The sequence below is a fragment of the Hemitrygon akajei genome, chromosome 27 (assembly GCF_048418815.1).
Source record: "Hemitrygon akajei chromosome 27, sHemAka1.3, whole genome shotgun sequence".
Taxonomy (NCBI): domain Eukaryota; kingdom Metazoa; phylum Chordata; class Chondrichthyes; order Myliobatiformes; family Dasyatidae; genus Hemitrygon; species Hemitrygon akajei.
Genome location: NC_133150.1, coordinates 38,572,879 through 38,644,967, shown reverse-complemented (window position 1 = coordinate 38,644,967; position 72,089 = coordinate 38,572,879). Strand labels below are relative to the sequence as shown.

The 72,089-nt window shown below is 41.8% G+C and overlaps 1 protein-coding gene and 1 non-coding gene across 4 annotated transcripts; one reads left to right on the top strand and one right to left on the bottom strand.

Annotated features, from left to right (window-relative positions):
• Positions 1 to 34,696: 34,696 nt before the first annotated feature.
• On the bottom strand, positions 34,697 to 34,769 carry trnak-uuu (transfer RNA lysine (anticodon UUU)). The gene has a single exon. It is a non-coding gene; the product is annotated as a tRNA-Lys (tRNA).
• A 267-nt stretch (positions 34,770 to 35,036) lies between these two features.
• Positions 35,037 to 70,868, top strand: zc3h11a (zinc finger CCCH-type containing 11A). 3 transcript variants are annotated; one of them, XM_073030692.1, is made up of 19 exons: positions 35,037 to 35,137; positions 39,678 to 39,895; positions 40,614 to 40,798; positions 41,230 to 41,349; positions 42,550 to 42,673; positions 44,668 to 44,883; positions 45,741 to 45,854; positions 46,547 to 46,627; positions 46,749 to 46,871; positions 47,893 to 47,982; positions 48,839 to 48,934; positions 51,380 to 51,445; positions 52,953 to 53,285; positions 54,099 to 54,311; positions 55,903 to 55,994; positions 61,547 to 61,856; positions 65,718 to 65,893; positions 67,142 to 67,209; positions 68,140 to 70,868. In XM_073030692.1, exons 3-19 carry the CDS (start codon positions 40,745 to 40,747, stop codon positions 68,390 to 68,392), a joined length of 2,529 nt encoding a protein of 842 aa, XP_072886793.1. In that variant the 5' UTR covers positions 35,037 to 35,137; positions 39,678 to 39,895; positions 40,614 to 40,744; the 3' UTR covers positions 68,393 to 70,868. The 3 variants fall into 3 exon arrangements, with proteins under 3 accessions (XP_072886793.1, XP_072886794.1, XP_072886795.1); XM_073030693.1 differs by having other exon boundaries at positions 35,065 to 35,137; positions 39,840 to 39,895; XM_073030694.1 differs by lacking the exon at positions 35,037 to 35,137 and having other exon boundaries at positions 36,777 to 39,895; positions 55,906 to 55,994.
• The last annotated feature ends 1,221 nt before the right edge of the window (positions 70,869 to 72,089 follow it).

Here is a 72,089-nt window from a genome sequence, read left to right as displayed (position 1 = left end):
CCGTGTTAGTCATTGATCCCAGAGAGCTACGTTGGCTGGAGTCAGGGCTTTACACTTTGGCCCTTGGTAGGGTCACCCATGCCAAACGGGTCAAATGGTAGAGGCCCAACTAAGAGTGGTCCACCAGTCTTCCAAGCTTGGGGGATCAGCTGAGAGAAAACAACCCTGTCTGGTAAAACAAAACTGGTATGGAAGCAGCAAAGAGGAATCTTTGTACATCTGAGTGTAACGGTATTCTTGGGCCCTCACCCGGGACTTGTGTGATTGACAATAGTAAAAACCAAAAGGAAGTCCTGAACACTGCCAGAGATGGAGGTCCTTCATTGTCGCCTTAAAAGCCAGTGGAACAATGGGCAGTAAGTAAGTCAGTTGGTCCTTCATGTAAACGACACATTTCACTGTATGTTTCCACAAAGTGCACTGCAGATGCTGTGGTCAAATCAAGACATACAAAAAAGCTGGGTGAACTCAGCAGGTCAGGCAGCATCCGTTGAAAGAAGCAGTCTTCTTTCAATGGATGCTACCCGACCTGCTGAGTTCATCCAGCTTTTTTGTACGTCACTGTATGTTTCAATGTTTCAATGCACATGTGACAAAGTTAATCAAAAAAAAATGGAAGATGGGATCTGAGAGTGGATGGCTTGGAAAGAACATGTGTGAGAGGCCTGAGCAGATCAGGAGAGTCAGTAATGAACAGTAAGACAGACAGAGAGAAATTAGATGCTCAGGTATTGACTTCCTTTCTGGGTGGTTAAGTGAAGTCAGAATGTTAACAGGGGGATTTAGCCAAAGGGCAGAGGGAGTTTGAAGGAAGACAGAGTGGGGGTAAGTTATGGAGTCTGAAGCTTCTGTGATGGCAAGCTCAGGAGAGTGCCAGTGATATTTTGGCAATGCCTCTCCTTGTTCTGTGAACTCAAAGATAAGATCCAGTCACAAATAGGAGGCTATCACCTTTTGAAATCTTATAGGTGACTAGGGTGTGCTATCTCTGCTCTGATCACAGCCTCTTCATACATTTGAGAAACATCTGAACAACAACTGTTTCCTAGAAAAGAGGAGATAAGTACTTGTGGTCACTGCATATATTTGTGTCACGAATATGTTCTGTTCGTTGCTCTTATGTTCTGCAAGTAAATTATGAGAAATTGTCTCTGTGATTGGTTTCAGTTTCAGTTCAGGTTCTTGTTTTGGTTGTTTAAGAAATTTGTGATTTAATTAAAATTAAGTATTTGGTTTATCACCTAATACACTCGAAGGCTTCTACAGATGTATCGTGGAGAGAACTCTAACAGGCTGCATCACCATCTAGTATGGGGATGGGGTGGCTACTGCACAGAATCCAAATAGGCTCCAGAAAGTTGTAAAAGTACTCTGCTCCATCATGGGTACTAGCCTCTGAATCTTCAAGGAGCAGTGCCTCTGAAAAGCAGCATCCATTATGAAGGACCTCCATCACCCAGGACATGCCCTCCTCTCGTTACCATCAGGAAGGAGGTACAAAAACGTGAATGTTCACACTCAGCAATTCAGGAACAGCTTCTGCCACATGACTTCAAAATGGACATTGAACCAATGAACACTACCTCACTTTTTTATGATTTCTGTTTTTGCACTACTATTTTTAATTTAACTATCTAACATACATATATATGCTTACTGTAATCCATCTACTTTTTCTATATTTGTCATGTATTGCCTTGTACTGCTGCCACTAAGTTAACAAATTTCACAACATATGCCGGTGATATTAAACTTGATTCTCATTCTGGTTCTGATTTTCCCTCAAAATTTTGCCACCAGCCTTATCACTAAGGAATCAAAGAAAGGAACAAACACATAAATAGATAGATAGATAGATAGATAGAAGCAACCTAAAGATACAGTGGTTGACTGATTTTTTTTCTTACAAGAATACATGATCTGTTAATAGATACAACAATATCCTTCACTGTAATGTCAAATCTTCAGATAAATGCACTATTGTAACTTGCTGTAGTGCCTATAGCAGGGATTCCCAACCTGGAGTTCACAGATTCCTTGCTTAATGATGTTGATTCACCACGTAAAAATGTGTTGGGAACTCTTGATCTGCAGGATGATTGCCCCAAAAGCACGTCAATCATCATCAACAATCCCCACCATTCAGGCAATGCCCCATTCTTGCTGATATCATCAGTCAGGAGAAACAAAAGTCTGAAATCCATGTTCTGGAATAGCTATTTTCCAACAACCATAAAGCTTTCAAATCAACCTCACAACCCTGAACCGACCTTAGCAATTGAAGACTGCAGACCATCTCTTGCACCATCGTGGGCTTGCCTCCGATTTTTGTTTTTGCTCTTGTTTTTCACATACTTTCTTTTCTTCAATATCTTGTACATTTTATACATAATTTATATTCTGTGTCTGAACTTACATGCTGCAAGCAAGTTTTTCATTGTACATATGCACCAGTGTGCTGTTCATTTGGACTTAGAAACATAGAAAACCTACAGCACAACAGAGGCCCTTCAGCCCACAAAGTTGTGCCAAACATGTCCCTATCTTAGAAATTACTAGGCTTACCTGTAGCCCTCTATTTCACTAAGCTCCATGTACCTATCTAAAAGTTTCTTAAAAGACCCTATCATATCCGCCTCCACCACCATTGCCGGCAGCCCGTTCTATGCACTCACCACTCTCTGAGTGAAAAACTTACCCCTGACATCTCCTCAGTACTGCCTCCCTAGCACCTTAAACTTATGTCTTGTGGCAACCATTTCAGCCCTAGGAAAAAGCCTCTGACTATCCACACGACTTGAGCAAGGCCTTCAACAAGGTCTCATATAGCAGGCTGGTCCCATGGAATTCAGGGAGATTCAAAGTACACTTATTAACAAAGTAATTATACAGAATACATCTCTGAGATTCGGCCTCCCACGGGCAGCAATGAAACAAAGAAACACCACGGAACCCCTTCAAGAAAACAACCTGAGAAAAAAGAACAAATTGCACCCGTGGCAAAAAGCAAGCAAACAACACATAGAATATCAAACATCAAACCAAGAGTGAAGTAATGTTCAGTTAGTTCAGTTCAGTGCCGTGCCATTAGCCCTCTGCAGGCCTCAGAACCATTCTTCACCAAAGCGCCCAACCCCATTCAAATCACACCAAACAGCAAAAAAAAGCAACCACAATCCAGAAACACATGCAACATGAACCTCAGAGTCCCCCAAAGTGAGTCCGGAGTCTCTTAGATCAATCTTTACAACGTGTATCCCAAGACTCCTGCACTTTCCTCTGACAACAGCTAGTAAGAGGAAGGGGAAGACTGGTCAAGTGCCGGCAGACACTGCTGAACATCTGCTTGTCCCCCACTCTCATCCTCGTCAACTTCAACTGTGCTTGGCACCTAAATCAGAGAGAAGCAACAGAGCTTGTGCCCCGTCTCCAGGCGTACGGGTGTCCAGGTCACACACTCCACTCCAGTCCTCACCAAATGCCCTCAAATGCAGAAAAGCACCAGATCAACAACACACACAAAATGCTGGTGGGACACAGCAGGCCAGGCAGCATCTATAAGGAGAAGCGCTGTCGACGTTTCGGGCTGAACGTCAGGACCAAGGGTCTCGGCCCGAAAGGTCGACAGCGCTTCTCCCTATAGATGCTGCCTGGCCTGCTGTGTCCCACCAGCGTTTTGTGTGTGTTGTTGTTTGAATTTCCAGCATCTGCAGATTTCCCCGTGTTTGCTCTTTAAAAGCACCAGAGCGCTCATTTGGCCCAAGAGCACACCATCAAAGTGTAAATTACAGGTTCCAATCACACGTAGTAAAATCATAATTGAACGAAGTTGGTTGTGTTGTTCGCTGGCTCCATCTTGAAGAGCAGAGGGAGAGCAAGCTAGGTGGCTTCATTGGCTCTTCACTCAACCCTGGAACATCTGGACAGCAAAGATGCATACATTGACTAGGATTAGCATTCAATACCATCATCTCCTCAAAACCAATCTATCAACTTCAAGATCTTTGTCTCAATACCTCATTGTGCAAGTGGATCCTCGATTTCTTCCCTTGTCCTGGTCAGTTGGATAAGCAATAACATCTCCTCCACAATCTCCACCAGCACAGGTGCTCCAGCACTGTTGTTGGCCAAATCAAAGACGGTGATGAATCAGCACATAGGAGGGAGACTGAAAACCTGGCTGAGTGGTGCCACAACAACAACCTCTCACTCAATGTCAGTAAGACCAAGGAGTTGATTATTGGCTTCAGGAGGAGGAAACCAGAGGTCCATGAACCAGTCCTCATCAGGAGATCAAAGGTGGAAGGGGTCAGCAACTTTAAACTCCTCTGTGTTATCATTTCACAGGACTTGTCTAGGGCCCAGCGCATACGTGCAATTATGAAGAAAGCATGGCAGCACTTCTACTTCCTTAGAAGTTTGCAAAGATTTGTCATGACATCCAATACTTTGACAAACTTCTACAGATGTGTGTTGGGGAGTATATTGATTGGTTTCATCCCAGCTAAATATGGAAACATTGAATAGAAACTCCCACAAGAGGAAGTGGATACTGTAATATATGGATATATTTATTTTAGAGCAATGACATCCCCCCCCCACATGTATTGATCTGTTATCTGCACATGTGCTGTTGTCTACACATGCACATTGTTCTCTCTCTCTCACTGCAATGTGAATATGTCAGTTAAAGCCATCTCCTGCACGCGTGCTTTTATTTAATCGATATATAGTTGTGCACAGACACAACAAATTGGTGACGAGTACGAATCTGAAAGTCAGAAGTTATCACGAACTGCCCCGACAGTTACGGCGTAATTACAGGGTGAAACAGCGAGAGTTAAGCAGCACAGAGAAGGCTAGCATTGGAATGTGTGAGTAACAAGGAAAGATGCACTGAATCTAAGCCTATCGACGGCTTCAGTCGGGAAAGTTGATGAATTTGATAACGCTAATGAAGGCTGAGAGTCATATATCAAAAGGTTGAACTTGTTTGTAACATGAACACCATGGAGAAGCAAAAGAAAGACCCTACATTTCATAGCTTAATAGGCCCAAGAATGTATAGTCTCTTACACGACCTAGTATCCCCTGAAAAACCAGCAAGCAAGACTTTCAATTAAATTGTTACAATTTTACAAAATCACTTGAGCCCTAAACTGCTGGCAATTGCTAAGAGATTTAGGTTTTACAAAAGGAACCAGTCAAAAGATGAAAGCCTTTCTAAATATATTACGGAACTGTGCAAACTTTCCCACTACTATGACTTTAGAGATGGACTTTCCGAAGCTTTAAGGGGGCAGGCTTGTACATGACGTGCGTAGTCAATGAACTCAGGAGAGGCTACTGTCTGAAAGAGATCTCAACTTAGAACGGGTAATACCGTTTGAGACAGCAGCAAAGAATGTTGCAGAACACAGGAAAGGAAGTTAGATTGTGAAATGCACAAAATGTTCCTAAATGGTGCAAGAAGCCAAAGGTGTTATCAATGTGGCAAATCCTCCTGTGATGCAAATGATTGCAGATTCAAAGAAAAAGTCTGTGTAAAGTGTCACAGACAAGGTCATGTGGAAAGAATGTGAAAGACAGACAAAAATCACAACCAAATGAAAGGTCTCAAACACAAAACGAAGCAAATGCATAAAGTCACCAAAAGTAAAACAGAATCAGACAACATAGAGTCTGACAAAGGTGAACTGTCGTGCCTAGAACTGCATAGCATAACTAAAGCAGATCACAAAAGCAATCTCGATCACAATAGATGTGTCCAGTGTAAAACTGAAAATGGAGCGGGATACAGGATCAGCTTTGTTCATAATTCCGGAGGCAGACTACCACAGACTGTTTTCTAAGATACCATTAGAAAAGACTTAAAATGATGCTAAAGATACACAGGTGAAAAAGTGTTCCTAAAGGCAAACTGAAGGTGAATGTGACGTATGAAGGCCAAACACAGCAGTTAGGACTTTATGTCTTGAAAAGTGGAGGGCCAGCACATTTCGTATGTGGATGGTTGAGAAAAGCCCAACTAGACTGGCACTCAATCAAGGCCAGCACTGTGGCACCAACAGGTAATGGCATCTGAAATGGCAGCGCTAACCGGAGACTGGCACACACAATGTACACTGCAGTTGCCGTGGTCAAATCAAGGCGTACAAACAAACTGGATGAGATCAGCAGGTCGGGCATCATCCGTTGACGAAGGGTCTCGGCCCGAAACGTTGACTGCTCCTTTCAACGGATGCTGCCCGACCTGCTGAGTTCATCCAGCTTGTTTGTACGTCAGAGACTGGCTCAGCTGCTTAATGCCAGTGAGAAGGTGTTTGAAAAGGGGATTGGTAAACACAAAAGCATGAAGGCCAGAACTGAATTGAATGAAGCAACGACACCAAGATTCCACAAAGCATGTCCAGTGCCTTACACTCTATGCCCTAAGTGGATGCTGAACTGCAGAGCTTGGAGACATCTGGAATTCTCTCCAGCGCTGAGTGGAGTGATTGGGCCACAACCATGGTCCCGGTGATGGAGAAAGGGAAGGCTGGAGCCATTCGCATATGTGGGGATTTCAAGGTGAGCATCAACCCGGTGCCGTGTACTGTGTAGTATCCCCTGCCACAAATAGAAGACATTTTTGCATCTTTGGCAGGCGGGGAGAGGTTTTCAAAGATTGATTGGCCACAAGCCTATCTGCAAATGAAGATTGAGGGGTCAAGGAGGAAGTTCCTCAGGATCAGTACTCACAAGGGACTGTTCCTGTGTAGTTCTCATCTTTGGCCTTGCATCAGCTCCAGCAATTTTGCAAAGAGCAATGGACCAAGAGCTCCAGGATATCCCAGGAACACAATGTTACCTCGGTGACATCAGCGTGACTGGCAAAAATAACGAAAAGCGCCTCCAGAACCTTGCTAAAGTGCCTACCAGGCTGAGTGGGTATTGTCTGTATGCAAAGAGAGAGACATGTGAGTTTTTCAAGAATGAAATCTAGTATTGTACATATCATTGACAAGTATGGCTTACATAAGACACAAGAGAAAACTAAAGGAGTGTGGCAGCCACCCAAACCAGAAAATGTGTCACAACTCAGGTCATGCTTGGGCCTTGTTAACTACTACCACCGGTTTCTCCCAAACATCGAACATGCTGTTACAGACAGGACCACAGTGAGAATGGTCAGAAAGATGTGAAAAAGCATTCAAGGAAACAAGGAGATTAATAACATCTGATGAACTGCTCACCCATTGGGACCCATCCCTGCCCATCAGACTGGCATGTGTTCTGTCCCCTTATGGCAATGGAGCCTTTTTGTCACACACTGTGAATGACACCCAAATGTGTTTGCATCAAGATCACTGATGAGTGCAGAACACAGCTATGCACCGATTGAATGAAAGTCTAGTTCCACCACTACCTCTATGGACAAAAGTTTACACTAGTGACAGTTCACCAGCCCCTTGTGTCCATTTTCAATCCCAGGAAGGGAATTCCAGTGATGACTGCTACCTGGTTAAAACGTTGGGCATTATTCCTAGGAACCCACTCTGATGACATAGATTTCAAGGGTACCAAGCAACACAGCAACTCTGATGACTTGTCACATCTTCCGCTATTGGCAACTGAAGAAGAAAAGTCTTCATTTTGTGATCCTGCAGAAGTATTCCACACCGCATTGGTGGACATGTTGCTAGTAACAAATTCCGAAATACAAAGGGAAACAAGGAATGACCCAGCATTGTCAAAAGTCTATGAAATCACCATGCAAGGATGGCAAGTTCATGGTAACCCTATGTTTTCAGATTTCTCAGTAAAATGAGACCAACTGTCGGTATGTCAAAGAATGCTGGTGTGAGGATCTTGTGTTGTGGTTCCCTTTAAACTGCGCACCAGAGTGTTAGAGGATCTGCGTGAAGGACATCTGGGTACAGTCAAGATGAAGAGTCTCACCTGAAGCTACGTGTGGTGACCGGGAATAGATAAACAGATTGAAGACTTGGCGAAAAGCTGTTCGGGATGCCAGAATGTTCGAAATGCACCCCTACAGCCACTGTTACTCCTGTGGGAGTGGCTGTCTTCACCATGGCAGAGTACGTATTGACTTTCCTGGACCATTCATAAACTCCACGTTCCTGATTGCTGTGGATGCTCACTCGAAGTGGCCGGGGCCGATACCAATGAAGGCAACCGCATCAGCAAAGACTGTCACCTGTCTGAGGAATATCTTCGCCGGAAACGGCTTACCCAAACAAATCGTAAGTGACAACAGACCACGCTACACGTCAGAAGAATTCTGACTGTTCATGAAGAAGAATGGCATCAGTCGTTTCAAGTCAGCTCCTCACCACCTAGCAACGAATGGTTTATCCAGACCTTCAATAAGTCCATTAAAGTGATGGACAAGGAGGACCTTTCTCCACAGCACCAGGTGGACAACCTCCTTGTGGTGTATTGGAACTCTGTTCATGCGACAACAAATCAAACACCTGCAGTGCTGTTCATGGAGCAGAATCTGAGATCTCGCATAGACCTCCTGAAATCAGATCAATGGAGGGAAGTGCAGAATAAACAGTTCAGCCAGTTGGCAAATGAAGCAGCAAGGAGCTTCGAGATTGGAGAGGAAGTCCTAGTACATGAAGACAAGTGGACACCCCGAGGGATAGCTACAGGACTGGACCACTGATGTACACAGTGGGTGTTGGGGATCAGACACGGAGATGTCACGTGAACCAGATACCGGATGTTCCACCAAAGAACACACCTGAGTTGATTGCATCCGACAAAGTGGACACATTACAGTCATCGGACCAACCGCTCATTGATGATCATGTCAACATGACACAGGAAAACGAGAACATTGTCTTAGACGACACGCCTACCAAACCTAATGCCATTCCACAGGTCCAGAGGCGTGATCCTAAAAGAAAGAGAGCACCACCCAAAAGGCTGAACCTTTAGAACTGTGAAGTTAGTTATGAACTGTTGCGGTGAAAGCGTATCTATTTGGAATGTGGGTTTATGAAAGGGAAATGGAATGCTTTGTACTTATATAGTTTTATGTTACATTAATCTAAAAGGGGAAGAAATGTAACGTATGGATCTATTTTTTTTTTAGAGCAATGACACTCCTCCACCCCCAGCACTATATATTGATCTGTTGGCTGCGCATGCGATATGTAGTTGTGCAGCACAGGTATGGTTATGGCCCAGCGCATCATGGGTAAAGCCCTCCCCTTCACTGAGCACATCTACACAGAGCACGGTGGCAGGAAAGCAGCATGATCAGAGATCCTACCAGGCAGCTCATGCTCTCTTCTCACAGCTGCCATCAGGAAGAAGGTACAGGAGCCTCAGGACTTGCACTCTCAGGTTCAGGAACAATTATTACCCCTCAACCATCAGGCTCTCGAAGCAGAGGGGATAACTTCACTCACCCCATCACTGAACTGTTCCCACAACCAACGTACTCACTTTCAAGAACTCTTCATTTCAGTTCTCAATGCTCATTTGTTATTTTATTTTTTTTTCTTTTGCATTTACACTGTTTGTTTGGGTGAGATATTTCATTGATTCTATTATTTTTCTTGGATTTACTGAGTATGCCAGCAAGAAATTAAATCTCAGGGTTGTATATGGTGACACATCTATGTACTTTGATAATAAATTAATTTTGAACTTTGAACTCACATAATAAGTTTTAACCTTACAGAAGTGTTTAAAATTTTAAGTAATGTATGTACATAAAGTTGGACAGTGAAAGTCTTTGCCCCAGGATAAGGAAGTCCAAAACTAGGTGCCATAGATTTAGGGTGAGGGATGAAGAGGCACCAGGGGCTACTTTTTTCAAGCAGAGGGTGATGAGTGTATAGAATGAAGGGAGGTTTTATTGAGTTATACAAAATTATGAGGGTGTACATAGGATAAATGCAAACAGGCTTTTTCCCACTGAGGTTAGGTGAGACCAGAATTAAAGGTCAGAGTTTCAGGGTGAAAGGTGATTTAAAGAGAACCTAAGGGGAAACCTCTTCATTCAGAGGGTGGTGTGAGCGTGGAACAAGGTGCCAGTGGAAATGGTGAATATGGATTTGATTGCAATATTTAAGAGAAATTTGTGCATGTATATGGATGGGAGGGGAATGGAGGGCTATGGTCCAGGTTGTGGTTCAACTGGACTAGCAGAATAATACTTTGGTACAGACTAGATGGCCTGAAGGGCCTGTTTGTGTGCTGTCATGTTCTATGATTCTATGATTCTAATGGACAGTTGATGCTTGGGGCTCAAACCCTTCACCTGGACTGAAAGAGTAGAGGTGAGATAGTCGGTATAAAAAGGTGAAGAGGAACAGTGGGCTAAAAACTGACGAGCAATACACAGAAACAGCCGAGGAGGCATCATAAACAGACAGAGGAAGGAAATGGGAGAGATAATTTCAGAGGTAATCTTCACAAAGCTAAATCAGGGCCAAAGATGTAGATCTTCAGTTCTTGGAATGTACACGAGAAAAGTGCGGTGGAGAGCTAACAAGGCAAAGGACTATCTTAGATTGAGTACATTGTCATGTGAAAGGCTGATTAATAAACTTGTTGTGAAGGAACCTTGCTGAAAGAGTGACTGTGATATAGAATTTTGCATTAATATAGCAGTAAATAATTCAATCAACAATCAAAAGAAATAGAGAAGTTACAAGGAACAGATCCCAACACATTGAAGGGGTGGGTCAATGTGGTTTTGGAAATGGTTGGCATTTAAAGTAATAATGCAATATTTTTTAAATGGGGTGGCGGGGTGGAAATATCACTCTATCAAAGGAGGAGTAAGGTTTCTCCTTCCCTCCACTAGCCTGCAGGTCTCCCTTGGGCAAGGTGTAGCACCTACTTAGTCCCTCTGATCAGGGTCATGTGAAGCCACGGGAGCAGGCGGTGGATGGTCGTATGAGCAGCCAGTGCACATCACAAGTTCTTGTTATGCGACCACTGACGCCAAGCAGACAATCTCTGATGAGTATTGATAATGGCTTGGGTCACCCATTTTGTAAAGACTCTGCCCAGAAAAAGGCAATGGCAAGCCACTTCTGTAGAAAAATATGCCAAGAACAAACATGGTCATGAAAGGACTGTGATCGCCCACGTCATACCGCATGGCACATAATGAATGAACAAATACAATGTATTCAATAAAAATTCATTCCTTTAAGACACAACTGGAAATGTTTCTTAGCATCCACCCTGTCAATTCCTTCAGAATTTTACTCATTTTGTTGGGATTTATGAATATCTCCCTAATTATCACACTCTGCTGGTCTACTGTCTTGAACAACAGATGTAAAATGACAGAGAAGCTCAACAGGTCAGGCAGCATCTATGGAGAGAAATAAACAGTTGATGTTTTGACCCAAGACCCTTCATTAGGAATTTTGCGGGTGTCGCTCTGGATTTCCAGCATCTGCAGAAACTTTCGTGGTTAGGATTTGCTCTGCTATCTTTGCTCTACCTGTCCGCTTAAGTCAATTTTGGCTTCATTCCATTGTAATTGTGTTTATTTAAGTTTCGGGCAACCAGCTTCAGATCTGGGTGTTTCTGCCTCAGGGTGAATTTGTAAAGCTACTGTTCTCTGATCGCAGTTTCCACGGACATGGTGCTCATCCAGAAACTTCATGCTGAAAAGGATACTTTCTGCACGGTAGCATACTAGTTAGCGTAACACTATCACAGTGCCATGTTCAATTGTGCCACTGTCTGTAAGGAGTTTGCATGTTCTCCCCATGACCCCGTGGCTTTCTTCTGGGTGCCCTTGTCTCCTCCCAGAGTCCAAGAAAACATGGATTAGGTTTAATAAGTGTATTTTATTTATTGATTGAGATGCCGTGTGCAATAGGCCTTTCCGGCCCTTTGAGCCATGCCACGCTGCAACCCTCCTGCTTAACCCTAGCATCATCACAGGGCAATTTACAGTGACCAATTAACCTACCAACCGGTGCGTCTTTAGACTGTGGGAGTAAACTGCAGCACCTAGAGAAAACTCACGTGGTCATGCGGAGGACATAGGGATTCCTTGCAGAGGATGCTGGAATTGAACTGCAAACTTCGACGCCACGAGCTGTAACAGTGTGGCGCTAACTGCTGCACTACCATGGTAATAGCACAGTTGTGGATGTCCACACTGGCACTGGAAGCACGGCAGGCTTTCCATAGCTTGTCCTCGGAATATGCTAGTCAGTTACACAAGCAGCGTATTTCATTGTGTGTCCTGAGACACATATGACTAATAATACTAATTTATATTCAGGGGCAAGCTGACCCAGGACAAGTAATGGGTTCTGTTTTCACAGAGGTCCTCAAATCAGAAAATACACTAAAATCACTCCACGTAGTAACTATTATCCCACAGTATTGCAATGAGTACCAAATGTAAGATCAATAAGAAAGAATAATTACTAAAAGTGGAGAGAAGGAGCCATCTATAGGAAAAAATATATGAATTTACAGTAGGCTTTTGAATTTAATAATATTATGAGAGCTTGTTTGTGTGTAGGGATGTCCACTAGTTAAGTGTTTGTAACCCAGGGACAGCCTCAAGTGAGTTCCAAACCTCCACTATTCATTGAGTTAAATAATACTTCCTGTACCTAATAAAGAGGGAACTGCGTGTATGTTTGTGGCTTCTGCTCCTGTAACCCATCCAGTTCAACGTTCAACATGTGCATTCAGAGACGCTGTTCTGCACACCAGTGTTGTATTTGAGTGACTGTCACCCTCCTGTCAGCATCAACCAATCTTGCCATTCTCCTCTGATATCTCTCATTAGCAAGGGTATTTCCACTCACACACCTGCTGCTCACTGGGTGTTTTTTTTTTGTTTTTCACACCATTCTCTGTAAACTCAAGAGATTGTTGTGCATGAAAATCCCAGGATATACTCATAATCTCAGAAATACTCAAGCCGCCCCATCTAACACCAACAATAATTCCACGATCAGAGTCAAATAGATCACATTTCTTCCCCATTCCGATGTTTAGTCTGACCATGTCGGCATATTTTTATGTATGGTATTCCAATAGATTAGATGATTATATATTTGTATTAACGAACAAGTGTGCAGATGTACTTAATATAAGTGGTCAGTGAGCAATACTTTTTCCGAAGCCTTCCTAAGCTTCTTGCTATTAACTTAAACCTACAACCCCTAATTAAGGATCTCCCTGGTAGGGAAAGTAAGTCTCTGCTGTTTCCCCCTGTGCAGGTCTTTCATAATGGCATAGATCCACAGTGTAGTAGTTAGCGTTACACTTCACAGTTCCCATGTTCTTGTGATCGTGATCGGTCTTCAAGTCTCTGCTCCGGGTAAGGAGGTTGTACTTTCTCCCAATGACCCTATGGATTTCCTCCAGATGCTTCCTGCTTCCTTAGGAGTTTCTGAATATTCGTAATGGCATTCAAACGTTTGACAAACTTCTATAAGTCTGTGGTTGACAGTATATTGACTGGCTGCATCACAGCCTGGTATGGAAACACCAACGTCCTTGAATGGAATACTGAAACGTATGCGATGCAGTCCAATACATCACAGGTAAAGCCCTCCCTCCGTTTAGCATATCTCCACAGGGCGCTGTCACCAGAAAGCAGCATCATCAGGGACACCCACCAGCCAGGCCATGAACTCTTCTTGCTGTTGCCATTAAGAAAAAGGAACAGGACTCACACCACTAGGTTCAGGAACAGTCACTACCCCTCAACCATCAGGCTCTTGAACCAAAGGGGATAACTTCACCTGCTCCATCACTGAAATGTTCCTTCAACCTATGGACTCACTTTCAAGGACTCATCATTTCATGGTCTTGATATTTATTGCCCAGCTATTTTTTATTATTCTTATTTCTTTCTTTTTGTATTTACACATTTTGTTGTCTTTTGCACACTGGTGGAAGGCCCAAATTGGTGTGGTCTTTCCTTGATTCAGCTATGGTTACTATTCTATGGATTTATTGAGCATGCCTACAAGACAATGAATTTTAAGGTTATATATAGTGACTTACATGTATTTTGATAATAAATTTATTTTGAACATTGAATTTTGGATGGTCCAGTTTTCTCCCACATTCCAAAGACATGGTAAGTTGCGGGTATTTTATATTGAAGCCGGAAACATGCTAACACCAACAGATTTCCGCCAGCACATTCCGAGACTGTGTTGGTCATTGGTGTAAACAGTACGTTTCACTGTGTGTTTCAGTATACATGTAGAAAATAAAGCTCATCTTTAATCTTTAATTTTATATAGCTCATGTAAATGAAGAGGAAATAGACAAAGGAAATAACTTTTGGAAACTTGAGGGAAATAGTAAAATGACAGAAGCAGACCCAGCTGTCTGTGTAAACCCAGGGAAATAATCTTCAACATAATTGTAAAGTTTAGTGCCCAAATAGTTTTTTTGTGGTTCTTTCAAAATTGCCTGAGCTATTATTGACTTTGGAATACAGACAGGCCCTCTTTGCATTGGCTCTCTCTCTCTATTTTTCTCAAATGCAAGGGTTTTTCCTGGGGCTTTCCACAACAAGACCCTGAAGAGCTGAGTGTTTATTGATCAACTAATGTAGGGTTTTCCATTTTGTTAGCATTATGTTATTTATTCTGGAACTCCTTCTATAGCAAAGAGAAAAAAGCATTCATGAATCAGCTATCATGAATTCAAAATGGAATTCAGTCATAAGTTAAATGTAATCACTATAATGTCATAAGGGAAACACAATGGCCGTTTTTGTCCACAGTAAACATCAGTGTTCCAGAGATCCTAGCTGTTGAACAGATACAGTGTCTCTCCATTTTACTAATAGGAACCTGACCTTTGGAGAAGGCATGAAAATGGATTTGAGATGGAAAATAAATCAGCCATGATTGAAAGTTGGAGCTGACTCAATTGGCTGAATGGCTGAATTCTGCTCCCAGGTCTTATGATCTTGTTGATGCTACGTAAAATTCTCCCATTAGTTATTGAAGCAGCTTTTAAGCTAGAAATAATCATAAAATACACAAGCGATCTGCAGGTGCTGGAAATACAGTGTAACACATACAAAATACCGAAGGAACTTAGCAGCATCTATTGAAAGGAATAAAGAGTCAATATTTTAGGTTGAAACCCTTCATCTGGGCTCATGGTCATAATTATAATCACATTGTACAGTGTTAATTAATGTCTGGATATGATATATTCCATTAGTTTAACTATTCATCTATTTATTTATTTATTGAGATATAGTGTGGAATCGGCCCTTCTGGCCTTACGAGTCATACCACCTAGCAATTCCTCAATTTCACCTTAGCCTAATCATGGGGCAGTTTACAATGACCAATTAACCTACCAACCGGGTCATCTTTGGACTGTGAGAGGAAACCAGAGCACCCAGAGGAATGCCGCTTTGTCAGGGGGAGAACGTACAAATTCCTTATAGGCAGCAGTGGCGGTAATAGAGCCCAGTTTGCCTGCACTGTAAAGTGCTGTGCTAACCACTTCACTACCATGCCCATTTCCGGGTAGTGTTTGGATGATTATTCAAAGTGCCATTATTATCAGCGAATGCATAAATTATACAACCTTGAGACTTGTTTGTTTAACAGGCCGTTGCAAAGTAAGGAACCCAAAAGAACCCAGTTTTTAAAAAAGTAAGACCAACCCGGTGCCAACAGCAAAGAGAGAGAAAAAAACAAATCATGTAAACAATAGAAGCGAACAACAGCAACAGCATTGAGAACCAAATTGAGTCCTTACATCCAGATCCCGAAGCAGCTCGGAGTAGGCCTGAAGCCTGAATATTCAGTTCATCATATAGGCAGGATAAGTTGCCACATGGTTCACAGTCACGAAGCACAACAGCCAGAAGTAGTCTCACAGCCATAGCATCACAGAGTGAGGAGCCTCCAGACTATCTGGGCTGCTGTTTAAATTGTCCGAACCTCGCACTTGGAACCTTGGAACTGGGAAGCACAACAAGCCTAGATTCCGCCGCCGGAGAAGCCATTCTCAACCTCTCCAAATTGGCTCGGTGCTCAATGTGATCCGACCTTCGCCCGACTCTTGACACCCAGCCTTTCCGGTCTATCTAGACTGGCATTTAGATTGTACAAACATCACATTGTACGTCGCATTAGGATCCAGACCTCGCTGTGTCAAATCTCTCCGGGCCTCGAACATGCTGCCCAGTGATTTGCTTCAGACCTGGATTTCGCTACCAAAGAAGCCATTCATGACCGCACCAAATCGGCTTAGCACTTAAAGCGATCCACCCTCGCACCCCAATAAGTTGGACGGGCGTCATCCTGTCTTTTCCCCTCTGAACCGTCCACTCCAACCAGCACAACTCCAACTCCGAGTGCCAATTTTGATTATTCAATGAAATAGAAGAATTATAACAAAAGTACAACATAGCTACCTATAAAAAGGGGGACATTCTGATTCACAGAAGATTTGTCTTATAGTTAACTCTTGACAGAATCCTTACATAACCCAGGGACTGTGTATTGGCAGAGGTAACAACAGAGGCTTACACGGTCTTCTTCAAACGATTGCAAAGGGCTCTCTTAAGCGAAAGAGCAGAACACCTGCGGATTACATTCCACTGGGGGAAAGGGTTTCTCTCCCTCAACATCGCATTGCATTGGGAGACGGGTCAACCTAAAATCGGCCGAGCAAGCACTTTACGTCCGGCACGGAGGCTTCGTTGCACAGGATTGGGAAAAGCCACGGAGGGTTGTCGATTCCTCCAGCTCCATCATGGGCACGACCCTCCCCACCATCAATAACATCTCCGATAGGCAGTACGCAAAGAAGGAGCTCACCACCGAGAACATGGCCACTTCTCATTACCACCACCAGGGGTAACCCTAAGATGTTAAGTGTGTGTCTTCAGGCTCCTACACGGTATAGGAGCCTGAAGACGCACACTTAACATTTTAGGGACAGCTTCTTTCACTCTGCCATCAGATTTCTGAATGGACATTGAAACCATAAAGACTATCTCACTATTTTGCTCACTTTTTGCACTACTTATTTATATATATATTATTGTAAGATAGCAATTTTTGTATGCATTGCACTGTACTACTGCAAAGCAACAAATTCATGACATATGTCAGCAATAATGAAGCTGATTCTGAGTAACAGGCACCTGAACATGCTGACAAGCGTGATAATGGAAGTCAGTACAATAGTTCGAAGTTCAAAACTTCAAAGTAAATTTATTATCAAAGTAAATATACGTCATCAAATACAAACCTGAGATCCATTTTCTTGTAGGCATACTCAATAAACCTGTAGAATAATAACCACAACAGAATCAATGAAAGACTGCCCAACTAGCAGCACTTCAGTGGAGTAAGTGAAATGACAGTGTATGAGAGAACTGGCCAAAGTGAATTGGAAGGAGCTGCTGGCAGGGATGTCAGCAGTGCAGCAATGGTGTGCGTTTCTGGGAAAAATGAGGAAGGTGCAGGACGTGTGTATTCCAAAAATGAAGAAATACTCAAATGGTGAAATAGTACAACTGTGGCTGACAAGGGAAGTCAAAGCTATTATAAAAGCAAAAGAAAGGGCATACAACAAAGCAAAAATTTGTGGGAAGATAGAGGATTGGGGAAGTGTTTAAAAACCTACAGAGAGCAACTAAAACAATCATTAGAAGGGAAAAGATGAAATATGAAAGCAAGCTAGCAAATAATATCAAAGTGGATAGTAAAAGTTTTTTCCAAGTATATTAAAAATAAAAGAGAAATGATAGTCGATAGAGGACCACTAGAAAATGAGGCAGGAGAAATAATAACAGGGGGCAAGGAGATGGCTGATGAACTGAGTAATTTGCGTCAGTCTTCACTGCAGAAGACGCGAGCAGTAGGCCTGATGTTGTAGTGTGCGAAGGAAGAGAAGTGGGTGCAGTTACTGTTACAAGAGAGAAGATGCTCAAAAAGATGAAAGACCTAAAGTTACATAGGTCACCCAGACCAGAGGAACTGCACCCTAGGCTTCTAAAAGAAGTAGTGTTAGAGATTGTGGTGGCATTAGAAATGATCTTTCAAAAATCATTGGACTCGGGCATGGTGCCAGTGGACTGGAAAATTGCAAATGTTACTACATTCTTTAAAAAAGCTGGAAGGAAAAAAAGAAAAGAAATTATAGACCAGTTAACCTGACCTCAGTGGCTGGGAAGATGTTAGAGTCAATTGCTAAGGATGAGGTGATGGATTGTTTTGTGACACAGGACAAGATAGTACAAAGTCAGCATGGTTTCCTTCAGGGAATATCCTGCCTGATGAACCTGTTGGAATTCTTTGAGGAGTTTACAAGTAGGATAGATAAAGGAGATGCAGTGGATGTTGTATATTTGGCCTTTTAGAAGGTCTTTGGCAAGGTGCCACATATGAGACTGCTTACCAAGTTAAGAGCCCATGGTATTACAAGAAAGTTACTAACATGGTTAGAGCATTGGCTGATTGGTAGGAGGCAGCAAATGGGAATAAAAGGATCTTTGTCTGGTTGGCTGCCAGTGACTAGCGGTGTTCCACAGGAGTCAGTGTTGGGACCACTTTTTTTAAGCTATATATAAATGTTTTAGATGAGGGAATAGATGGCTTTGTTTCCAAGTTTGCAGATGCTACCAAGATTGGTGGAGGGGCAGGTAGTGTTGAGGAAATGGGTAGGATGCACAGGACTTAGACAGATTAGGAGAATGAGCAAGAGAATGGCAAATGAAATACAATGTTGGAAAATGCATGTTCATGAACTTTGGCAGTAGAAATAAATGTGCAGACTATTTTCTGAAAGGGGAGAAAATCCAGGAATCTGAGATGCAGAGAGACTTGGGAGTCCTTGTGTAGAACACCCTGAAGGCTAACTTGCAGGTTGAGTCGGTGGTGAGGAAGGTAAATGCTATGTTAGTATTCATTTCATGAGATCAAGAATACAAGAGCAAGGATATGATGCTGCGGCTTTATAAGGTACTGGTGAGGCCTCACCTTGAGTGTTGTGAACAGTTTTGGGCCCCTCATCTTAGAAAAGATGTGCTGGCATTGGAGAGGGTCCAGAGGAGGTTCACAAATATGATTCCAGGAATGAAAGGGTTATCATACGAGGAACATTTGATGGCTCTGGATCTGTACTCGCTGGAATTCAGAAAGATGAGGAGGGATCTCGTTGAAACCTTTCGAATGTTGAAAGGCCTAGACAGAGTAGATGTGGAAAGGATGTTTCCCATGGTGGGAGTGTCTAGGACAAGAGGGCACAGCCTCAGAATAGAGGGGCACCCTTTCTCAACAGAGAAACTTCTTTAGCCAGAGGGTGGTGAATTTGTGGAATTTGTTATCACATGCAGCTGTGGAGGCCAGATCAATGGGTGTATTTAAGGCAGAGGTTGGTAAGTTCTTGATTACACACGGCATCAAAGGTCGCAGGGAGAAGGCTGGGAACTGGGGTTGAGGAGGAGACTGAATAAAAGGACCAGCCATGATGGAATGGTGGAGCAGACTCGATGGGCCAAATGGCCTAATTCTGCTCCTATGTCTTACAGCATATATGTCAAAGTCAAGGCCCGCGGGCCAAATCCGGCCCACGGTGGAATTATCTTTGGCCCGCAAGATAATATCTAATTACTATTAAAGCTGGCCCCAGTAATCGAAGCACCTATGGCGTATGATATGGCTAATGCTGAGTTTATTCAGGTACCAGGTTTTCAGGGTTTTTAGTGTTTATTCGGCAGTCTTGCTCGGCAGTCTTGTTCATAAGAAACGGAATTTGTAAAGTGAAACACTTTGTAGTTATAGCAGAGACTGAGACACATGAGAGCAGGCTGAAAAAACGGAGGCAATGAAAGCTGCGTTCGCACGCGTCCGACTGATCCGGCCCGCATGAAGCTGCATTTTGCTCAATCTGGCCCGTGACCTAAAATGAGTTTGACACCCCTGTCTTACAGTCTTATGGTCTTCATCCAGAGTGCAGAAAACAACAAGCTGTGCAATAAATGAAGAGGTCAATACTCCCCAATGCCATTAGGCTTTACAATTCTACCGCCAGGACTTAATAACTTTTTTTAAAAGCTATTATTAATGCTTTTTGAGATAGTGATTTAGATGCATATCATATTTTTTTACTGAGTTAAGTATTGTATGTGATTAATTTTGCTACAACAAGTGTATGGGACATTGGAAAAAAAGTTGAATTTCCCCATGGGGATGAATAAAGTATCTATCTATCTATCTATCTATCTATCTATCTATAAATATCAGGAACCTGGGATGAAGAGTCCTTGAGAGTGAGTCCATTGGTTGTGGGAATATTTCAGTGATGGGGCAAGTGAAGTTATCCCCCTTGGTTCAAGAACCTGATGGTTGAGGGGCAATAACTGCTCCAGAACCTAGTGGTGAGAGTCATGAGGCTCTTGTACCTTCTTCCTGATGGCGGCAGTGAGAAGAGAGCATGCCCTGGGTGGTGAAGGTCCCTGATGATGGGCGCTGCTTTCCTGCGACAGTGAAGAGATTTTCAGATAGACGCATGAATACACAGGGAATAGTTGGATACGGATCGTGTGCAGGCAGAGGAGATTAGTTCACTTTTGCTTCATGGTTGGCACCGACTTTGTGGGTAAAGGGGCGTGCTCCTGCTCTGTTCTCCTCTACAGTATGTTTTGTACTCCATTTTGGGCTCAGATCTCTGGAGGTAAGAAACCGGCAATCTCAAAGGCAAGAGTTTTCTGAGATTGGAGATTTGCTTGCTCCCTGCGAGCCTCTGACATTATCTTAACTTTTTAAAATATGCTTTATTAAACTGGTGCTCAAATTACACTAATATCTTCATTCCGTCATGTTATAGAAACACTCTATTTCTCGGACTTCGCCCTCTTCTACTTTAGCTCTTCTCTTAACGCTCTTCAATGCCAGCGAGTCATGCTAAGAGGCGTCTACATAGAACAGAGTACAGTACAGCTCATGAACAGGCCCTTCAGCCCACAATGCTGTGCTAAACTGATCAAATTCGTAATCAAATATCCACCTAAGCTCACAATTCTGCCTTCACAATGTCTCTATCCTTCCATTTCCTGCACCTTCATGTGTCTGTCTAAGTGCCTCCATCACAACTCCAGACAACACACGCCATTCTCTGTGTAAAAATCGCGTTCTGCCCATCTCCTGTGATTTTGCCCCCTTTCACCTTAAATGCATGCCCTCTAGATTCAAAACCACTTCTTCCATTCTCCTCCTGGTCCATTTGTTTCATAGAAGGTCGATCAGTAGAGGCCAGGAACAGGCCCTTCAGCCCACAATGTCGTTCCAGGCTAATCAAATTAAACTAATCCCTTCCGCCTACCCACGACCCCTATCTCTCCTATCCCTGCACGTTCATGTGCCTCCCTACGAACCACTTAAACACCTCTCCCGAATCTGTTCAAGATCAGAATCAGGTTCATTATTTACCGGCATCTGTCATGAAATTTAACTTAGCAGCAGCAGTACGAAGTATTGCATGATAATATAGAAAGTAAAAGAAAGTAAATTATTTACAGTAAATAGATATATATAGTCCACCTTTTTATCAAACCTCCACGCACAATCACAACTTTAACAGTACTTAGCAGGCGAATTAACAATTCATCTGGAGTACAAGTATCTACCCCACTGGTTCAATGCTCAGGGTAATCACACAGCATCTAATGAAATCAATCCCGGAATGATACCCTCAGTTCGGCCAGAGGCTTACTCTAGGGGGAAGTAGCCTTCCGCCCAGCCAAACTTCAGAAATCTTGTTTGGGTAGATGCTGTGTGATATGTTTCCCTGTTACGAATTAGTACCACAAAATAACAAACAGTATACAATATGCAATTAAACGATTGAGCTTTATAATTCTTAATTTGACTATAGGTTAGTCTTCTTCTTCTTCTTCTTCATATGCCTTGCGTGTTCCACGCTTGGGCGATCATGGCTTTCCACATCAAACGATCCCTTGCAGCGTCAGTGATATCTTGCACATTTAGATCTATTATTTCTTTCACAGTGTCCATATATATTCTTCTTTGCCTTCCTCTTCTGCGTTTCCCAGGCATACGGCCTTCTATTTCTCCCTTCACAGTTTAGTAAAGAAACAAAAAAAAGAAAAAGGGCCTATTCAAATGAAACAGTCCAATGCGCACGGAGCTCACGGTTCCAACCATCCGCTCACCATCGACCTCCTCCGAGCGTCGCGGACCCTCAGACCCTCGCTCCAAGTCCACTCCGTCCGGCGGTCTACCAACTCTCTCCACTCGCGTCTCCTCTCTTCATCACTCGCCGACAAAAGACAGCGGAATCCTTCTCTCAGACCCACAAGGAAGAACAACATGCCTTTCAATGGATGGTGCACATTCCAAAGCCCTCGTAACCCAAACATTGCTGCTACAAAGAAACCATTACCTCAGCAGTGAAGCATTACAGAGCGTTACATATGTATATTAAATAGATTAAAAATAGTGCAAAAATAGAAGCAATACATATTTCTTTAAAGAAGTGAGGTAGTGTTCATGGGTTCAATGTCCATTCAGAAATCGGATGGTAGAGGGGATGAAGCTGTTCCTGAATCACTGAATGTGTGTCTTCAGGCTTCTGTACCTCCTTCCCAACGGTAACAATGAGAGGAAGGCATGCTGTGAGTGATGGGCGTCTTTAATAATGGACATCGCCTTTCTGAGGCACCACTCCTTGGCGATGTCTTGGATACTATGGAGGCTGGTACCCATGATGGAGCTGACTAATTTTACAACTTTACAGCTTTGTTCATTATTTCTGCTTACTCATTTCCATTGATCCTCCTAACTAGCTGAGTTCCTCCAGCAATTTTTGTGTGTGTTTCTCATCTTTCTACAAACCCCATTTCCAGAAAAGTTGGGATATTTTCCAAAATGCAATAAAAACAAAAATCTGTGATATATTAATTCACGTGAACCTTTATTTAACTGACAAAAGTACAAAGAAAAGATTTTCAATAGTTTTACGGACCAACTTAATTGTATTTTGTAAATATGCACAAATTTAGAATTTGATGGCTGCAACACACTCAACAAAAGTTGGGACAGAGTTAAAATAAGATTGGAAAGTGCACAGAATATTCAAGTAACACTGGTTTGGAAGACTCCACATTAAACAGGCTAATTGGTAGCAGGTGAGGTATCATGACTGGGTATAAAAGTAGCGTCCATCAAAGGCTCAGTCTTTGCAAGCAAGGATGGATTGTGGCTCACCCCTTTGTGCCAAAATTCGTGAGAGAATTGTTAGTCAGTTCAAAAGGAACATTTCCCAATGCAAGATTGCAGAGAATTTAGGTCTTTCAACATCTACAGTACATAATATTGTGAAAAGATTCAGAGAATTCAGGGAGATCTCAGTGCGTAAAGGGCAAGGTCAGAAACCACTGTTGAATGCGTGTGATCTTCGAGCCCTCAGGTGGCACTGCCTAAGAAACCATCATGCTACTGTGACAATTATAGCCACATGGGCTAGGGAGTACTTCGGAAAACCGTTGTCACTTAACACAGTCCATCGCTGCATCCAGAAATGCAACTTGAAACTGTATTACGCAAGGAGGAAGCCATACATCAACTCAATGCAGAAATGCTGGTGAGTTCTCTGGGCTCGAGCTCATCTCAGATGGACCGAAAGACTGTGGAACCGTGTGCTGTGGTCAGATGAGTCCACATTTCAGCTAGTTTTCTGAAAAAACGGGCGTCGAGTTCTCCGTGCCAAAGATGAAAACGACCATCCTGATTGTTATCAGTGAAAGGTGCAAAAGCCAGCATCTGTGATGGTATGGGGGTGCATCAGTGCCCACGGCATGGGTGAGTTGCATGTATGTGAAGGTACCATTGACTCTGAGGCGTATATTAGGATTTTAGAGAGACACATGATGCCATCAAGGCGACGTCTCTTCCCGGGACGTCCATGCTTATTTCAGCAGGACAATGCCAGACCACATTCTCCACGGGCTACAACAGCGTGGCATTGTAGACACAGGGTGCGTGTGCTTGAATGGCCTGCTGCCAGTCCAGATCTATCTCCTATTGAAAATGTATGGCACATCATGAAGAGGAGAATCAGACAACAGAGACCACGGACTGTTGAGCAGCTGAAGTCTTATATCAAGCAAGAATAGACAAAATTTCCAATTGCAAATCTACTACAATTAGTATCCTCAGTTCCAAAACAATTAAAAAGTGTTATTAAAAGGAAAGGTGATGAAACACAATGGTAAACATGCCTCTGTCCCAACTTTTGTTGAGTGTGTTGCAGCCATCAAATTCTAAATTTGTTTATTTTACAAAATACAATTAAGTTGGTCCATAAAACTATCGAAAATCTTTTCTTTGTACTTTTGTCAGTTAAATAAAGGTTCACATGAATTAACATATCACAGATTTCTGTTTTTATTGCATTTTGGAAAATATCCCAACTTTTCTGGAAATGGGGTTTGTATAAGATTTAACTTAAGATCCATTCTTCTGCAACACCCTCCCAACACTAGCTTTTTTTTTCTCCTATTATTGACAATAGGTTCAGGAGTAGGCCATTCGGCCCTTCTAACCAGCACCGCCATTCACTGTGATCATGGCTGATCATACACAATCAGTACCCCATTCCTGCCCTCTCCCCATATACCTTGACCCCGCTATCTATAGGAGCTCTATCTAACTCTCTCTTGAATGCATCCAGAGACTTGGCCTCCACTGCCTTCTGGGGCAGAGCATTCCACATATCCACCACTCTCTGGGTGAAAAGGTTTTTCCGCATCTCAGTCCTAAATGGCCTACCCCTTATTCTTAAACTGTGGCCTCTAGTTCTGAACTCACCTATCAGCGGGAACATGCTTCCTGCCTCCAGCGTGTCCAATCCCTTAATAATCTTATTTGTCTCAATCAGATCCCCTCTCATCCTTCTAAATTCCAGTGTATACAAGCCCAGTCGCTCCAATCTGTCAACATATGACAGTCCCGCCATTCCGGGAATTAACCTTGTGAACCTGCGCTGCACTCCCTCAATAGCAAGAATGTCCTTCCTCAAATTTGAAGACCAAAACTGCACACAGTACTGCAGGTGGGGTCTCACCAGGGCCCTGTACAGCTGCAGAAGGACCTCTTTACTCCTATACTCAATTCCTCTTGTTATAAAGGCCAGCATGCCATTAGCTTTATTATTAATTTTTTTAGCATCAAAAGTTCTTAAGTCTGCACACAACAATAGGGAGCTCTTACATTTCTATCAGAGAGATCTGATTTTCCAATTCCAGAGTTCTGAGCTCAAAATAGTATGTAGATTTAGAACAGTACAACACAGGAGCACGCCCTTGGCCCACATTGTACGATGCCAAACCTCTCTTCTGACTGCACGTACCCCCGCCCCATTTCCTGAACGTGTCTATCTAACTGGTATCAGGGTGGGAAGCTGCAGGCTGCAGCCTCTAGCTGACTGGTGCCTGGCTCCAAAGTCCGCTGATAACATCAGGTCCTAATGCAAGTAGGAGAAACAGGCCCCTTGACCTGAGATTCATTCCAAGCCCTGGGACACAAGCATCAAATCCACCCTCACTAGCCAGGGCATGCTCTCTTCTCATTACTACCATCAGGGAGGAGGAAAACAGGAGCCTTAAGACACACACTTAACAATTCAAAATCAACTTCTTCCCATTTGCCATCAGATTTCCTAACAGTTCATGAACCCATGAACATGTTTCTTTCACGCTATTTGTTAATTTTGTAATTTATAGTCATTTTATGTCTTTCCAATGTATTGCTCCCACAAAAGAACAAATTTCACATAATAAGACATGGAAAGTAAACCTAATTCTCATTCTAATCCTGAGATTGCATCAGTAAGCAATAACTAATTGAAATGGTTTGGCTATAGAAAATTACATTGTTATTTTGCCAACAATGTAGTTCACATCATCATTATATTTATGCTGTTCTGTACACTGCCAAAGTGATTAAGGATATGAGCAGACTGTGGAGAATCTTTTCCCACACTCTTCAATATTCACTTTAGTATCTGGGCCACGCTAATGATGCCATGTCGTCCCCTTCTGGTAAAGATGTGAATCATCCCAAACGTGTTCAGTGAGACTGGAATCAGAACTTCCAACAAGAACTGTAATTATGTGGAGAAAGGCCAATTATCATAGAATCAGAAGAGATCTGATAAGTGTGGATTGGGTTAGGTCATTTTCTAGCAAAGGAATGCTTGGTAAGTGGGAGGTCATCAAAAGTGAAATATTGAGAGTACAGAATTTGTCTGTTCCTGTTAGAATAAAAGACAAGACTAACAGATTAAGGGAACTTTGGATTTCAAGGGATGTTGAACTCCTGGTTAAGAAGAAGAAGAAGGAGTCACATAGCAAGTATAGGCAGATAGGTTCAAATGAGACACTTAAAGAGTATAAGAAATGCAAGAGAATACTTAAGAGAGAAAAGAGGAGGTCTAACAGAGGACTGAGGTTGCTCTGGCAGACAAGGTGAAAGACAATGTCAAGGGATTCTATAGGTATATTAAAAGCAAAAGGTTAGCAAGGAATTACTTTGGTCCTCCTGAAGGTCAGAATGGTCATTTATTCATGGAGCCAAAAGAGATGAGGGAGTTCTTGGATTTTTTGCATTTGTTCTTGGGAAATAAACACAGACTCTATAGAACTGAGGCAAAGGAATGGTGAGGATATGGACTGTATCTGGATTATGGAAGATGAAGTGCTGGCTGTCTTGCAGCAAATTAGGGTAGATAAATCCCCTGGGTCTGACAAGGTGTTCCCTCAGAAACTGTGAGTTGCTAGTGCAGAAATTGCAGGGGTCCCGGCAATTATATTTAAAACACCCTTAGCCCCGAGTGGACTGGAGCATAGCAAATGTTGTTCCGTTAAGCAAGAGAGGCTCTAAGAATAATTCAGAAAATTAGCCAGTGAGCCTGACATCATCCATGAGTAATTCACTGGAGGATATTTTAAGAGACAGGATATATAAATATTTGGATAGGCAGGACCTTACATGTCTTTGTGCATGGCATTTTGTGTCTAACTAACCTTTCAGAGTTTTTTAAGGAAGTTACTGTTGTGTATTTAATATTTCAGTAATCTTTGATTAATATTGTAAATAAATTGTTTGATTACTTGTTCTTGTTTGTTTAAATAATTTATTAAGGGTTATATGTAAAAGTACATGAATGGCCTACGTTATCACCTCACCGTGTCATACGTGCATGCCTCTCTTAAAGAAAAATGAAACTAAGGCACTCATCTTTCGATTAGTTTTATGTTTTAGAGTTACAAAATATAATATTGGTGTTGATGAAGTTTTAAACAAACCTGAAATAACTACCCACCTGTAGAACCACAGTGAGGCACTCAAGTTTTTAAAAGTGCAGTGCGAAATGGTTAAGTGAAAAAACAGCACAGCACATGCTTCTTCAGGAAGGGACAAGTTTAAAAAAAGGCAGAGAACAGATAAAGTCATGGAGTCATAAACAGTCAGGACCAGCTGATAATAAACATGAGCAAAAAAAAAGAGAGAAATGGCTGGCTACATCGGAAAGATATACACATTCAATTCTACAAGGGATATCTGGATATTGTATACTGAACAAATTGAACAGTATTTTGAAGTAAATAAAATAGCCAATGAGAAGCAAGTGCCTATTTTGCTGACTGCATTGGATTTAAAGGCATACAGTTTGCTTAGAATTTTAACTGCTTCAACCAAACTAGCTGAAATTGGCTTTGCTGTTACCATGAAAGTAATACAGAAACATTTAGAACCAAAACCATTGTAGATTGCAGAATGCTTTAAGTTTCTTAAGTGGAATCGAAAGGGAGGGGAGTCCATTTCAGCTTACATAGCTAAATTGAAGAAGATGTCCGAGCGTTGTCAGTTGTCTCGGCCCAAAATGTTGACAGTGCTTCTCCTTATAGATGTTGCCTGGCCTGCTGTGTTCCACCAGCATTTTTGTGTGTTGTTTAAATTTCCAGCATCTGCAGATTTCCTCATGTTTGCACTGAGAAATTGTTCAGTTTGTGGAATCTTACAAAAAAGCATTCACAAAAAATGTCTCCCAACTGAAGCACAACTTACAATTAAAAGAGCAGTTGAAATAGCTGTATCAATGGAAATAGTGGACAGCAATGAATTGAGTTGCAGTCAGGAATGAAAGTAAGCGTGAATAAATAGCAACATCTAAACAGAAACTGCCCTGGACAAACAAATTATGTTACTGTTGAGGCAGGGGCTTACATATACCAGACCAATGCAGATTTAAAGGCAAATCTTGCAGAAAATGCAACAAACTAGGACACATACAAAGGAAATGTCAGGCAGGCAAAAATAAAGGGACTGCACAAGGAAGAAAAAATGGTTTTAAAAAGTCAAGTTGCAGTTTCAAAAAGAGCACTAATCTGCATGTTGTTAATGAAAAATCTGAAAATGATGAGAGTGACACAGGGCTGGGTAGCCTCGAGATTTATAGCGTGAAAGCTAACAATAGTAAGCAATATGGCTTACACTAGAAGTGAACGGCAAATTAATTAAAGTGGAATTGGACTCCACAAAAATGGAAATGGAATCCACAAAATGAGTTTTAACGGCATTTCAAAGATAATAAACTGAAGCCTGCTTCACCCCAGTAACTGCATAACAGAGGTCCTTCTGGTCCTCGTGTGCTGCTCCTGGGGACCTACACCACGTCAGGTGTCAAGTGCTGCTGGAAGGCCATCAGCTCGGCAAAGGCACCATCTCTTGGTCTTCCAGCACAGTGGGATATCCGTAAGGGGATGCTGCAGACCAGCACATTCCAATCTGCAGGAGCTCGTGCTGAGGGTCGCACCAAAGTTCAGTGCACCCAAAGCTGAGTCTCTGTGCGGAAAGGCTACCGTCTTAGTTCCTTCCAGCACCTCACAGAGGTGGGTGGAGAAGCCCCTCAAACAATGATTATCACCCTGGGGAACTCCGTGAGTGGCTGTGGTGCCATGTTTGTTTGAGATGTTTTTCTGTGAAAGTTTACGCTACTGAACGTAATGACCTCATGATGTTTTGACCTGTTCCTTTTTTTCTAAACGGCCCAATCCTGATGAAAGGTCTTGCTGAAACATTAACTGCTGATTCCACTCCAGAGATGCTGCCTTTATGTCCTTTGAAGATATGTTTGTACTATGAATCAAGGTCATTTTTAAAATTAAAATCCACATTAATCCCATTTGCCAATACTTGGTATGTAGCAATTCAAGCAATTCTTCTTTCAGTCTTAAATGACCTACATACAGTATACATCCTGAGACTGTAACACTTATTTCTAGACATCTCTGCTAGGGGAAAATATTCTACCTCATCTGCCCTCTTGAGCCCTTAAAGGAATGAATATGCTTCAATGTGGTCATGTCTTATTTTTCTAAACTCTATAGCAGCCTAGCCGATTCACTCTCTGCTGATGCAAGGAACAAGGTGTAGTACACCCTGCAACCACTGTGTGGCGGCAGTGGGGGCAATGGTCTAACACAAGAAATTTTGCAGATGCTGGAAATCTTCAAATCAAATCAAGTTAATTGTCATTCAAATTATACATGCATGCAGCTGAATGAGACCGCATTCCTCAGGGGATAAGGTGTAAAAACACACCCATGCATTCAAAATAATGAGAAAGGGGGTAAAAAGAACATAGTTACATAAGAAAACAAATTTTATACCAAAGTTCCTGAGTTCCAAGTCCTGCAAATTGATGGTTCCCAGCAGTCCAGTTGTAATTTCACAGATCTGTCACTGGGAGGCAGCACCAACAGGAGAGGCCACCCGCTGAGCCCAGATGCCACTCTATAACACAAGATGGAGACTGAGGCCCAGTTCTAGTTACAACCGCGGTGACACTGCCTCCTCACCGCCTAACCTCCATTAAACAAGAGAAGCAGGCTTGGAGCAATCAGTGTCCAACAAGGTCTTGCGATCACAAAAGAAACATCCAAGACAGTCACTCACGGTTTCACTGCATGCCGCCTATGCGCCAACTTGAAGACACCAACTCCGGCGCCTCCGAGTTACAGGCAGCAGCACGGTCTCCACCCACGTCAGAGCTTCCGAACCCAATCCGGCTTCTCCCGCAGCCTTACTGGCTGATTCAATTCGAATCCAGAGCAACACACACAAAATGCTGGAGGAACTCGGCAGGGCAGTCAGGCAGCACCTATGGAGGGGAATAAGGCTTAATGAGTTCCTCCAGCTTTTTGTGTGTGTTGGTCTCCTGATGAACAAGTTTGGTCAGAGCTTTGGTCTACTCACCCCACAACACCTAGCTTCTCATACAGCACAGGAACAGGCCCTTCAGCCCATCTAGTCCATGCCTAACTATTAATCTGCCTAGTCGCATCGACCTGCACCCAGATCATGCTCCGCCATACCCCTCCCATCCATCTACCTATCCAAATTTCATTTAAACGTCGAAATCAAACCTGTCACAACCACGGATTTGGCATCGCAGCAGATACGGCAATTGCGCTTGAGAATATGCACGTCAGCTAATTATTATTTCATTGTGATAGTACTTAACTCCATACTTGTCATTGTACTGCTTGTTGAAACTTGGACACGGACACAGCAACGCTTCGCTGCCTGCTTGTATTCTGCCTTGCCAGAGAAATTGGACTGCTGAGTCAACTGACTCTGAAGTCTAGCGGTATTCGTTTTATTTTCAGTCACAGTGTGTCGTGGTTACTTGAAATGACCAGGAGATGCAGACAATTCTTCGAGAAATTTAAACCTTTATTTGCAAACTAAGGCTGAGGCAATCAATGAACTTGTCACCGAAAGCCCACCGAGCTCCAGTGTACAGCATTCTTTATAGTAATTTCTTATCTCAGTTACATTTCAGTTTTATCAGCATACCCAATCAATTTTTAATTGCATATTATCTATTCATTAACTAATCAATCGCTCTTGCCTAGCTCTCGGTGCGCCACCAGTATTTCTCTCCAGTTTGCATTGGGGCCCCATTCCTGGCCAAGGTTATCTTTCCAGACAACCTCCCTCACATTACATTTCCTGCTCGTACCATCCTGTCCGCCACTGTTATCTCGTACTAAACAAAGGCTGAGTGTAATACATGGGGTACATTTCAGCTAATTAGTGCTGCTAGCTAAACAGGTGTTCTGTAAGTGCCACAGTATGCAGCTAAGAGAGTATAAAGTATCTAGTTAAAACAATACATAGCAAAATATGTCTAGTAAAATAATACATAGTAATATTCAGTACCTAGAAGTGATTACATAGTATAGTAAATAGCTAGTACATAGTGATTATATTTCAGGTATATATAATGATGATGTCAGGTATATTTCTCAATAAGTGTAGGCTATGTTTTCCATTTGAGAGTTTTAGTTAACGGCCCTGCTTGGCCTAGCGTTTATTGTTTTCCTTTCCCTTTAACACTGTTTGCATTAAAGTCTGTGAACTATCGACCTGCTTCAGTGTCTCCCACTCTGCACTTGGGCCATATCCGCACTGGGTGACAGCAAGTCTCGACCACAAAAAGATGGACCCAGCAGAGAGCGAGAGCAGCTGACCTTGGCCATGAGATTCATTGGTCAGAGTGATTCGTCGAAGCAACACTGTTCCGTTGGATTTACTATGTATAAACTCTTGTTTCTGTCTCCATCGTGCAGAAGGATCTCGCCAAGCACAAACACAGTTGGCGTATCTACTGCGATGCCAGGTCCGTGGTTGTGACAAAACCAGCATCCACTACTTCTGCCGGCAGCTCCTTCCACACTCTCACCATCCTCTGAGTGAAGAAGTTTCCCTTAAACACTTTACCTTTCACCCTTAACCCATGACCTCTAGTTCGGGTCTCCCCCAACCTCAGTAGAAAAAGCCTGCTTGCATTTACCCTATCTATTCTGCTCATTGTTGTGTAGACCTCTGTCAAATCTCCCCTCAATCTTCTAGGGAATAAACTCTTAACGTATTCAACCTTTCACTATAACTCAGGTCACCAAGCCCTGGCAACATCCTTGTAGATTTTATCTGCACTCTTTCTATCTTATTTACATCTTTCCTGTAGGTACATGGCCAAAACTGCACACAATACTCCAAATTAGGCCTCACCAACACCTTATACAATTTCAACATAACATCCCATCTTCTGTACTCAATGCATTGATTTATGAAGACCATTGTGCCAAAAGCTTTCTTTATGACCCTATCTATCTGTGACACTACTTTCAAGAGATTATGGATCTGTATTCCCAGATCCCTCTGTTCTACCACACTCCTCAGTGCCCTTAGGTCCTACCCCGGTTTGTCATCCCAAAGTGCAATATCTCACACTTGTCTGCATTAAGCTCCAGCTGCCATTTCTCAACCCCTTTTTTCCAGCTGGTCCAGATATCGCTGCAAGCTTTGACAGCCTTCCTCACTGTCCCTGATGCTCCCAATCTTGTCATCCGCATATGTGCTGATCCAGTTAATCACACTGACATCCAGACCACTGATCTAGATGACAAATAACAACGGACCCAGCACCGCACCCTGCGGCACACCACTAGTCAAAGGCCTCCAGTTAGAGTCAACTATCTACTACCACTCTCTGGCTTCTCCTCTGAAGCCAATGTCTAATCCAATTTACTACCTCATCCCGAATGCTAAGCAACTGAACTTTCTTGACCAATGTCCCATGTGGGTCATTGTCAAAGGCTACGTAGACAACACCCACTGCCTTGCCTTTATCAACTTCCCCGGTAACTTCCTTGAAAAACTCTGTAAGATTGGATAGGCAGGACCTACCACACACAAAGCGAAGTTGACTATCTCTAAACCATATATGTCAAACTCAAGGCCCGCGGGCCAAATCCGGCCCGCGGTGGAATTATCTTTGGCCCGCGAGATAATATCTAATTACTATTAAAGCTGGCCCCAGTAATCGAAGCACCTATGGCGTATGATATGGCTAATGCTGAGTTTATTCAGGTACCAGGTTTTCAGGGTTTTTAGTGTTTATTCGGCAGTCTTGCTCGGCAGTCTTCTTCATAAGAAACGGAATTTGTAAAGTGAAACACTTTGTAGTTATAGCAGAGACTGAGACACATGAGAGCAGGCTGAAAAAACGGAGGCAACGAAAGCTGCATTCGCACGCGCCCGACTGATCCGGCCCGCATGAAGCTGCATTTTGCTCAATCTGGCCCGTGACCTAAAATGAGTTTGACACCCCTGCTCTAAACATTCCCTGTCTATCCAAATACTCATAGAATGCCAACTCACTATTGATGTCAGGCTCACTGGCCTACAGTATCCCAATTTATTTTTAGAGCTTTTCTTAAGCAATGGAGCAACACGAGCCATCCTGTAATCCTCCAGCACTTCGCCCACGGCTAATGATAGTCTCTGCTAGGGCCACTGCAGTTTCTCCACTAGCCTTCTACAGGGTCCAAGGGAATGCCTTGTCAGGCCCTGGGGATTTATCCACCCTGACTTGCCTCAAGTGAGCAAACACCTCCTCCACTGTAATATGGATACAATCCGTGACCTCACTGTTGCTTTGCCTCACTTTGACAGAGTCTGTGCCCCTCTCCCGAGTAAATACATATGCAAAAAAATCCATTCCAACTTCATGTGTGGATGACCACTCTGATCTTGCAATTTTGTCTCTTGCAATCCTTGCGCTCTTAATATATCTAATCCCCTTGGGATTCTCCTTCACCTTGTCTGCGAGAACAATTTCATGCCTTCTTCTAGCCTTCTGACCGTGCCTCCTAAGTGTTCCCTTGCGACGCTTATACTCCTCATGTCCTGGAGTTGGAGGACTGTCCGTGTGTGTGGATGAAAGGGGCTTGGTGTTCTGCCGAGCATTGTGAGTGAGCATGCTACGTTGGCACTGGAATACGAGGCGACACTTGTGGGCTGCCCGCCCCGATACACCCATCCCTAGCTGTGTTGATTGTAAACAGAAACAAAAAATATACGTATTTCAATGTACATGTGATAAATAAATCTGAATCTGAAATGACAGGCAGCTGGGTCACTCCTGAACAGAGATGCCTCACAAAAATTAATCATCTGATCAATATTTGTTGTAGAGATGGCATGGAGATGCAGAGCTGGGGAGTTGCATCAATATGTTGGGCCCAGGATAGATCCTCAGAGATGTTGACAGCCAGGAGCTTGTAACTCTCCCAATCAGCAATATGAAAATAATAGCATAATTTTTTAAAAAATATATTGTTTGAGGGAAAACAATGGCTCCGGATACCCTTGGTATCTACTGAGCTCATTTTAGGGAAAAATGGTCCTTCCATTTGATAAGTCAGATCCAAGCACCTATCCAACTGTCCTTTAAAAGTTGTTATAGTACTTGGCTCAAACACAGCGCACTACACACTGATACCACCATTTATGTAAAAAATTGCCCCTCAATTTCATGTTAAATCGTTCCCCTCGCACCTTTAACCTACGTGTAGCGTTCTGGCCTTCGTTCCCCAATCCTGGGGAAAAGTCTAAATAGACTCAGTCTATGTCCCTTGAGATTTGATATTATCGGCGTAAAATATAGAAAATGGAGTGAAAATTGAAGGTGCAGCTCTGCAAATATAAAGAAATAATACAATTCAGGACTTCGACGTGACATTGAAAGAGCAAAGATATTTTATGAGTTCTGTACCAGCGAGAGTGCGTTCTATGTGGCAAAAAGCGAACGCCCGAACAGGGACTTGAACCCTGGACCCTCAGATTAAAAGTCTGATGCTCTACCGACTGAGCTATCCGGGCCCTGGCAAAACTCTTCGCACATGATCTATTAAAGGCTGTGGCTGCTGCTAAACAGTGTGGTTCCATTTTATATTTTAAAAATCCAAAATGTGCATCCACACTGTTTACACAAAGAACTTATTCACAATATGCTCGCTCCAGGTGCAAAAAGAAAAAACAGTATCTGCAATAGTCCGTCGCAGGGACAGAAGCAGAACACTATGCTGTGACCAATTGGTGGCCGCCATCTTTCTGACAGGAAGTCAGCAACCACATCCGGTAAGGGCCATTTTTGTTGCTGGCAGGCGGCGGCACGGTCGACGGCAGCAGGGAAGCAAAATAGTCGGGGTTTTATAAGCGGCGGAGTGCCGGGTTCTGTCCGTTCTTTGGTACTGGTTTTCTTACAGTCAGTAGATCGCTGGTTGGGACTGGTGCGGGGTTATAGGCTGCGCGGGGTTGGGCGGTTGGGTAGGCTGTTTGGTTTCGCTGGCCTGTGTTCCGGCTGGGCCGCAGAGCCTGGGCACTCGCGTAAAGAGGGTGCGGGCGCCGAACAGGTCGCCTGGGAGTTCTATATCTACGCAGTAGTCATGACCCACGCGGCCTTAATATTTAAAAGTACTGTGCAAAAGTCTGTATATTTTTTATATAAACTTGCTTTTAGGTTATTTTCTTTCTTCGTTAGTGTGTCCATAAATAAGAACAAATTTTAAATTTCACAATATTAATTTTCCAAAAAAATTTAATGTTAAAGATCTTTTTGTGATCCGTTAAAGTAACATTAAGTAATAGACCCCTTTACAAATCAAAACTTGATTACTTTGTAGATATATCGTCCTATGCATGATTAAACAAGCAGGTTTTTATGATCAATGCATAATGATTTTAATCAACTTAATTGAAACCGAAACGATTTAGAGGAAATTAAGCTGAGCAAAGGAAAACCAAACTAAAAGGTGAGGGTGTGACCGATGTGACAATTTAACACCATGGCAAGAGTGAGCATAGAAACAAGACATAAGGTGATTGTCCTGCATCAGCAAGGTCTCTCCCAAATAAAAATTTCGCAGCAGACAGGAGTTTCAAGATGTGCTGTCCAAGCTCTTCTGAAAAAGCACAAAGAAACGGGCAAGGTTGAGGACCAGAAACGCAGCGGCCGGCCACGGAAACTGAGTACAACAGAATCCGTGTACATCAAACTAACTTCCCTTCTAAATCTGACCAAGTCCAGCACTGCTATCAGCTCGGAGCTCACAGAAACCACCGGAACTCAAGTACACCCCTCTACGGTCCGGAGAAGTCTTGTCAGAAGTGGTCTTCTTCGAAGAGTTGCTGCCAAAAAGCCATTCCTCCAAAGTGAAAATAAAGCCAAGAGGCTCGCCTACGCACAAAAACACAAGGACTGGGGTGCTGAGCAATGGCAGCAAGTGCTCTGGACTGACGAGTCAAGATTTGACATTTTTGGCTCGAGCAGGAGGCAGTTTGGCCGTAGAGGAGCTGGAAATCGTTATGTGGATGGGAGTCCACAGCCAGCAGTGAAGCAAGGCGGGGGTTCCCTGCAGGTTTGGGGCTGCATTTCTGCAAATGGAGTTGGTGATCTGGTCAGAATTAATGGAATCCTCAACGCCGAGAAGTACAAGCACATCCTCGTCCATCACGCAATACCATCAGGTTGGCGTCTGATTGGACCCAACTTCATTCTGCAGCAGTACAATGACCCCAAACACACGGCCAACATCATAAATTACCTTCAGCGAAAAGAAGAACAGGGGGTCCTGCAACAGATGATATGGCCTCCACAGAGCCCTGATCTCAACATTATTGAGGCTGTCTGGGATTTCCTGGAGAGACAGAAGCAAGCGAGACAGCCAAAATCTGCAGAAGAACTGTGGCAAGTTCTCCAAGATGCTTGGAACAATCTACCAGCCGATTTTCTTACAAAACTGCATGACAGTGTACCTAAGAGAATTGATGCAGTTTTAAAAGCAAATGGCGGTTACACCAAAATTGATTTGATTTAGATTTTTTTTTAATGTTCACTGCCCTTTATTTTTTTTGATATTTAGACACTTCATTACTTTTGAAAGCATCTTTACTTCACAGAATTTTTTTTAAACATGCAGTGCCTAAGACTTTTGCACAGTACTGTATTTTTTAAATATTTGTAAAATTCTTTCCCCCCCCCCCTTCCACCCTCGGTAATATGTTTTCCCCTGAGGCTTTTTTTTGGGGGGGTTTGGTCCCGCATCCGGGACCACTCGGCAGCCACCCACCCTTCTCCTTCACCCCTGCGCATTCCATGTCAACTCCCAGAAGGAGGGGACAGAGATAACGGCATCTGGAGCAACATTTCATTAATCTTTCTGTTGGCCTTTTAACTGCTGAGATCCTGTTTACAGGAGTTTAATTCTTGATCTCCGAGGTGATGAAGGTTCTGCCCCTCCTTTGTTTAGTGGAACCCCCTCAAGAGCTGGAGTTAGTTGCTGTGGCAACCTGATTGTTTGGAAGGCTGGTGACTCAACCTGAGATTTGTCTCAACTGCTGCGATGGAAGATTATTTTTTGATCTTCCCTTGTCAGGGGAAAAGACGTAATCAGAGCAAATTCAAGGGGGCCAGTTTGGGGTGGTCGCCATTCTTGTTCTGACGTGCGTATTAAAACAACATAACCTCTGTGGAAGGCAGTTCTCCCGCGCACCCCCCCCCACCCCCCGTGGCATACAAATTAATTGAGCAATTTTTTTGGTAAAATCTGAAATGGGTGTGTAATAATCTAGCTGATAAGACTAACAAATGATGTTTCAAATTGACCAGCAAGTTCAGGGGTTCCCATCCCTTCGGTTAATGGTAAGGCTCCATGCCATAATAAAAGTTGGGAACCCCTGAACTAGGGGGGAAATAAACATGCTGAATTGGGATCAGTTCGCTAAATGGAGTTATTAGCAAAGCTGTATCCTCCAAATACTTGCTTTGCATAATTATGAATTTTTAAGGCTTTTTATTGTGCACCTATTTAAAGGAGGTTCTGTCAAAGAGGAGCTCTTGACCAGAATATTCTGCTAATGAGCCCCTCTGAATTCCTTCGTTTCCCCTTTTAAAAAGAACCTCTCGGAAGTGTGCATCAGACTGCTTACTGTAGTTAACTCTGGTAGTAGAGCAGGAAGTTGTAACCAAATTTATACCTGAATTCGACAGGATCTTCTCATTGTGTTTTACTTATGGTGATCCGTCCCTCAGGGTGTGTTTGGGATTTGCATGGATGTTTTCAAAAACTGGGCCATGTTAACCTAGAATTCTCCATTATCCCAATCTTCATGTCCTCCTGTATATGGGTTTCCAAAAACTGACTGCATGAACATTTTTAACTGAAGATTAATGCAGCTATTTACTCAAAGCTAAGCTGACTTCTGAGGCACAAGTAAACCACAATGGGAAGTCATTGCTCTTAAGCTCAGCAGTGAGAAGCTTTTAGCATGGCTCTGTTAATTATTTCCAAAATGCCAAGTGTTGTAAATAGCCCGTGCTTTGGTACTCAGCCAAAGTTTAGGGAGGAGCTATTCTTGTGGGAACCCTAATCCATGCATGGCCTATTTTTGGAAGGCCCATTTATTATCCAGCCGCTGCATCATTTCTCACTCTACCTTGCATTCAGATGGGCGCCCTACCTGCCAGTTGTGGTGGGCTCCCAGTGCCGCTCAATTTATTGAGTGAAGAACTTTCCAGACACTCCCAAGAGATGGTTGACCATATAAATACTCTTCATTCAGTTGGTCTGAGCCAGGATTGGAAGATCCAACATCAACTTTCCGGCTGTACATTACTGTGACAAGTTCACACCACTTAATTGCACTTGCTTCAATACCCTGTGTCGATTAGGATGATTTAATTGTATTCCTGCCATTGAATAATATTGCTGTTAGCAGTTTCTGCAGGCACAACAATCTTTTTCTATTTCAGAGCACCCCAGTTTGATTTTAATCCCAATCCACAGCGGTGGGCTCGGTGCTCCTTCTGAATGCAATGTTGCAACTTCTAATTTACATGTGTCATTGTTTGCTGTGTTTGGGGGAAGGGTGGAGCCACTTAATGTAGGTAACTGGGTAATAGAGCTGGAAGCACTGAAACTTGCTAAATAGAAAGCTGTGGTATCTCCTTTTGCTTAGTATGATATGTCCATTGGTATTTATCATGAACTCTTGTATGAGGCAGAATATTGATTTTTATTAATTGATGTGGGGCTTGTCACTAAATACCCTGCCCAACTCAAACTTGAGTCCCTCTTCTCACAGAAATAGGAGCTATAGTACTTGCTCTGGATAAATTGGCCATGTTACCCTCTTAAATTATTTTCCTTGATGATGTGAGACTTGTAGTCATTTTGGAGATTTGACTCAAGTAAATGCCCTGCTGGGTGGATGTTTCTGGAGATAGAATTCTGCCTGTGATTTCTCATTGGCTTTTACGGGATGGAGCACTACTGGTATTGAGTCCCCGATACTCTGAGAAGGTGCCCAGGCGTGGCTGGCTTCGAGCTTCAATGGGATTCTGGAAATGACCAAAGCAAATGGGGATACTCCAGTGAAGTTTCAAGTAGTTTTGAGATTGAGGGTTGGGGTTTGCTACCGTATTGAAAGCATGCAAGCGGTGCTGCTTATGGATTTGGGGAGGTTGCTTTTGTGTTTTTCTTCAATAGGTGCAGATGACCTGGAGGACCAGAGTCGAACCCGTGTGTTTTTGGTAGTAAATATATTAGCCATAATTACATCACACAAAAAAAAATCGGTAATCCTAAGCCGACCAAGGCTGCAGAATCCCTTGGAAGATATGTTAAAGAATGGGTTATTTTCCAGTCGGCTGTAACCATGTAGCTGGGCACCTGCTGCACTTTTGAACTTTTTCGGAGGAGTTGATTTTTAATCCCTGGCTTCCTGCAGTTCAACAGAGCAGAAGATGGACTCATTCTAGCACCTACACGTAGAGTATTTCTAAGGCAGTTTGTGTATGCCGATTGCAAATATTTCTACCCAGTGTATGTGAAGATGGAGATGACCCATTGCCATTTATAACTGACGGATTCAGTGTTGGTTGGCCTACAGGAGCACGTTGACTGGAAAACCGATGATAAGCACTTGTACAGCTGAACATTCGAAAGGTACATCTACTAATCCTTTATGATATCTTCCTTCACTAGTACTGTATTGGTTTAAACAATCCTTCGGTGCACGTGGAATGTCAAATGCCCCTCCAGCATTTACCTCACTATTGTTATTCAGGTAACTTTGCCCTAATTTTTAATATCCTTGTGTTCATCTGATGTGGCAGACAACTAATTCTCAATGGGTATTTTGAAATGCTTCCCATGTTTGTTCAGCTTAACATTTGAAATTATGCTTGTGTTAATAATACCTGTTATACCATGACTACAGCTTCCTTCTATAGTAGGATGCGTTTAATTTTCATCTGGTTGACTGCCTTTATTATTTTACAGTTTATTGTAGTTCAAGTCACATTGAGGTTTAAATTTTTTATTGTAAATTTATCTTGAATTATGTACTATCTAGAGCCCAGATTATTATATTCTAAGTCTGGTGTCTGCAGCTGATGTCTTCAGGCTTTTTTTTTACTACTCTAGTGATTAAGATTCGATCGTAAATGATTCTGTAAAGCATTAAACTTCTATACAGCTACAGAAAATATCTTAAAGAGAAGGATGAAAAGAAACCAATACAGGTTTTCACTGGTTTGCCAGTCTTCCCAACTACTCTGTGGCCCTTGATTTTGAGCTTGGTGCAATTGGATCAACACTCAGTAGTTGTACTGTCCAGTATACAGATCCGTTATTCACTTTACTGCTTTTGCTTTAAATAAAGGTTGAAGGTCATCCTAGAAGATAACATTACGCCAGCACTCCTAGGCAGACTCTTGCACTGCATAGCAGCGGATGAGATTGTGGAGAAAGCAGTAGCAGGAGTCTTTGTTTTGGGAAGATTAAACTGCAGCCATGACGCAACAAAGAGATGATTGCTACTTTTACTTTTATTCTACTTGTGCCAAGGTTTGTATACGCCATCTTAAAGAAAAGCAAAGAGCAAGTAAACACATTTTTAGTTCTGAAAATGGTCAGTCTTTGTAAATTCTTCAACCAATAATCTATTGACCATTTACTTGAGTTGGATTGGTGTGGTAGACATGAATCAATTTAAGCAATTCTGTTCCGTTGACCTCACACAGTTCTTGCTGGTGCATTGATCACTGAGGTCTGGGCACCAGTGGCAAAGTGTGTTCTGTTTTCTTAATTTTGTGGGAAAATATGGTTGCATTTCAAATTTCTGTATGATGTAACATCTGTCACTACTAGGCTACCATTGTGAAAACTGTGTACGGACCATAACCTATGGTTGATTAATTTGGATATATTAGTGACACTTTATTAATCTCAGCAGTTAGTTCGGACACTTTTACTTAAATGTACTTTTGCTCCTAAAGGGTGACAGCTGTCTGTTCCGTCACTGTGAGGCAGCTCTTGGCAGTGAGACCATCTGTACTTTATGGCAGGAAAGGCGATGCTTCCGTCAGGTGTGCAAGTTTCGTCACATGGAGATTGATGTAAGTTGATGATGTCAAAGTTTTCCTTTGAATGGGATCCGACAGTGGTTTTGGCAGAGAACGAGCCTAGTCAGTCTGAGTCTGTGGCAGCTCATTATAGAGCAATTCATTTAGGACAATTCCTTCTCTGCCCCACTCTTCCTCCATAGCTTTACAAATTTTATTGCCATTCTGTTTTGATAAGGAGGTGCACAAACCCTGCATCAAGGCTGTCCAGATAATGTAAGATTTGTCTTTGCAGAATTCACAAATATTACCTGCGCACACTCAACATTTTAGGAACAAATTCTTCCTCTCTGCAATCATATTTCTGAACTGTCCATGAACACTACCTCACAATTTTTACTCTTATTTTAATATGTATTTCTTGTGATTTTTAGTGTTCTATTGCACTGTACTGCTGCCGCAAAAACACAAATTTCATAACATATGACAGTGATATTAAACCTAATTCTGATTCCAGAACTTTGAGATATGGGATAAAGTTTATTCTTACAGAATTTTGTGTGTGTGTGGGGGGGGGGGGGGGGCGGGTAGAAATCCAAAATGTGAAAGAAATTGCTAATATTGTCATTATTTACTTGTTACAGTACTGTGGACCAATATGATTTGAATACAGTGGCCACTGCATTGGCATGGTTGATAGTCACAACCAGATCCCTCCTTTGCCATGTCCTGGTCATGTGAACTGGCATCTTGAGTTGCAAAGCTGACACGACACGATCTTCACCTGTCGGGCATGTTCTCTGATGTGTGACATTGTGGGGAGCTGTAGTAGCCTTGGCCAGCTCTATGGTCTTTACTCCACTTCCACTAAGTGGAGTACAGCCCCTCCATGTGTGGGGGTTGCCACCTTTGATACATCCCTAATGCTGCCTGTAATATTTATCAAGATACAGTGTGGAGTAGGCCTTTCTGGACCTTTGAGCCACTGCACCCAGCAATCCTCAATTTAACCCTGGCCAAATGACAGTGACCAATAAACCTACCAACCAGTAGGTCTTTGGACTGTGGGAGGAAACTGGAACACCCGGAGGAAACCCATGTGGTTACCGGGAGAATGTGCAAGCTCCTTCCAGGCAGTGGCGGGAATTGAACCTGGGTCGCTGGTACTGTAAAGTGTTGTGCTAACCTCTGCGCTACCTTGCTGCCGGATGTGGTTAAATTGTTTAAAGTGGCTTCTTTTTCTCCCTCATGCAGAAGAGGAGGAGCGAGATACCTTGCTACTGGGAGAAGCAGCCTACTGGATGTACAAAGCTGAACTGTGCTTTCCATCACAGCAAGCCTCGCTTCGTTGATGGTGTTTTCATTCCTGCCACGAAAGGTCTGTGTACTCATTGCACTTTTCTGTCCCCCATACTATTCATTTATAAGTGCTTCTTCCTGTGGGATCTTCAGTTAAACCAGTAAGATCCTCCTCACTTTCAGTTGTATGGATGAGCTCAGATGCTGAATCTGACACCCTAGTCACAATGAAACAAATTATACCATGAACTTCCCTACAAAACAGATGAAAGCGGCAGCAGCATAGCTGAATACAAATTGACTAAGCTGTTGGTTACACATGTAAATATGATTTTTTGCCACTCATCTCCCCAGTTGAAATATGAAGTGATATTTTGCAAGGCAAATAGAATTGGTCAAAGTGACTTGTTTCTCACTAGCACTCTCAAGTACTTTCACAGAATGGCAGCATCATTTTAAAGCCGGCTCAGTGCCATCTCCTTGAGGTCAGTTGATGATGCACGGGAAACGCTAGCTTTACTGACACTATGTGTTTGAAACAAAAATCCTGCATGGATATATTTTAATTTATCAACTAGATCACCTGAGACAAACATATTTATCTTGAGACATTGAAAACTACTTATAGCACCAAATCACCCATAGTAAATTTGAAATATTACTGCAGTTGGCCGTCCTTATCCGCGGGTTCTGCATGCGTGGATTCAACCAACAGTGGATCGGGAAAACCGGGAAATTCTCTCTCCAGCACTCATTTGAGCATGTACAGACTTTTTTTTTCTTGTGATTATTCCCTAAACAATACAGTATCACAACTATTTACATAGCATTTACATTGTATTAGGTATTATAAGTAATCTAGAGATGATTTTAAAGTACAGGCAGTCCCCGGGTTATGAAGGAGTTCCATTCCCGAGTCCGTCTTTAAATTGGATTTGAAGTTGGAACAGGTACATCCGGTATTAATTAGCCACAGTCAAACATTTGTCTTAGTATATAGTATATATTTTACCCTTCTATGCATCTAAAACACTAAGAAACGTATGTATTTCAATAATTAAACCACTGCGTTGCTTAGTAATAATTATAGCTTTTATCAGGGCAGGGCCTTTCACATGCTCTATTAAAATTGATCCAATCGCTGACCGACTGTAGCCTAACACTTTTCCAATGACCGATGGTGTTTCACCTCTTTCCAATCGCTTTATTACTTCCACTTTATTTTCAATCATGATCGTGATTATTTTTGTGAACAGAAACACTGCGGATTCAGAGCTGCGCCGGGTCCTGAAGTGCACTGCACTGAGACAGGTTAAATAAGGGACTTGAGCATCTGCGTTTTTTGGTATCCACGGGGGGGGGGGGTGATCCAGGAACCAATCCCTGGGGGATAAGGAGGGCCGACTGTACTTCACATTCAAGAAATTACATTGTAATCAGGAATACTTGTACTTGGAAAACAAATCACGTTTGTTCTATCTGGAAATCTGGTTAATACTTAAATTGTCAGATGTAAGGTTGTCATACAGCATGGAATTAGGCTCTTCAGCCTAGTGAGTTCACGCCAGCCATCAAGTGCTTATTATCCTACATTAATAACTTTTCTTTGTAATGCTCCTGACATTTCCTTCAACTACTCCCTAAGTTCTGCTACTTAGCTGCTTGCCAGGAATAATTTAGTGGTCATTTCACCTACCAACCCACGCATCTTACGGAGGGAGCCAGTGTAGCCAAAGGCTGCCCATGGAGAATACAAATTCTACACAGCACAGCATTGAACTTGGGTTGCAGGAACTCTGACGTGGCTTTTCGATAAATTGTACTATCACTGCATTGTGTGTGTTTCAATTATTCATTCCTGGACTTCCCTGGTAAGGTCAACATTTAATGCCCATCCTGGATAATCCATTGAGAATTTGGTTTACGGCCATTCTCTACTGTTGCAAAGCCTAATTATGCTTCTGTCTGCTTTGGATGCAGCCCACTACAATATTCAGTTTCTTTTTGTATCTCTTGTAGCAGTTTAATACTTGTTCACAGCTACAATGTTAACGGACATTGCTCTTTCTCCAGGTGTCCTAAGCAAGCAGGAAGTACCGGAGATGGCAGAAGAGCCTATGACACCTCAATTGCCCATCAGCCAATTACAGCAGCCCAAGATTCCTATTCCGTCTAATCCATCACCACAAGTTCGGGGTGTAATGAAACTGGAGGCATCAGAGAATGTGCCCAGCCCCACTCACCCTCCTGTGGTGATCAACGCAGCAGATGACGATGAAGATGATGATGGTGAGTCGGTTAAGGTTTTTCTTCAGTAATCTGCGCTTTATTTCCTTCCCCCTTTGTTTTCTTGCCTTTTTTTTAAGTGTTCCTGCTTGTTTGTAGGTTGTGCTGTACATGTTTTCTTTCTTGAATCTACCAACTGTACAGCAGCTGTGCATTTTTGGAGGGATCAATTAGTAATTAGCTGATTTTAAAAGAGCTCCTGGAACCTATTAACCAGCCCTCACTTTGAAGTTTCAAATTTGTTTGATGGTTAAATATTGGAGCAACATAGGATACTTTAATTAGCGGAAATCCCGATGGACCTGATTGCTCCCACGCATTGGTTATTCAAATAGAAGGTACATTTTAATTAATTTTTCTCCATAATAGGAGAATAAGTGACCTCTCTGAGACCAAATCTCTCAACACATTGTTAAAAAGTGTGTGAATGCCTATTTGAAGGACACTAACCTCAAGGCCACTGACCAAGAAGTAAATAAAAATTAAACCCCAATTTTGGCCAGAATAGGCAGAATGACCTTGTGTGATACAGTAGACATACAGGTATCTCTCAAAACTCTGTGCTTTTGTCTGAGCTTGAGATTAAAGGTGCCTGACAAGGCTCTGTGGCTGTTAAGCTGATACTGTAGCAAAACTTACACTTTATTTGTGACCCACATGGTCTTTTTGACAAGGTTTGTTTCCTCTACTTAAAATGGTGTCATAGTATCATTTTTTAAGTCATTGCATTTTTAAAAATTGACTTAGATGATCTACTTTTTTTTAAATCTAACAGGCAGACCATCCATTTATTTCCTAAAACAATCATCACAATAGATGAATTTTCATTGTCATAGCACTCATTTTTACTCTAATTGCAGATCAGTTTTCTGAGGAAGGAGAAGAAAATAAAAATACTCAGGCTCCAACCATGGAGGAGCAGAACGGCATCCGCATCATTTCGACGAAAAGGCAGGCTTTACCCGTTCAGAAAGGTAATGTGGGATAAGCCCAGAAATAACTAAACACGTGTTATTCTCCTGAAGTTCTACTTCAGATAATCTCTCTACTAGGCTGCCATTGCATTTATAAAAGATGTCAGGCCTAAGTTACCAGGTATGCAGACAGAAAGAGGCAAATGAAAGTAACTTTCCAAACATGAGAAAATCTGCAGCTGCTAGAAATCATGAAGGATCTTGGGGCGGATGTGTTGACTGTTGACTCCTTCCCATAGATACCGCCTGACATGCTGATTTCCTCCAGTATTTTCTGTGTGTTGCCTCCCAACCAACTTCTCTTGATTTCGCACAAATTTACAGACACTTTTGCCCAAAATTTGTTGTAAATTTTGATGACATACTACAAGCTTCATACTCTTCTGACAGTACTTTTGGAAAGCCTTTCAAGAAAGGCTTTCCTACATTGTAATCCTAGGATTTAATCCTACAATGGATTTGATTTCTCTTGTGTTATTTAAGTATTTTGTGCAGTGTTAGAGATATAGGTTGTTGCAAAGAAAACTTCATTTTTGTTGGAAGTTAGAACAAAGTTGCTCAGGACCATATTGGTGTTTCTCTTTCCTGTGGGTCACCGTCGCTGTGTTCTGAGCAGTATCTTGTGAATGAGTTGCTTTTGTTTCTGAGATACGGAATACTGTGGCACTAACAAAGATCCTGCTTCTCACCAGATGACAGCTTGGATTTTGGAATAAAAACACTGGAACAGATCAAACGCAAGAAATCCATGAAGGAGAAATTGAAGAAAATGGGTAAGCACTCTGGAACCTGCAAGTACAGCACTTCAGGGGCACCAGGGATACTGGGAGAGTGGGAGAAGCAAATCTCCTGTTCGTAATTCTCCAACCTTATCCCTTTTTATTTTAATCATAGAGGAGCCCATGGTACACCAAGTGGCACAAGTTCAAAAGGTGGAACAGAATCGTGAAAACCTAGTCATTGAAAAGGAAAATGTGAGGACAGTCTTCCGGACAGTGACCGTATCACCAAAGAAATGTACGTATTTAGTTTGTGACTTTTAAAAGACTTCATGGCAGGTGTTGTCATGTGAACTAAGTCACCGGAGAGACGCGGATAAGAGATGAAAAGTTGACTTTCTATTTGACACACACACTCACAAATAAGTAGGCAGCCTTTTTGAGTCAAGAAAGAGAGACCCTTTTGGAGCAAGAGGTCTGTTCAACCCAACACTACACGACATTTTATGTGCTAAAGATCAAAGGATAATTCCATACTTATAATTCATCCACAATGCTTCCTTTGAACTGCGCACAAGCTCCACACCTTCCAATTTGCACCAACACCACTGACACCCAAATAAAAAATTTAAATCAGCATAGTCTGGTCTTCCAATTAATTTGGTTCATGGTTCTCAGGAACCCAATGTTCAGAGCAGCATTTTAGATTTAATCCAAAGTTTGAATCTGAAGACTGGTGGCCGAAGTTATTTGCTGTATGTGCTAACCACCAAGAAAACTCAACAGCAGGATTGGAGGAAGTTTCATTATTTTATTAGATGAATTTATTACATGAATTGTAATCATAACAACCAACAGGCACACTGAGAACTCTTCATATACAGAATTTGTACTCTGAATCACATTCTTTTTCTTCATGGTTATTTTTCTTTCTTTGATTTTAAAAGTTTGATATCATTAGATTGCTGTAACTTTTTGCGAGATAATGTTAGTATACTAGAATAAGGAAATAGTGTATGATTAATCATTGTGCTAGTTTGACTGAATTTGATCCTAGACTCTACGACGCAATGCTCAGAAGTGCTTTGGGAACAGATTCAATCGTTTTCAAAAGTATTAGGTAATTTCCTCAAATGGGAAGACTTGGAATTGGATAGCTGACCTCAGTGCTGTATCATTAGGACATCCAGCATAATATGACTCTAAAAAGTTTGACATAGCTGATGTTGTCCACTTAAAAGTGTCTATAATTTGCTAATTATTTGATTTAAAGCTTAACTTTTAATTTTTTTCTTTCTTGCCTCTAACCACGTATAAAGGTGAGCCACCTATTAAACGCAGTCTTGCAGAAAGACTTGGTCAAAAGAAGATAACCCCAAATGACACATCTCAAGAGGTTCCACTGAAAGGTATCTTCAATTCTGCCATCATTTCAATAAAGATTTCCTTTGTATAGTGCTTTCACAATCTTGGGTCTTCCAGAACTCTTCACAGCTAATAGTTTAAATGCATGGTTGTAGTTTGTTTGAGTTTTTTGTGCCATGTCATATGATGTGGGCAATCATGGTCTTTCCATGGCCATGATTGTTCTTGGCAAAGTTTTCTACGGAAGAGGTTTACCATTGCTTTCTTCTGCATGGTGTCTTTACAAGATGGGTGACCCCATCTAGTGAAGTACTCTTATCAGGACTCTTAAGAGCTTGTCTACCTGGCATCACTGGTCACATAACTAGTACTTGTGATGTACACCGGCTGTCCATATGACCATCCACCACCTGCTCCCTTGGCTTCACATTACCCTGACCGGGGGAGCTAAACAGGTGCTTCACTTTGTCCAAGGGTGACCTGCAGGCTACCAAAGAGAAGGAGCGCCTTACACCTCCTTTGGTAGAGATGCATCTCCACCCACCGTCCAATGGTTGTAGTAAACTAGAAAATCTTGGATAGTCAGGTTAGTTGCCTTTTGTTGGTTTCGTAGCTCTGTGGTCAGAGACAGTTATTTGATGACTGCCCAATAATGTTTGGATCTTGCTTTAGGTTAATTTTTAACCAGGAATAAGTTCCTGCACCTAAGAGGCTTCTTTGTGGTTCCCTCAACATCTCCACGTCCAATTAACATGTTAAAGCACTCTAGATGATTTCCCTTGCTGCTACTCAGAGTGAAGCAAATGAGACTTCTGTTTTTCTCTAGCCAGCATCATTTTGTATATTGGCTGTACAGTATACCTTGTGAAAATAACTATTTTTGTTGTTTTTATTTTGAAGTTGAGTTTGAACCATCTTTAAAACGCAACCTCTCTGAGAGACTTGGTAAAAGAAAGATACCGGCAGAAGATGACCCTGAAGAGTTGCTACAGAAAGGTGCACAAACTACTTTGTTGGGCTTTAATCAACTGTTGCATGTCTTTGGTTTTATTAGCCATGGTGAATTGATTACATGATAATCTGTTACCCAGAAGTCATGGTGATGCATCTGAAGACCCAATCAGGCCTAAATCAACCAGCACTTGTCCATTTGTTTTGGGAGCCGATATGTAAAGAGCTGGCAGAGAACTTTTGCCTCCGTCCTTTCCAGTCCTGAAGAAAGGTCTTGGCCTGAAACATTGTCTGTATTCCTTTCCATAGATACTGCTCGATCTGAGATTTTGTATGTGTTACTAGAGAAAGTAACATGTCTGTTTTGAAATCTTGGACACTTTAGTCATCATTTTTGCTGTTAATGAGCTTTGATTGTAGTTCTGAAATTTTGGAAAATCATTACAAATGGGGGATAAGCGATTAACCAGCTAAAGCAGGCAAAACAGAACTCCAAAATAAAATTAGTGACCATGGAAATGGTCAACATGTCAGGCAAAACCATGAGCTGGCCCTTTTTATTTTGTACAAATGGAAGTTTAATTGAATAAATTTCTAAGCTAAGAAAAGCAAGCCAGAGAAATTGCTCCCAATATCTTGGGATGAAGTCTTGTTGTCTTAGACTGGCAATAAATTGGAAAATGTTGATTTTGTTAAAGAATAATTTACATTTTTTCTCACTTTTTATTAATTGAAGTGTGTACCCCTCTGGCTGTGTAATGAGTTCTTCATAAAATTATAGCTATTAGTAGGGATTTTTATTCTGAATGAAGTGATAAACTTCAAATCAGTCTCTGATGTCTTGAGGCTCTGGAAGAGACCACAAAGTGGCCAGACTCACGCATAGTAAAAGTAATTTTATTGAATGCAGACATTAAAGTAAGATGATCTATAAACTCCAGAAGTAGGTACCACTGCCCCAGAAATATTCTTTTTTGCTTAAAGTAATATTACACATGCTAATTGAAATTTTATGCTTTAAAGTTTACCCACGTTATTTGTTGTTTCGAATAAATGTAGGGTACTGTGCAGAAGTCTCAGGGCAGATGCAAGGTTGTTTGACAAGTGGCAGAGGAGGAGTGCCAGTGTGGGGGGGTGGTGCAGGTACAGACACACCCAGCCCTGAGACACCAGGCAGGGTCCTTTGATTCCAAATAATTGGTTTGGTGATCATTACAGAATGTCTCTCCAGTGCTTCCCGCTCCCTCCCCCCTCCTTTCCCAACTGTAATTCCCCTTTCCCTGCCCCTTCCCACTGAGTCCACAATAGAGACCCAGATCAGAATCAGATTTATCATCACTCACAATATGTCATGAAGTTTGTTTTTGCAGCAGCAGTTTAGTGCAGTACATAAAAATTGTTACAGTACTGTGCAAAAGTCTTAGGCACCCTAGCTGTATATATGAATATATACAAATGTTAGCTATATATGCAAAGAATTTTGTACAGTACTATATTTTGTATGTATTAATAAAAATGGGCAAGTGTCAAAGTGGAAAATTTCACTTGTGACTTACATAACACCCCACCTCACTAACTACTGCACAAGTCCCATTGGGCACCACCTGCCCTATCTGCAATACGGTGTGAAGTTCCCACACTGGCCTCATTAGTCACTTAAAATCTCAGTAAAAACAAGCCTCCTTGATCCCAAGAGACTGCCTAGCCCCTAAGAAGAAGCTGATGTTTCCAGAGTAGGAATCAGGTTTTATTATCACTAACATACTGTGTGTTGTGAAATTTGTTGTTTTGTGGCAGCAATGCAGTGCAAGACAAAAATTACTATAACTTACAGCAAAGAATAAAATAAGTAGATAGTGCAGAAGAGGAATAGCCAACTAAATGGTGAAATTAATTTAATGATTGCCCTTGTGTGTATTTAAAATAACACCGTGGTATCATTGTTAAGTATTTTATAGTGGTACTTATTGATTGAAATAGGCTTTATCTCAGTTTTGCTCATTTCCGTGTGCTTAAAAATGATAATGGATTGCTTTTGCATTGGAATTAATTGATATACTGCTTGTTTATGCATTTATTGTTATAAATTATGTCAGGGAAAGTATTTCCAGAAAACCCATTTAAGAAATATTTTTAAGCAGGACAAACACTCCTAAATCATTGTACTGTTGATGATTCTAGTTTGCTTCTATTCCATCGTAAGCAGCCCAGCTTGCTGTAGCACTGAAAACATTTTAGTTCTGTGCCAACGTTAGCATTCTTCTGCAACCATTTTTTTTGGTCCCTTTCTTTTCCTGCAAAATCCATCTTGTTTCCACTGTAACTGGGTGTCCAGTGGTGCAGTCAGAGCTCAGATATTGAGTAGTGAACATCAACGTGATACTCAGTGTTGCTCCTTAACCACTATAGAGTACATCTTACTGTGTATGTCTTCAAGCAAAATCACCTCTGTGAATTGATCACTCATGAAGGTCTGTACTTCCGTTTCAGTGCAACGTCCCAGGTCTATAAGGGAAAGGCTTGGTCTGCCTGTGGAAGTTTCTTCAACAGATCACGGTAGGTAGTCAACTGGTTTAAAACTTTGTCTGTGTCAACCGGTTTAAAACTTTGTCTGTGTCAACCATATTTATAGCAGTTACTTGAAAACAAACCAAAACCACTCAGAGACTGAGCGTGGGGGTTGATACTGTGTTTCCAAAATCATGAAGTTCCAAAGTCATAAAAGTGTACATTCGATCCTTTGTTACTAAACCAACAAGGGCAAACAATCTTATAGTGATCAAAACTAACTAACTAAAACTAGCGATATAGCGAAATTAAATAAATAGGCAGTTTAATTTAACATTCCAATTAGTGTTCTAATAGCAATATTAAGTGATCTTAGTGGTTGAGAAATTAACGATCAAGTAATCAACCAAATAATGGTCAATGAAAAAAAAACACCCCCAACCACTCCCTGGCGGCTCTAACTGTCAACTAAGCTGAACTAAAGATAGTGAGAATATGTAACTATATTCATTTGCTTCTACCACGCCTCAAACCAAAGGACAAGCTGCCCATTAATAAACACATAACACAAAATACAATACAGGCGACAAAATGTAGATACATGGCTCCTACTCATATTTGATGGTTTGCCCCACCAAATTCCCTATGGCGAGATACCTGTCCAGGCAGTTTTAGTTGCTGTTTGAGCATTTGTCGGGTGTCAGTAGCATTGCCTGTTGCCCTTGAACTGAATGATATTCCAGGCAATTACAGAAGGTAGGAAACCATATGGACTATGCTAGATAATGGTAGGAACTTTTCTTCTATGAGGAGTATCAATGAATCTTTATCAATTTTTATCACCGCCTAGTATTCCATGGTCATTATCATTAATACTATTTTCTTTATATTGTAGAGTGCTTATTTACTTGAACTACTGGTCTAAGTATTGTCAAACCTCTAATACTAATCAAGTAAGCGTAAGCATTTTGGGGCCACATCATCCAGGCAATGCCCTGATCCGTGTTTACTTAAGCACTCATTTTCTTAAATCTGTTTGGATTTACGTAAATAGCCCTATATGTGCGTGATTTGATTTGTTCCCCCCCAGCAGCTTCATTTTGGGAATCTAGGTTCAGTATTCAGGGACTCTGATTGTAGTCTGACCCGTCCACTTCAGTGGAACATGCCTCCTCTACTACCCATTCCAGGAGGGACAATCAGGGCTCCTGAAGTCTTGATGAAGGGTCTCAGCCCAAAATGTCAACTGTTTATTCCTTTCAATAGCTACTACCTGTTATTCCATGTTCCTCCAGCTTTTTGTATGTGTTACTCTGGATTTCCAGGATCTACAGAATCTCTTGTGTTTAAGCTGTACTGCTGGGTTTGGATGATTTCTTACTCTTTGGATCACCTTCGAAGTGGACGCTTTGTTGTTCAGTTGCCGCAATTGGTACTAAATGTAGTGTAAAAGTTTCACGGATGTTGCACTTGACCTGATTGACGTTAGAGCCACATTTCAGATAAGCAACCTGTGAAGTACCATAAGTGACTAAATACTTAACACTTTTTACAGAAAAGCCTATAAATAGAACAGAAGGCCCTGGAGAAATAAGGGTGAAGACCTTGGAAGAGATTCGCAGGGAAAAGGCTGCCAAGAGGGACCTTAATGAAAGCAACGGAGATGCCAGAGTTGACGTTGCTAGTGGTAGTACAACTCCACAGGCATACGCTTTGCTGGAGGAGGCATCTAAAATCATTAGGACTGTTCGGGTAAAGACTACATCAGACTCCCTATTGAAGAAGCAGGGAGAATGCCAGGAAGAAACTGGAGTGGATAATCCAGCCACAAAACAGCCTGAAGCTGACCCAAGAAAGGACAAGAGGCCAATAGTTGCAAAAGGCAAAGGTGTGTTCTATGTTTTTTTCTGTTGCCTTATCAATAATTGATAGCAGTTTTATGTAGCATTCTCTTTAATACTTGTGTTGTATTGACAGCCAGTTCCATTTTCTATGGCAATGTGCATAAATATATTTCCACTTCCACTGAGGCATGCTGATAATGGGGCATGCTTTTAGCTGTTTTTACTCTGTTCTGTCTGGATTTGCCTCATTACATCCGTGTGCTGCAGAGCATTCAGCCATTTGTGCTCTTGCATTTCTGAAATTCTCCCCTCACGTTTTCACTTCTGACTTCAGAAGTCTCTCCACTAACTTAACATCCGTTCATAGTGTTCAACCCCTCTCCTTGATAAAACACAAGGTTCTGCAGATGTTGGAAATCTGGAGTAATACATACAAAATGTCATAGGAACTCAGCAGGTCAGGCAGCATCTATGGAGATGAATAAAGAGTTGACCTTCTGGGCTGAGATGCTGCCTCGCCAGCATTTTGTGTGTATTTCTCCTCGATTATATTGCTTCTCAATATTACTTACACTAGCTAAACCATATGGGATATCTTGCATTGTAATTCCCTTTTGTATATATCTGTAGAACTTCCTTTGCCTTTGTGTACAGTTAATTCATCAAATTTATTTGTTATCTATAGACATTTTTTAATGTTTCTGGAAAAAAAATTAAAATGCAGTTTTGCTTCACCTGAAATATAATCTTGCTTTTCACCTTTAACTAAACAAACTTTGAAAGTTAACAAATCACATGCCAGTGATAATAAACCTGATTCTGATCCTCAGGACTTTCTAATCTGTATTGTGTTACAGTGAAATCTCAAGGGGTGTCCCCTGATGAAGAGGTAGCAAAGGCAAAGTCACTAGAACAAGTAAGGATTAAAACTTTGGAAGAGATTCGACGTGAGAAGGCACTGAGGAGGCAAGAGATCCAGGAAGGTACTGCGACCCAACAATCAGCTGAGAACCCAAAGACCGAGGCTCCACCTACCAGGAAGAGACTGCTGAGAATCACTAAATCTTTGGGTGAGTTTGCTAAACTTCAATTTAATCTTCACTGTTTGCCTGTCTGCATACAGTCCTCCCAGCATTTTAACAGACCACCTCCCTAACTGCATCTTAAATTATGCTATATTTCAAATCAGAAATGATGGGGTCTTTTAAGATTCCTGGATAGGTACATAGAGCTTAGAAAAACAGAGGGCTACAGGTAAGCCTAGGTAATTTCTAAGGTAAGAACATGTTCGGCACAGCTTTGTGGGCCGAAGAGCCTGTATTGTGCTGTAGTTTTTCTATGTTTCTAAATAGGAATGTGAATCTCATCATCTGCAAATGTATTAAAAAAAAATTGCAGTTTTTTGCAAATATTAAGTTTACTAGAAGTTAATGTCAGTAGAGTTCGGAATCTCACGCCAAGACTTGTTTCCCAGATGCTTTCAAGCATGAAAAGGAAAAGCGTGTTTTTTTTTAATGAATTTGGAGTACGCAGTTTGTTGCCTCTATATGCTTCTCCATGTTGTCACTGTGGAATCAATTGTGTTTGAAAGCATTTTGTAGTGAAGCAGTGTATGCTTGCATAAGCTGCTGTGTCACATCTATAAGTCAATGCCTTCTGTTCCTTAAATGCAAGCCTTTCTAAGAAACAAGAGCATTAATAATTTTGCCATTTTCCCATCTTGTCATCTGCAAATCCATTTTACTGTGTTGCTTCAGCTAATGTAGATCTGTTAGCAAATGGTATCCCAAGAACTTCCCCATCAGAAACACAATTAGGAGTGAGCACAACCACTCTAAGTCCAAGCTACTGGGGATTTTGAAATTAATCTTGAAACAGTGACCAAGTAATTTCGATTTGCATGGCTCTGTTAATATTGTGCATTTCCATAACTGAAAAATGTAAACTTTGGAAGATGAGACCTTGAACCAACCCCACTTGTTACATTAAAAACTGGAATTATTTCTTAAGCCTTTTTAAAAATAAGTAAACTAAATTACTGATGTATGTCAAGCGACACATAGGTACGTAAACGTTTGTAGGCATTAAGAGTTGAAATATGTGTACCTTAAACTCAGGTTTAATCTCTAAGCATTGCACAATGTGAAGGAATAAAGAAGTTAGAGATTTGTTATTTTAATGAAACCAATATCATTGGTTTTGTTTGAAATATTGCCAATTTTTGATGGAAAGTATACTGCCTAGAAATGTACTCTTATTCTAGAGCGGAGTTTCCCAACCTGGGATCCCCTTACTCAATGGTATTGATCCATGGCATAAAAAAGGTTGCAAACCCCTGTTGGAGAGGTTGAATTATTAAAGGCCAACACTCAATAGATAAAATCTGATGAAAGAAGTTTGATTTTAACACAAATTTGGAAAGTTGGGAAATACATTAACGGGGTTGGTGTTAAATCCGTGATTTTGGGTGTTCATTGGATGAAAGTGTATTAAGGGATATGTGATCGGGTTGGAACAAAGGATTGTCAGTAAATTCACCTGATTGGGGCTGTTTCTGTTACTTCAAGCTTGAATTTCATTTGTGTGTGTGTGTGTGTATAATGTAAAATTTATGTGTATGTATGTTCAAAAGCACTTTTATAATATATATCTTTTGCTAAGAAGTTGTCAAGCCAGAAAAGATTGATCAAGAACCAGTGGATATACAGTCAGTGGACAATGCTGCTGAAGGTTGCTCCAGAGAATCTCAGAAGGTTAGTGCACTTTGACAAAAGACCAGAAATGTATTTCATCCTTTCAGTATTAAGAGTGATGATATAAGATGTCGAGGAAAAGAGTACGCGGACCCGGAGGGAAGTTACTTCAGAAAATCTTTAATGATGCATGATATCATGGAGAGCCCAGACACCTAAAGCAGAGTTCTGAGATCTGTTCAACAAAACAGGTGCGAAGCTGAAGAGCAGGACCTCCAGGGTAACAATCTCAGGATTGCTACCTGTGCCACGTGCGAGTGAGGCAAGGAACAGAAGGATTATAAAGATTAATACGTGGCTGAGAGGATGGTGCAGGAGGGAGGGCTTCAGATTTGTAGATAATTGGGCTTTGTTCCAGGGAAGGTGGGATCTGTTCCGAAGGGACGGTTTACACCTAAACTGGAGCAGTACTAACATTCTTGCAGGGAAGTTTGCTAGTGCTTCTTGGGGGGGGGGGGGTTTAAACTAAATTTGCAGGGGGCGGGGATCCAGAATGTGAGAGAGGATAGCGAGATGAAGAATAAAGGACAGGTGGGGACTACACGGTTCTGGAATATTAAGTGTGTAGTAGAGGAAGGTGGGGCAGAACAAGTGATAAGGAGGACTCATATACAGAGGGATGGTCTGACGGAACATGGAGTTAAATGTGTTGAAAGAATAAGTAAATTTAGGAAGGACAACAAAATTCTAGGGGCGTATAGCCCGATGGGAGTTCGGGGAGCTGGGTTAAGCACAATAGGCGGCGATTTAAACAGAGAGAGGAGAAATGGGCTAAAAATTCTATATCTGAATGCATGAAGTGTCAGAAATAAGGCGGATGAGCTTGAAGCCCAGGTGCGAATGGGTAACTATGATGTTGTTGGGATAACGGAGACAAGGCTGCAGGGAGATCAGACCTGGGAAATGAATGTACAAGGGTATACGTGCTATCGTAGGGACAGAAATGTGGGCAGAGGGGGTGGGGTGGCCCTGTTGGTGAGGAATGAGATTCAGTCCTTTGCAAGGGGGGACATAAGGTCAGGAGAAGTAGAGTCTGTGTGGATAGAACTGATGAACAATAAGGGCAAAAGGACCCAAATAGGTGTTGTCTACAGGCCACCAAACAGTAGCATGGATATTGGGTGCAAGTTGAATAGGGAGTTAACATTGGCATGTAGCAAAGGTAATGTCGCAGTAGTTATGGGGGATTTCAACATGCAGGTGGACTGGGAGAATCAGGTTGGTGCTGGACCACAGGATAGGGAGTTTGTAGAGTGCTTACGGGATGCATTCTTGGAACAGCTTGTACGCGAGCCGACCAGGGACAAGACTATTCTGGATTTAGTGTTATGTAATGAACAGGATTTGATAAGCGATCTTACAGTAAAGGAGCCATTAGGAGGTAGTGATCACAATATGATAAGCTTTTATCTGCAATTTGAGAAGGATAAGGGCAGCTCGGAGGTGTCAGTGTTACAGATGAACAGGGGAAACTATGGAGCCATGAGGGAGGAGCTGGCCAAAGTTGACTCGACGGATAGCCTAGCAGAAAAGACAGTGGAGCAGCAATGGCAGGTATTCTTGGGAATAATGCACAAGGTGCAAAATCAGTTCATCCCCCAGAGAAGGAAGGATTCAAAGGGGGGAAAGGGGCCACAGTGGTTGACAAAGGAAGTCAGAGATTGCATAGCATTTTTAAAAAAAAAAAGGAAATATGACAGAGCTAAGGTGAGTGGAAGGACAGATGATTGGGAAGTGTTTAAGGAACAACAGAACTTAACTAAAAAGACAATACGGGGAGAAAAAATGAGGTACAAACGCAAGCTAGCCAGGAATATAAAGGAAGATAGCAAAAGCTTTTTTAGGTATGTGAAGAGAAAGAAGATAGTTAAGAACAATGTTGGGCCCTTGAAGAATGAATTGGGTGAAATTGTTATGGGAAACAGAGAAATGGCAGAAGAATTTAATGAGTACTTTAGATCTGTTTTTACTAAGGAAGACACAAGCAATCTCCCAGATGTATGGATGGGCCAAGGACATAGGGTAACAGAGGAAATGAAACAGATTGACATTCGGAAGGAAATGGTGATGAGAAGACTGATGGGACTGAAGGCTGACAAATCCCCAAGTCCAGGTGGTCTGCACCCTAGGGTACTAAAGGAGGTGGCCCTGGAAATTGCGGATGCATTGGTAATCATTTTCCAATGTTCCTTAGATTCAGGATCAGTCCCTGAGGATTGGAGAATGGCTAATGTTATCCCACTTTTTAAGAAAGGAGGGAGGGAGAAAACAGAGAACTATCGACCTGTCAGCCTGACATCGGTGGTGGGGAAGATGCTAGAGTCCATTATTAAGGATGAAATAGTGGCATATCTAGATAGCAGTGATAGGATTGGGCCGAGCCAGCATGGATTTACCAAGGGTAAATCATGCTTGACTAATCTGTTGGAGTTTTTCGAGGATGTAACCAGAAAGTTAGACGGGGGAGATCCAGTGGATGTAGTGTACCTCGATTTTCAGAAGGCATTTGATAAGGTCCCACATAGAAGATTGGTGGGTAAAATCAAAGCTCAGGGCATCGGGGGGAAGGCATTGACATGGATAGAAAACTGGTTGGCAGATAGAAAGCAAAGGGTAGCGGTGAATGGGTGTTTCTCGGAATGGCAGGTGGTGACTAGTGGGGTGCCACAGGGCTCGGTATTGGGACCACAGCTGTTTACCATTTACGTTAACGATTTGGATGAAGGCATAGAAAATAACATCAGCAAATTTGCTGATGATACTAAGCTGGGTGGCAGTGTGACATGTGATGAGGATGTTAGGAGAATTCAGGGTGACTTGGATAGGCTGGGTGAGTGGGCAGATACTTGGCAGATGGCGTTTAATGTGAATAAGTGTGAGGTTATCCACTTTGGGAGTAAGAACAGGAAGGCAGATTATTATCTGAACGGTGTAGAGTTGGGTAAGGGAGAAATACAAAGAGATCTAGGAGTCCTTGTTCATCAGTCACTGAAGGTGAATGAGCAAGTGCAGCAGGCAGTGAAGAAGGCCAATGGAATGTTGGCCTTTATTACAAAGGGAATTGAGTACAAGAGCAAGGAAATCCTCTTGCATTTGTACAGAGCCCTGGTGAGACCACACCTGGAGTATTGTGTACAGTTTTGGTCTCCAGGGTTAAGGAAGGACATCCTGGCTGTAGAGGAAGTGCGGCGTAGATTCACGAGGTTAATTCCTGGGATGTCTGGACTGTCTTACGCAGAGAGGTTAGAGAGACTGGGCTTGTACACGCTGGAATTAAGGAGATTGAGAGGGGATCTGATTGAAACATATAAGATTATTAAGGGATTGGACAAGATAGAGGCAGGAAATATGTTCCAGATGCTGGGAGAGTTCAGTACCAGAGGGCATGGTTTGAGAATAAGGGGTAGGTCATTTAGGACAGAGTTAAGGAAAAACTTCTTCTCCCAGAGAGTTGTGGGGGTCTGGAATGCACTGCCTCGGAAGGTAGTGGAGGCCAATTCTCTGGATTTGCTTTCAAGAAGGAGCTAGATAGGTATCTTAGGGATATGGGGACAAGGCAGGAACCGGGTATTGATAGTAATTGATCAGCCATGATCTCAAAATGGCGGTGCAGGCTCGAAGGGCCGAATGGTCTACTTCTGCACCTATTGTCTATAAAAGATTACCACTCATATTTATAGTCAAAATATACGTGACAAAAAGCACTTTCTCACACAAATAGAGAAGTTTCACAGCATGTTCTAGGGGATAACCCGAAGCATCAACAGAACTCCCACCCAGCACTTATCCCTGTAAGCGCAAATGCTACACCTGTCCCCACACCTCCCCCCTTACCACCATTCCGGGCCCCAGACAGTCCTTCCAGGTGAGGCAACACTTCACCTGCGAGTCTGCTGGAGTTGTCTATTTCATCCAATGCTCTCGGTGCGGCCTCCTCTACATCGGCGAGACCTGACGCAGATTGGGGGACCGCTTCGTCGAGCACCTCCGCTCCGTCCGTCACAATAGACAGGACCTCCCGGTTGCCACCCACTTCAACTCTGCCTCTCATTCCCATCTAGATATTTCCATACATGGCCTCCTCTACTGCCATGTTGAGGCCAAACTCAGGTTGGAGGAGCAACACCTCATCTACCGTCTGGGTAGCCTCCAGCCTGGTGGTATGAACATTGAATTCTCAAATTTCCGGTAATTCCCTCCCCCTCCCCCTTCCCCTATCCTAGGTCCCTCTCTGCCTCTCTCCCCTTTCAACTTTCTGCTCCTTTACCTCTACAGTTCTTTCATGCTTATCCCCCTCCCCCCCCCCTTTATCCTTCCTCTGATTGGTTCTCCACCTGGCGCCTCTAGCTCTTCCTCCTCCCCTATCTCTATTACTGGGCTTCGGCCCTCCCTCCTCTCTCCCCCCCCCCCCCCCCCCCCCATTCCTGATAAATGGTCTCAGCCCGAAACGTTGGCTACTCTTTTTTCACGGATGCTGCCTGACCTGCTGAGTTCTTCCAGCGTCGTGTACATATAGCTTAAAAGTTATTCTGCCTGCCTTGTTAGGGCAGATTACGGAACAATGAGTTCAGAGTAAAACAAGTTCCCACATCCTCAAAGTACAAGCAAGCATGGGAGTCAGTTACTTATAGCTAGGTATGCTTAGTTAGTTGGCAATTTACCAAGAACAGACAGTACTGCTGTCATGGCAGAAATGGCTCCCTAATCGGTAATAATGCTTTAAATTTTCTTCCGCATAAGATCAAGTTGTATTTTTCTGCAGGGATTGTTTTACAATTTGACTGAAATTGTTGGAAGAAAAGCAGTAACATATTATGTTAAAAGCAATCCACATTCTTAGGTACTGAGTTAATTCTACTCTGTAGAAAAAAATGTGTATACTGTGCTGGAGGCAGTTAGAAAATGCAAATGAAGCTTTTTGAGAGTGGACTAAAACAAATAGTGAATTGTAGGTTGTTACAGTGATCTTTATTCTCATCTCTGTAGTTGGCAACTAAAGGTCAAAGTGTTGAGGGACAAAAGGGCCAAGGAGAACAAATCACAATAACCAGTATCACAATGCTTTTTTAAGTAAAGCTAAACAATATTGAATTTGTTTCCAAAGTAGAATTATAACGAGGTTTCACTGCCTTGTGCTGCATCTTGTAAAGAGTGTGTTTGTAGTACACTGTCCAATTCTAATTGCTATATCATATACAAGTGTAAATAATCATTTTAAGGATGCGAGAAAATATTTACAAGGATATTATTGGAACTGCAAAATTATAGCAATTAAGAGGTAAATGGAATCTGTTCTTAAAAATGGTAAAATTAGGGGTCGTTATCGGTATAAGCTTGTCAATAGAAAATTTAAAAGAAATTTCACAATGCCAAAAAAGTAGAAATTGCTGTCACAGGGAACAGCTGGCATTGCAGCATTGATGTGTTTAAAGGGAAGTTATAAGCTGTGGAAATAAGGACAGGAAGAAGCTAAAAATGGATCAGAATAAATATGTTATGACAAAAGGGTCTGTTTTCTGCTACATTTTTAATGAAATTCTATCACTGTGTAGCTTGAAACTAGAAAGGAAGCTTCAAGATTGCAGAATGTGCAAGTTAAAAGCTTTGAAGAAATACTGAAGGAAAAACGCCTTAGACAACAACAGGAGAAGGAGAAACAGCATTGTCAAGCGCCAGGAACAGAGGTGACTGCAGACAAAATGGACAGTGAGATTCCGGTTGTAGAGAAGAACGAACAGCCGACTGCTTCGCTGGATTTGAAACCAAACAACTTCCTTGAAGTTGAACAGCTGGCTGTTAAAAAGGAAGAAAACTTGATTGTTGCCAAATCTGAAACAGCAGAACCTGCACTTGCTTTGAAAGGTATTTGTCCTAGGATTACAGTCGCAGTTACATCTGGATGTTCACCTATGTATTTCAAAACTGCTCTAGAGACCGTTTGAAGTTGGCAGATCTGATGCACAATAATTTTTGAGTTAAAATAATATTATACTAATATTTATCATTTATTTCCTGAACCATAAAGTGTGTGCAGCTGTTTCTCCTTCACGCTGTACTGCCCTTTTTTTTAAGATAAGCGATCAATGCGGACGTGTATGCAGCATGGACTGACATGCACATCTTTTGAGCATTGCTGGCAGATTTGGCATCTCTCATGAAGCAGTCCTTGGGATGGAAGTGGGTGTTAGGCGTGCGCATCTGTAATCTTTCTGGTTGTGAACACAAGATATTTGTTAATCATTAGTGGACATTCTGTGCCATTTCTCCATATCCCTCTTCTTTGTCTATGAAGTATTTATCTATCTCTACTTCTAGTGAAGTAGCTGCCACCAACCTTCAGGGCAGAGAGAGAATTCCAGAGATTCACCACATACTGAGAAAAGAAATTTCCACATACTCAGTTTTAAATGATTACGCCCTTATCGCATGATTATGTCCCTTTTTTCGACATTCTCCCACTGGTGAAAACATCCCCAGATCTACGCTGTCAAGCCCGTGTGTGATTTTGCACGTTCCCTCCTTGTTCTTCTAAAATCTAGAATGTGGACCCAAATTATGCAGTCTCTTTTGGTAGGACAGCCCTTTCATCCCGGGAATTAGTCTGGTGTTTTTTCTTTGTACTGCCTCCAGTGTTACTATCTTTTTTGGGGTAGGGGAACCAAAACTGCTCAATATGCCAGGTAAAGCCCTGTGCAGCTAAAACAAAACTTCTCTCATTTTAAAGCCACCCCTTTGCAAAGAAAGCGAAAGTGCTGTTTTCCTTGCTTATAGGCTGACTGATCTTCTGGTTTTCTCCCTTCCTCCCTCTTCAAATACTAAAGTTAAATTTCCTTCTGATCTGATTTGGAGAAACCATTCTTTTTCAGCGTAATTTTAGAAGATGGCTACCAATGAAAATAGTTATCTCCATAATTGCCTCTGTTTAAATCGTGGGAGGGAATTCATCAGATCTTTTTTGGTTTTCTTCCCCTTGAGTTTCTCCAGTTCGTTTTGCCAAAACACTTTTCCAACTCTTCAATCTCTCTTCACTCGTATTCCCCATTTTCTGAGAGGTTTGTGTTTACTGTGACAACGGATGCAAAATGTGGTCAAGATTTGTTCAAGGTTTCCAGCATCTGCAGAATCTTTTGTGCAAAACACGTTCAGTTTTTGCACAGTGTCTTATTCCCCAATATTTCTTCTGTCTCATTTATTTGTGTGAGGTGGTGGTGTGGTTAACTTACTGAATTAGCAGCTGGAGTTTTGGTCCATTGTTCACATCTTCATATGGAAGCTGGGGAATTGAAGTAGTTATTTAAATGTCTGGGACACACAGCACTGGAGACTTGGGGCCACTCAAGACCTTGGGAGCTGTCTGTGTGGAGTTTGCACATTCTTGGTGACCATATGGGTTTCATCCATTTTTTTGCACATCCCAAAGTTAGTTGCTAGGTTAATTGACCATGATAAATTGTTGTTAGTTTATAGGTAGCAATGGAATCCGAGGGAAGCTGTTTGGGGTGGCATGGTAGCGTAGTGGTTAGCACAGTGTTTTACAGTACCAGTGACTTGGGTTCAATTCCCAATGCCGCCTGCTAGGAGTTCGTATGTTCTCCCCATGACCACATGGGTTTCCTCCTGGTGCTCCAGTTTCCCCCCACTTTCCAAAGACGTACCAGTCAGTAGGTTAATTGGTCATTGTAAGTTGTTCTGTGATTAGGCTAGGGTTAAATCAGGAGCTGGAGGGCCTATTCCATGCTGCATCTCAGTAAATTAAAAAAAAAACAATGTGGGAAGCATAAAATAAGTGGACTTGTATAGGATTCGTGTAAATGGTTGGTGAGTGGTCGTTACATAAGAAATAAGAGCAGGAGTACGCCATCTGGCAAGTTGAGCCAGCTCCACCATTCATCCATGGAGTCATCTCCACCTACCTGCCTTTTCCCCGTAACCCTTAATTCCCCTCCTATGCAAAAATCTATCCAACCTTGTTTTAAATATATTTACTGAGGTAGCCTCCACTGCTTCATTAGGCAGAGAATTCCACAGGTTCACCATTCTGTGAGGAAAAGCAGTTCCTCCTCATCTCCGTCCTAAATCTACTCCCCCGAATCTTGAGGCTATATCCCCGTTATAGTATCACCTATCGGTGGAAACAACTTTCCTGCCTCCTGGGCAGAAGGTCCTGGTTATCTGCTGTATCTCTCACTGTTAATCTTTTTACATCTGTGCAGATCTAGCTTCCTTCTTACTCAATTACATAAATTCTACATATTAATTTCTCTTTAAGTGCTTGCTGAATTGAAATTTTCCTAGACCTCAGCTTGTTGCTTTTTTTTTTGGTCAACATTAGAAACATTGTCTATTTATTTATAAATGCTCCATAATCTGTCAGTCATTGCACTATTTTTCCTTTTGGATTTTTATTTTAATGCGCTTCGTATGGTTGATTCAAGTGCAATACTGCTGATGCAACTGAAGAGACTACTTATTTAAAGAATATTTTTTAGGTTGCATCTATTTGTTGATCCAGTCTAGCATGTAAAATGCCAACAATAGTTTTGGGTTCCTGTTTTTAAAAGAAAATTCCCCTTTCCTTCAGGTACCTCTCCCTATTTCTTACTCTCAGTTATAATCGGTTTATTTTATTCAGTACTCTCTTTTATTTTTATTTAGTTTCTGTCTTCTCTTTCCTCTCTCTTCCCAAAACCTGATTCAAGATTCAATTTTCTTTTTTTTGTTCCACTTTTTTATTTGTCATTTCATTTTGATCTTGGATTGACAGGTTGGCAGGTGCCTGGGTTTGAGGAGAATCCAGCTGACACAAGAATGCAAAGGGAGAATAGTAAAGCAAGAGCCTGGATGAATCTCTGTGCTACTCTCTGGAATTCAGAAGAATGGGGGGAGTGGGGTGGTCCTCATTGAAACCTATTGAATGGTGAAAGACATCGATAGAGTGGCTATGGAGAGGATGTTTACTATGGTGGGGAGTCTTAAGACCAGTGGGCATAGCTTCAGAATAGAGGGATGTCCATTCAGAATGGAGATGAGTAGTTTCTTTAGCAATAAAGTGGTGAATCTGTGAAATGCATTGCCATATATGGCTGTGGAGGTGAAGTCATTGGATTTGTTGATGGCAGAGGTTAATAGATTCTTGATCAGTCAAGGCATGAAGGGATACGGGGAGAAAGCCGGACAATGGGGCTGAGAGGAAATGGGTCAGCGATGACAAAATGGTGGTGAAGACTCGATGGGCCAAATGGCTAATTCTCCTATATCTTAACCTCTTTGGAGCTGGTTGCTGGTCCTTTTTAATAGGGTTCATAAATTACCTTCTGATATTAAGGTTTCAAAGATTTATTGATTTTAATATATAATAGCATATTGCATTGAGCAATATTTATTGCAAATTAAAAAACGCTGGAAATACTCACCAAATTGGGTCACTTCTGTGGTAAATACAGAATTAACATTTCAGGTCAAAGACATGTCTTTATATTCTCTTCTGCCTGAGGGCTTTAAATCTGAAACGTATTGATTTCACCGATGTTCCTTGAACTGCTAAATATTTCCAACATTTTCTGTTTTACATTTCAGGCATCTGTTTTTACATGATTTTTCACTGTATATTGCAACTGTTTACAATGAGCCACTGTTATTGGATAGACCTGTCGTGCATGTAATTTGATTAGGTTGTATCAGGCTTTTTTCTGATTCTCTAATGTCTCATTATCTCTCTCACAGTGAAACCCAAATTAAATGTGAAACCGTCAATAGTGAAGAACTCTTGTCCTGTGAGGATTGGCCAGAAACGCAAATCCCCTGACAACAACCCTTCAACTGTTATGGCAGTGAAACCCCTCAACTCCGTAACCACTGATCAGATGAAGCAGCCGCCAGCTGATGAGAAGATTATTACTGTAAGGACCTCTATTGTTTCAACCATGTTTCCTGTGGAATGATCTCAAAAATAATGGTTATTAACTTGGCTTGAAAGGGGCTTTATAATTATCAAAAAAAAACTATCAGGCATATGGCTTCTGTCAGCTTAAAATATCATGTCCTAGTGCAAAATGCACTTTAAATCTAAGTGCAGCTGATGGTTGGATCTATGACATGACGGTGGAAAATTCTGCCCTTTTATCTCCTCCAATACACTTCTTTAGAGAGGTAGTCAGCTTCGGGAGACCAGGGAAGGATTGGGAGACTTGTCCACAGCTAACCTTTGTCCCTGGTATTTTGTGCAATGTGTATCCTAGTAAAACGCACTGCATTTACTTGCCATTCTAACAGCACCTTCCAAATCTATGATCTCTGCCACCATGAATTAAAAAGATAGCAGGCACAACCCCTTCAAATTACATATCCTGGCTTGGAAATATATGACCATTCCTTCATGGCACTAGGTTTAAATCCTAGAACTAGCTACCTAACAGCACTGTGAGTGCATATTTAAAGTGGCACTTAGTAGGTTCTTGATCAGTAAAGGCATCAAAGGGAGCAGACAAGAGAATGAATTTGAGATGAAAAATAAATCAGCCATGATTGAATGATGGAGCAGGCTTGATGGCCTGAATGTCTAATTCTGCTCCTGTGTCTTCACCAGGAGCACCAAAGCAGTTGATGAAGGCAGATTATTTGGGAGTACTGGTTTTCCCCATGACACCCTCAATCAGAAAATAAGGGTGTATAATCAGGTTGTAGATCTTTGGAACACTGGTTGAATTTTTTTTTAAATTATTTAAAATCTAAAACTTCCATCACCATGTGCATCTTGAGAAATGAGAGAATTTTTTTTCAGTGTTAGTAAACTTGTAATATCCACATCTAGTAGACATAACAAAGTAAATCCTCATGCTGTAGCCCAGGAGGAAGATGGATCTGCTTGCTATATTGGCAAATATCATTGCCATCACATTACATTTGTACCATATTTTGAGTTCCAGGTGCTCCTCTTATCTATACTCTCAACAACATTCCAGCATTGTCTTCAGATTTCTTAGATTGTTCTTTCTGCAAGGATTGTGAAATGTGCACCTTATAATATTTTCCTAATGAGTGTCCAGATGAATGGTCTTGGCACCAAATTTCAACTGCTTATTGCTCTGGATCTGCAGAGTCTGTAGAATCTCGTGTTTATAATATTCTAAATATATATTTTTCCCCAGTCTGGGCCATCGCCTCTCCAGGAGGAAGATAAAACACCTTCGGAAGTTTCAGAGAGATCCAAGGAAAGGTAAGATCTCAATGGTATTATCCCAGACGGAATGTTTTTTCCTTCAAGTCTTGTAGTCCTAAAAATATCTGACAAGCCACTCCGTTCTCGGGTAGCTTGGGGTAGACTGGAATTAAAGACACTCAGAAAAGGGTAACTGTGAGTTAAACACTGAGAGCAGAAAGTTAACAAGGTGAGAGGCTGCGAGGTAATCCACTTCACAGTTTATTTAGAAGAATGCAGAAATGATGGTGAAATAAATGGTTTAGGTGAGCAGGTGCAAGTGAAGCACCAGCAAAAATTGGATATCAGAGCAAACAAATCCCAAAAATAGTGCGCAGGTACAGGCATATTTAAAGGCCGGCAGCATTGCTCTTTGTCTCAAGCACAAAGGGATATGGGAGGAATTCGATTCGGCAGGATTGTGCATGGACGCAGTCTAATGCAGTGCATTCAGTTTCAAGCACTGCATCCCAGCAAACATACATGAATCTTGGAGGCAATAGAGTATGCTGGTAGTGTGCGTCACTGTGTTTACTGTTGTGTGATGGTATTTAGCGTCTGGGTGGAGAGCTTTCCTCGACTGGGTTGTGTTGCAGTAAATAACAGTAACAGAATTGGCATAAATAGAGGTTAGTGTAACATTATTATAGTGCTTGCTGTAGGGTCAGGGTTCGATTCCAGGTACTGCCCGTAAGCAGTGTGTACATTGTCCTCCCATATTCCAAAGACACAGTTAGAGTTAGTGAGTGTGGACATGCTTTGTTGGCACTGGAAGCATAGCGACATTTGCCCAGCACAATTCTCACTAATTTAGTGTGATGTACCACTGTATATTTAATTGGACATGTAACAAATAAACCTAGTCTTTAAAATTTTTTAATCTTTAAGTATTCAAAGCATTTTCAGCCAAAAGAATGATTACAATTGACTTTATTCCTTGCCTTTCAGGCTTCACCCTGATGAGCAGAACAAGCCAACGAACACGTTGCTGACCGGAGTAGCAGCTTTCTCCCCTCCCCGACTGTCTGCCAAGGTTCGGAGGCTAAGTTCTGCTACATCCAGATCTGCGGTGGCTGAGGATGACTTTGAAGAACTGATGAAAGAATTCTCAGATGATAAACTTGAGGCAGAAATCGATCTGGATCCTGGAAAAGATGAAGATGACCTGTTGCTTGAGCTGTCTGAGATGATTGACAGCTGAAATGGGTTGGGTATTTTTCTGGACCTGCTCAAACCAATTTGAACTGCTTCTGGAATTTTCTGGATGATAAGAAACTGGTCTAGAGTTTTGTATTTGACTAGAATGTCTATTTTTAAGACTGTGTGTGTGTATATATATATACACTATATATATATATATATAGTACTGTCTGCATATTGTGTGCAGAGAAAAGCCAGGTCTGTTTTAAACATACCGATACTACGACCAAGTTATTCAGTTATGACCTCACAACTACTGTCTACACTTTCTTCTGACCCCAAGTACGAAAAGAGAAGTAACATCTTCCTAAGTTCTGATTCTAACAATTTGAAGGAATCTCGGTGATGCAACCTTTCTGGAGATGCTTTTCTACCTAGAAACTGCTTTGTTGAGAAGTCCGTGTCCAAAACAGAAGGGAAGTTCCACAGTCTTAAATTCTGTATGATGCTTGTCTTTCCCTGGACTTGATCTGTTTTATCCAGATCATAGGAACGTTATGATTGTGTGGAGTCACCCCTGGCCTCTCAGAAGGTTGTGAGCCAACCCACTTGTCTGCCCTTTCCTAATATTAAAAAAAAGACTTTTGTTTATTCAATTGCAAAAAGCTCCACGTGGTGTGGGCTTGAGATAAATGATTTGTCTGTTTATTGTATTAAAGGGTATGACTACACAGAAATTGAAATTTCGTGATTCCCAAGCTGGATTTTTTTTGAGGAGTAGTCTATTCTCAGCCCAGGATGTGTATCATTGCAAGTTGTCTGTGTACTGTGTGTAACTGGGACATTTGACAACTATCAAGTTACATAGTTTGAAGAATGTTTCGGTTTTCGGAAGCTCTGTCTGTAACTATCATGTTATTTTGTCATTGTAACATGGATGGACTTTAACCCCCACAATTTCCTCATAACTTTTCCCTCCTCTTATCAGTTTCATTGTATATTCAAGTCCAGCATATTTTTGTGTGAGTTGTGGGACTCTCCAGACTCAGCCTACAGGTATTTGAAGACAACAGTTATGATCCATCTGAAGGTGACTTCTTATATCTTTGTGTATGGTATCAAGGCTGTGATTATAACTACCGTTGGAGGGGCGGTGGAATGAAACACTAATAGTACATTAAAATAGTGTGTTAAAATAACAGGCAAATAACAACAGAGGTTGCAATCAGAGGTTTGACTTGAGATGGAAAGGGAAGTCTAATTTTGAAGTCAGGGCATCAAAAACACGTAGTCCATAGTTTGGCTGGTTTGTGAAGAAGGGCTGGATGTGCTTGTGTATTCTTATAGGTTCAAAACTATTCTGCACTGTGTACCATGTCAAGGAGATGAATCCATAGTGCTGTCAGTAAAGGATTTTGGTATTGCTAGCAACAAGAGACGATGAAGTAACTCCAGTGTATGCTAGCTTTTAGCCACTCCACCTGTTATTTGCAGCTCGTGATATTGTAAAACCCAGCTATCTACTCTCACGATTCATCGATTTGGTTGGAATCTGATTTTCTAGTCATTACGATGGAGTGGGTTAGAAGAACTTTTTTAAAAAAAAAACTGCTCCTTTGCAACTTAAACTTTGGAGAGATTTTCAAGGAAAAATGGGACACATCCAGTGTGGTTTTAATCAAAAAGGTGAAACTCATAAAGCAAAAGTTCAGGGAATTGCTTCCAAGCTGGGTATGTTTGTAGTGCCTTAAGGTTTTGATGGCGGACTTTAAGTATACACCCATAAGCATATATTTGTGCGTTATCAGAGCACTGTGTGTGTAATCAGGATCTTTGTACACCAGAAGTAATTCTGCAACTCAGAGGGCAGCAGGAACTGCCCTGTTAACATGGGCTAGGAACAGAAGACCAATCTAAAAGCACTTGATGCTGCAGAACACTTAAAATTCAGGGCTGATTGGATCTGTCACACCTGAGCAGAGTTCTTTGACTGCCAAAAATACCAGAGAAATAAATGGCCTACTTGTCCTCCCTGAAGGCCACTCTGCTTGGTGATCTTTGTCAGCTCCTGTACCTCAATATGATGGAGTCCCTGCTTGATGGAATAACATGAAGGGAAGGAACGAAAGCTTTTCAAAAAAACACCACAGATATTTCACAACACTGAAGCATGCATCTATGTACAAATGCAACTTTGTGTTCTAGAGCAGTTCCAATCCTGTAAATATGTAAGTTGCTTTCCTAAAGCAGCCTCTCTCATCAGTATTCTGCAGAAGCAATGCGATTGATCTCTTGTGAAACTTTGTAAATATTGTTCGTTTTAGTCCAATTATGGTTTGGATTCAAGCTGATAAATTGTTTTAAAAGCTGTTGGGAGTCTGTCTTGTGTTTCTGATGTTTCTGCCTTTTGACTTTATCTGGTACTTTTTATTATTTCAAATGTACATCCAGAGTAGTGGGTGATTCTATTTATGACTTGTGCAGACACCAAAATGTAATAATTTCTTTGTAATAAAGAGACTATTGTTCAACTTGTACAGCTTGCTGTGATGACTAGCTCTGCCTGGCAAAAATGGGTAAAATACTCTGTGGTCATTTTATTAGGTAGACTCGTAGAACCTGGCGTGATCTTCTACACACAGTTGTAAAGCTTGGTTATTTGAATTACTGCCGCCTTCCTGTTAGCTTGAACCAGTCTGGCCATTCTCTTCTGATCTCTATCATTAACAAGACGTTTTTGCCCACAGAGCTGGATGTTTTTTCTTTGTTTCACACCGTTCTCAGTAAACTCAAGAGACTTGTGCGTGAAAATTCCAGGAGGTCATTTTCTGAGATACTCAAACCACCCTATCTGGTACCAACAATCAGTCCATGGTCAAAGTCACTTAGATCATATTCCTTCCCCATTTTTATGTTTAATCTTGACTGTGTGCATGCTTTTGTGCTTTGAACTGCTGCCACATGATTGGCTGACTGGATATTTGTATTACCTAATTAAGTGGCGGCTTAGTGTAGATCTCAAAGAAACAGTCAAATCCCTTCATTTCCACGCAGGTTTTAAAGTACGGTTGAACAACCCAGAATGAGAACAGCATTGGTTTATCAAATGTGAGGCATAGTCTAACCATGGATTAATAAATGTGTATGCCTTTGGCATTGAATCGCCATGGTTCTGATGGCATTTGATACCAGCCAATTTCTTGTCAATGGAAGCACCATTCTTAAGAGTGAATGTCAGTATGGTAAATTAATGGTGTCCTAATGTGGGTATTTTCTCTGTCCATCACTTTCTAGACCAGAATTGTGATTAATGGGACCTGCTAATTTATTTATTTCAACTTTCTTCCTTAACCCCCCATCTTGGGCTGAGTGGGTTATTTCAAACTGTGAATTGAAAGGTTGTAAACTTTATATCATTGTTAAACATACTCCGTCTGGAGAAGTTTGCATTTGCTTTCAAACACAGTTTGCATATACTGTATATAAAACTAGATTTTAACAACAAAATTTTTGCCTCCGTATGATTTGGTGGTTTTTTTTAATCTATACGTTTTGGGGATTGTATTAAGTGCAATTATCTGAACTTACACCCAACAGTTGTATACATCAATACCTGGAACATAAATGTTTTGATCATCAATGTTAAGGCTTGCAGGTTAATGGATCAATCACTTCCATTTTCCTAACAGATACGCGTACTGGATTGGAGCTTCAGACTTAGTTAAATCTCATATCAATCATCGCATTTACAACTGATC

What these genes read in the sequence shown, in the direction of transcription:
- zc3h11a (XM_073030692.1), top strand. Translation starts at nt 40,745, where the DNA reads ATGACGCAACAAAGAGATGATTGCTACTTTTACTTTTATTCTACTTGT. An exon ending in TCAAGAGGTTCCACTGAAAG is followed by an intron (nt 47,983 to 48,838) that starts GTATCTTCAATT and finishes TTTATTTTGAAG; the next exon opens with TTGAGTTTGAACCATCTTTA. An exon ending in AGTTTCTTCAACAGATCACG is followed by an intron (nt 51,446 to 52,952) that starts GTAGGTAGTCAA and finishes CACTTTTTACAG; the next exon opens with AAAAGCCTATAAATAGAACA.